The sequence below is a fragment of the Python bivittatus genome, unplaced genomic scaffold, assembly GCF_059951505.1.
Source record: "Python bivittatus isolate LINGU-HERP-01145 unplaced genomic scaffold, Pbiv_v1 ctg000850_np1212, whole genome shotgun sequence".
Lineage (NCBI taxonomy): Eukaryota > Metazoa > Chordata > Lepidosauria > Squamata > Pythonidae > Python > Python bivittatus.
This window is the reverse complement of record NW_028277112.1, coordinates 61,991,300-62,063,388: the sequence shown is the minus strand read 5'-3', so window position 1 is coordinate 62,063,388 and position 72,089 is coordinate 61,991,300. Positions and strand designations below refer to the sequence as shown.

Sequence of the window (72,089 nt, the reverse complement as noted above, 5' to 3'; positions counted from 1 at the left end):
TGAACTACAGTTGGGACTCTTGATATTGGGGAGAGAAAGAGATTGTCAGTTCTCTGTTTTTGTTTTTGTTTTTAACAAGCTACAATGTAAACAAATATGGCCAGTATTCTTCAAAGTTCAGGGAACAAGCAACAGCCACAAGTCCATTGGGCAGGAGATGTTGATCACGGGAATATTCAAACTTTTCCATATAATTCTTTCTATCTTACCCTAGTCATACCTGCTGTTATTGTTGGAAGTTCTTTCCTTATTTATTTCCTGACCATTATTTATATGCCATCCACTTGAACATCTCTATGTAATGTCAGAAGTGAAAGACAGCATTTGCTTGTGACTGCATTTCAGGTTTTCTTTTTACTGTGCTTTTTATACCAAACTATTTCAACCTACTGTATAAACTTGGAGTTCAAGGCTTTAGGTATTAATCTCTTCTCTCTGTGTTGTGAAGAAACTAAAATATTCCCCCTTCCCTTCTGACCCTGCTCCCTGAAACAAAACAAGAACCACTAAGTCACCATGGGAAATATACTTGGGGAGGAAAGTGGAAGTGTCAACCCCACTAGGTAGACCAGACCAGAAATTCAACTCCAGCGGAAGGCTAGATCTGCATTTTGTTGACATTGGCTATATTAACAGTTGGACTGTGCTGTACTTCCCCCTCTTCTTACACCAGTGAATTAGAAGAAGGGTCCCCCTGAGCCACTTCCAAATATCATCTTGTTTCCCAGGACTTAAGGAACGCTTCAGCCCTCTTTGCCTAGCGAACGGTTCTTGCATATTTCTGTCAAACGTACCTCCCTTACTCTCTACAGGGAGTCAGGTGAAGATTATCCTAGAACACTGCTTAGCAGGTTTCTCCCTTTCCTACTCCAGCAAGATCGTTGTCACCAATGATCTTGTGAGACAATCTCTAAAAGGGAGAGGCAGTTAAGGAAGTGACAAACCCCACCAAATACTTTTCCTCTTCAAATGCCCTCCTTCCCCTAGATTTTGCCAAAAGTACAAATACTCTGTAGCAAGTAGGTAGCCTGATTTAAATAATATGCACAGTACTTTTATTTATAGTTAAATAAGGTGGCATTTAATTAATAGCCATGAATGAATGAATGAATGAATGAATGAACAAACAAACAAACAAACAAATAAATAAATAAATAAATTCTACTAGGTACTGTTTTGTTCCCAGAAGTACAAGTGGTTTCCATATGATAGTGTACCTCTTAGAGATGGAGGTGGAAGTTTTGAAGGATCTTATTGATATTATCTGAATAAGCAAAAGAAACAACACAATTGTAAAACTGTTTCTAAGGGAAATGTAGTGGCAGAAATGTTGTTGGGACTGCCTATTATCCAAGGTGACACAGAGAATCTGGGGGTATGAGGGAACCAACACAGGGTCTACTGAGAACCAACTGACCTCTTATTCCCTTCCCACATCTGCTTTATTTAATCCATTCATATTGTGAGAAGTTTGAAATGTTTAGCTATACATTGTTCCTTTTTTATTTTCAAAACTACTGCACTGCCAAAGACTGTCTTCTAGTGTTTAAAATAGATTCTAAACAATAAAATTTGTGCTGTTGTGAACTGCTGTGAGACCAAAGTGTATTTCTTAAAGCTGACTTATGTTGCACAGTCCAAGGTGACAGAGCTAACACTAAAAATAACAGACACACAGATGCAGCATTCTGATTTTACAGTAATAAAAGTGAGTACATCTCAGTTCCATTGCAAAGAGCTGTTAGTCTAATGGCAATCCTTATAGTTGGAATGGGCACATGGTAGTTAACGTGCACTGGCTTTTTTCAGCCTGATCTTCTCCAGATGAATTTGACTTCACTTTTCAAAATCCTCAGCTAGCGTAGCCAAAGATCATGTCGCTTGGGGGTCATGCCAGGTGAACTCCAAACATCTGGAAAGTACCAGCATGTGAAAGGATAATGCTAATATTACATAAATAAATGTAATGTAAATTAATGTAATACATATCACATCTTTCTCTTTTGATGAGATAAAATGTGTGTGAAAACTGAGGAGAATCTAATAATGCTACTTATGTAAACAGCCTCCGTGCCTTATTTTTAAATGAGACAAGCCCATCCTGAAAAAAGAAAACTAAAAATGGAACACTTCTGAGAAATGAAAGAGCAGCACAACGTAGAGTTCAAGCAAGAGTGCAGTCTGTTGGACTCAAGTACATGGAGCCTATCTCTCTGAAAATAAACAGAAAGATACACATTAATTCTTTTGCAGGATGAGCAAAGAAGGCAAGAGGAAACTATAATTATGAACAACCGCAATAGATTACCTGTTTGAATTTGTGTAGTTTCTAGAGAAAAGTAAATCATGAGGAACCTGCCTTGATGAGGAGTTTTGCCTTATGGAGGCCTGTTGCCCACCTCAGCGTGGCCCAGTAACTTTGTGAGTTATGTTACAGCCCCTTGATGAAGAGATCAAACCACTCTGATTTGCAGATCTACCCCACAAAGAGTAGTTTGGGCCTATGTGCACATGCAGAAGCTGTTGCTAACAAGCAAAGTTGCATAACTGCTGAATTAATCCACGTTCTGGTTTTGAATAATGCACTGAGCCCTAAACTAACCAAGTGGGATGGGTTCATGCTATAGGCTAAGCCACAACAAAAACCAAAACCAAAAAGTTTAAATTAATCAAACTTGGCCAGTTATGCCAATACAGCTGTTTGGTTCCATCCACTCAGCAGCTCCCTGATTTTGCCTGATTAAATAGATGGGTAACTGCTATGTCAGGATTGAGAAATAGGTATATCAAAGCTGCCCCCCTTGGCCTCTATTCCTGCCTCCTGCCTCCCTACCTATTAGAGTAGTGTTTTTCAAACTTGGCAACTTTAAGATGTGTGGACTTCAACTCCCAGAATTCCCCAGCCAGCATGCTTTCTAGGCTCTGGGTTCAGGATCTTGGCTCTTCTGACTCTCAGCTTGCCTGTTTCCTCTCTTCCCCACTTCAGCAGAATATTCTTGTCAAGGGCTTTTTATAAGAGGTCGGCAAAATAGTGAATGTTCAGAGCAATGCTGCAAACATTTTGCCAGTGTTATGGGAAAAAATACATTTCCATGTTTTCCTCAACTTTTTGTTTATGTGGGTAAAGATTAAGAACTTAAGGAAAAGAAACTGAATGTACAAATGTTCCCAAAAATAGGAGCTATGGAGTAGCACAAGGCAGTCATCTCAGGTAGTAGATGCTGGGGCAATGCAGCAAAATATTTGAGGAAAAATCTATGAAACATCCCACGTGGCTTCTTCTGACAGAGAAAATATCACCTTCTTCATCTTAGCCAGCAAAATGTCTTAGATCAGCTCTGTTTGAATGAATTTGTGTTTCAATGATTTACACAGAAAAGAACAGCTATTCCATTGTGGCTTGATCATGATTTATAGTCCCTAGACAAAGAGGTAGTATTTACATATTCTTTAGAGGTAATTTAGGGTTAAGTTACCATTTTTGTTTTGTTTCTGAAGCAAACAATTTTGTAGTAACTTTTTGTAGGAAATAATATATTTTGTCCTTTATGAAGAACATGACCTAAAACAGAACCATTGATTTCAGTCTAAAATATTATATATCCCTTTGCAAACTCATAGTAGTCAATCCATAGATAGTCTTGTAACATTGTGTAGATAACAAAGCAGGAGAGCAATGCAGAACCAGCTCTTTCTTGACTGTCCTTTCTTAATATAAATGAATGAATAAATAAAACATAATAAAACATAAATAAAATAGATAAACTCATCAGAGCATATGAGATACACAAGTGGGTTGCTTTTGATAACCTGGGCAAAACTGATATAACTTCTGTGAAAATACAGAAACATGTAAGAAATTTATGCTTAGCCTCCGATATCCCTGCCTAATACTCTTAATTCACTATGCTGGTAGAATGAGTATCAAATCATGTAAGTTAATGTCATGGTTAAATGTCAGTAAACACATTTAAAATGATACATCGATGCAACAAAAAATGGCCATATGTCCCTCTGAACTTTGTTTCAGAAAGGAACCCATATGGCTTTGTCCACCCTCTGGAGGAGCATTCAGACTACTCCTCTTCTTATAAACAGTTTAAAGTCATAATGATAAACAGGCAGACCTAAAGCTAAACTTGCGTTTGTTACACTGTTGTTGATTATTTGTGACAATGCAGAAATGTTTACTGATCTTAGTCAAGTAAGTTTACATAGGAAGCCCCCACACACGTAACTCATGTGCCCTGACAAATGGCCAGTTTACTTTTAGAATGAACATGGATTTTTTAAAAAACCCACATAACAGTGTGACAAACCTTCTGGGTTAAGCTTAGCAGTTTACAAAAGAATATTTGATATCTTGCCCATTGTTCCATTTTGGTCACGTCACCTGTCCTTCCAGAAGGACAAAGTACATAGCAAAAAATTAATGGAGTTTGCTGTAGAGAAGTTTATTCACACCTTTGCTTTGTTATCCAAGGAATAGATAGGTAGGTAGGCAGGTAGGTAGGTACATAGAAATTGTAGATGACAAAGAAAGAATAGCCAGTTCGGTTAGGAAAAGTATACTCAGAAAAGTCTAAAAGTTAATATAGAGCTATGGATCATTTCTCCAATAAGTGCTCAGGGTGACATATAATACATTATAACATATTTCACATTCATACACACTCACTCATACACAGAAGCATAAAACAGAAAGTAACATATAGAAACATTAAGTTTAAAAACTTCAGAAAACCAGAAAGTGTTTGCCAGCTGTCTGAAAAAGCACAACAAAAGCAGGAGATGTAACTGAAGTGGCAATGGCTAAGTAAATTGACACCTCCGTTGGGACAGAAAAGCCATGATCCAAGTCCAGGCAAAATAGAATCAAACTTTCTGGTAAGATTTAATGTAGCAATTTGGTATGGGAGTTCTCCCCTTAAAAGAGTCATCTGCTGAACAATGGATATTTGGGGCAACAATAGAATAATCTCCTTCATCGAGACAGCTGTAGGTGATAAAGAAGTCTTTAGGCAGACTGTAAAGTTGCTCTCATATATATGAGTACAGTGTGACAAATGCTGGTCTAATGTAGCTCTGGGTTGTGGTCAATATCTTCAAATTATTGATTGAAATCAAATCATATTCTGAAGTTGCGATCTTTTGGGTGCAACAGAGCGTAGCTTCCCCCAATTCAGTACTCTCAAAATGTACTGAGGTTGCAACTGTGACCATGGCCTCTAATCCCAACACACCTAGGAGCTGCCAGTTTGGGAAAGACTGAGACAGAGTGACTGTCCTTGAATTATTGCTACATGTATCCACGGAGTACAGATGAAAGGGCAACGGAAGCATGGGGACCAGTGTCAATTGTTCTTCAGTCTTCACAGTAGGCTAGATTAACAAAGTATAAGCTAAAGAAAATAAGAGACTTTCCATTTCCTCCCTCTTCCAACACCACTTACATGATTTCAATTGTTAGAATTTTCCATACCCTTTGTTTTTGAAAGGTATCCTTTCCTTACTTCACAAACAAATAGAGTGTCTGTCCTGCCACAGTATCTTCATTGCCCTTTAGAGCCTTTATCACCTCTTTCCAAAATGCCTGCTATGGGAGGGCACTCCCAGAGACTACATATTTTCCTTCTGCATCATCCAGATTTCCCTCCTTTTTGTTAAAAAAAAAATTACAGGCTCAAAAATTACAGCTTTGACATATAACAGGGTGTTTCTTCTTTCTTCTATCTTCGAAAGATTTGAAAGTTGTTTGATAGGATTAGCAATTAGTTATTAAAATAGTAAGACTCTTCCATAGGAGAAGTTTCAGAACTGTGGTCCATTATTAGAACCAGCAAATAATGCCACAATATTGTGAGCAAGCTTTCACGTTCTCCAGAATTTTCATATGACTAGAGGCTAAGAAAACCAGATGGGAAGAGAAAGAAAAATCTAATTTAATGCTGAAACTATGAAGTCTACATATAATATTTAGCTGGGTTCACACTTCCCCCTAAATCATACCATGATTTATTTGGGTTTGGCTTAGTTTATAGCAAGTTTTGGGAACCTAGCCATTTTTGTTGTAAACCATGGTGTATAGTTTAGAGAATTTGTGAACCTAGACTATTGTTTAGGGCAAAGTGAAAACCAAGTATTAGGTCTGAATCGAACAATATACTATGTTACAAAATCCACAGAAGAACCTAAATTGTCACAAAAATCAAGCAAATCACACTATGGTTTACTGTGATGTGCAAATCACCGAATAATGAATAAGAAAGGGATCTAAAACAGCATTCTCTAACATGGTGGTTTCAAGATGTGTCACACTAAACTTCCATCATTTTCAGCCAGCAGGGATAATGGCTGGGGAAAATGGATAGCAATATATTTGGAAGGTCCTATACCGGGAAAAGCTCATTTGAACCATTAGCTACAGGAAAGGATATAGAAAAGGCTCAAGATTAAATAATCAGAAATATCTAATATGTATCAGTGGTAACAAAGCATTTAACAACTGAAAAGAGAAGTGGAATTGACCTGTCTGGTACATTCTTTCTAGCTGGTAAAAGTTCTTTGTAGCTCCCCATTTCTGGGACCCAGAAACAGTGTTGTAAATAATGGCCCATATTTAATGGAATAATCTCCTCTTGAGTCAAGGTTGGTGCCCATGCTGATGGCATTCCAGAAAAGTGAGCTTTTTGGAGAACTTTTAGAGAATGATGGGGTTTGGCACTATCTCCGGTTTGGGATTGTTGGCTCATTGCTTTACTATTATGTTTTTATGAGCTGTGTATTTATGTTGTTACATGTTTTTATACTTTTATGATGTTAACTGTTGGAAGTCTTCTGTTAATTATGATGGTATGCAAAAGTAGTAAATAAATAAATGAAATAGTTGCAATAATTTCTCCTTCCTAAAATAACAAATGATCACACTTCCAGACAGACATTCTCCCTAAATAGGACGTTCTTTTCCTCTCCTCCCCTCTTTGTTGCATTTGTCCCATGAGTTATGTTATGGTCCTTGGTAAGTAATTGGGTTTACCAAGGAGAAATTGTTTGGAGCATATTTCTTTTTCAGACTGCACATGTTCTGAATTTTGAGATGCTCAAACATTGTATACAAAAGTATCAGGGGAAAAACATTAAGCATATTTAAAAGTAAAATTGCTCGAGAAATGCCTACCTTAAGGAATAGTATGAACAAATAGGCAGATTTAAGAGACATTGCAGAAAAAAATAAGAAATTCCCATGCTTATTATTTGTACAACTTTTATTATTGTTGCAAACTTATTTATTGTATTTAAGTTAATTACAATCCTTCTGGACTTTGCAATAATTTACATGTGGAGCTAATGATGGAATATCAGCATCTTGGTTCTCAAGAAGCAAAGCCATGCTGTAAATTTCACTTACTGTCTGCAATTTACGTAAATTGATCTGGTGACATTTGCTATGCAATCAACAATCCACGTAAGCAGTCCTTGCTGTCTGTCGTTTATGTAAATAGTGGCTGTAGTGATATAAACCACGAGTTTTAACTTGATGAGATAAAGTTTCAATACATCAAATATGGCTGTTTCACTTCAAAGACTGACTACTAAAAACATCATTCACAACTGTGTGTATTAGAAGTGCTTAAGACAATGTCTTCTGGCATCATGTAGGTGTTCTACATGTACTAGTTCTTTGCATATCTGACCACACGAAGAGCAATCGTTAGCTTACAATAATACAGTGTCAACATTGTATGTTGGCTTCTGTCTTGCTACTTTGCATGAGTAGTTCTGAGTCCTGTGCCTCTGAAGCCAAAGCAAGAAGGCATGCAGCAAGCCTTTTTACTTCTATTACATGCAACACTATGGAAATACAATGACTTAATGACTCACTATTGAGTAGATATTCTACTCAGGATGTTCTACATTAAACAAACTACAGATCAAGGTAATCCTCTTCTATTAAATCAGTGGGAGTTTCCTATTTACTTCATCAGAAGAAAGATTTTTTTCTAATTCTCTGGACTAGTGAGATTGGAAAGCAGATTTCTACCTACTGACCCAGTGATGACATGCATTTAGACTGTCATCTTTATTGCAGTAATTACTTGACCTCAACGACTACTCATATATACAGAGGTAAATATGGATAGATTTCTGCTACTGAATCTTAATTCATGTAGTGTATCTCTATTTTCAGCATGTGGGCTTTTATCTTTTAACAGCACAAACTTCTCCTAAGTGCATACAAACTGGAAACTTATATAAATGAACAATGGCATATGACGGAGAGAAATTATGTGTTGGATCTCCATTCATATAAGGTTAACTCTCTCCTCCATCTACTTCTACCCAAATGCCTTTTTCTTCACAAGAGCAGATTCGGAAATAAGAGGTGCTACAAAGAAGAATGGGAAGCTCTTTTCAAGAATCTTTTTCTGTTCAAGAAAGGAATGTTAAAATTGCAGATAACAGCCCAGATACTATGTCCACGTAAGAATCTTACTTACTTACAAATCTCAGATCACAAGACGTTTATTAGGGTTTAAGATAACCTAGGACTCTCTCTTGACTAATTAAAACAGATTCATGGGAATAAGTTTACTAACAGCTATATGGGAACTCTTTATTTGGAGGCAAAATAATTCAGATGCAAGAGACAAACACCTGTGTTTGTGCATGTGTGCGCTCTTTGTAGTATTCTGTTATGTATTTCCAGAGGCATCTTCCAGTAGCCTTTATTGGAAATAGCACTGGTGTAAATAGACCTTCATTTTTTCCTAAAAGATTCCACAGAAATCTACTGAATCTTTTCTAAAAGATTCCATAGAAAGATTAATTGCCATGTATGTAATAGATCCCAAAGCCTATTTTGACTTTCTGTAGTAAATAAATACACTTTAAGTAAGATGTGTGCATAAACTCAAATAACTTTACACCTTTTTCTTTCTTATTTATTTGTGGTATATTTAGAAAATGTCCATAAGGGACTTGATTGTTTTCTTAGTGTTCAGAGAACATACACAAGTAGCAGAATATTAATGAGTGTCCAGTGATGACAGAATATTTTTTCTTGCTATAATAATACTTATGTCCAAAGAAATTTATACCAATGTGGTGGGTGGATGAGTGGGTGGGCTGCTTCTTAAATATACTTACGCTCTAAGATACTCCATGGAGAAGAGGTGACTGGGTACAGAGGTGATAAACATGGTGTAGTAATTTCCTTGCAGTAATTGATGACTGGGAGGAGGGACATCTGTGGTTCCAGATGTGAAAGAGCAACAGATGGGCCGTTCTTGGTTGAACTGATAATAAAAAGTGAGCTAACACTCTATTTAGGGAAGAAGAGATGCTGCTCCTAAGCTGTTTACAGATTTGGAAATATCATGATAAGCAAAGCAAAGGAAAAATAAAAAAGAAAAAAAAAGGATAAGTAGATAAATAATGACCCAACTTTGTTACAAAACATGGTGCAATCCTGTAGTTTAAATACATAAACACAGATGACCTTTCAGTTTGTTCAACTTTTTGTCCCCAGCACAGGAAGCCACAGATGATCTTTATCAGGGAGCTGAATCTGCTGGTTTGCTTCTTCGAAAGAAGTGAGGAGTAGATTAGGGTTGTATTTAGGACACTGACAGAATCACTATTTTCTCTCCAAGGCACATGCTGAAGACCCTGTGCAGCACTGAGACAAGCTGGGATAGCCCAATGGTGGTGGGGCTAGATGGGGAGGGAAACCCCCAATCTACTTTTCACTGCTACAACCTTGCATTCACGAGTGTCCTGAGCATAACCTCCCTTGTCCAGTTTTGTTCCCTAATTTCTGCAATATGGAAATAATCATTCTGCCCTGCTTTACAGGTTGATTGTAAAAATTACTAGCATGATTAATGTACAGTTAGAAAAAAATGGCTAGATATAGCAATACTCAACAAAGAAGGCTGCAGCACCTTTCAAACACCAGAGTCCATTTCACGAGTTTGATGTCCCTCTGTGGGTATTTACAATAAAAAAAAGGGGAAAGGAATAACATATGACCAATAATATTCCATTTGCCTTGAAATTTACCATTACATGCCAAAAATGATTGCATAGCTGGACTTGTTTTGGTATACCAACCTGGAAGTAATAAATGTTGTCCCTTACCAGTAAATGATGCAAAGGAAAATGAAATTTCGTCATTAGCTAAAGGCACTTAACTGATCCTGCTCCTGGAAAATGTCAGCATTCCCTAATTCTTTGACAGTTATGGCAATATATTACTAATTATCCTGCAGAAAATTTACGCCTACATTTATAAAACTAGCTTTAGACAAGAATACTCAGCTGAGTGTCCACTATACCATAACACATGACTAGATATACAGTTCTGTAACTGGATACATATATAATCCAATTTGTGAATTAAATTGTTCTGTACCAATCTCTGTGACAAGTAAAGTCTCAACTTGAAATGGAACACTGAATAATGAACTTCCCTTGGGGATGGCCAAGATGAAAGGAGGACTAATTCGCTGTGTCTCATGCCAGTGTTTATCTAAGAAGAAAACATTTCCTTAAGTTCATTGCTTATTCCCCATCATGTAACACAAGAAAAGCAAATGAACAACACACCTGGCAACAGATTCGGTTAAAAATTTACACAACTGCAGATGCAGAATTGGCTTAAATAATAACAGAAATGTTGCCAACATGTCCTTTGTAGTACTCACTGTTACTCAGATTTTTCAAAGCAACAAACATTTATATAGCAATGTGGTGATGAGGGTGCCTGTAAACCTCAGGTTAGAAAAGTTCCCACAAACTGATTTATCTGTAATCCAATACAAGATAAGATGCTTTACTTCTGTTAAAGCAGTACATAGAATCAGGCAATATAGACCCACTGAATTAAAAGGAGCATACCTTTGCATAGGTATTGACTGAATTCTGCTGTTAGAAGCCAGGAATCTATATATGTGGATAAAATACTATTTTGTTAAGCCATAGGCAGGGCTGTATGTCCTTCCTATAATTAACAAAAGGAATATAAATAATCTATAACAAGCCAAATACTGTATATGCAGGTTTGTTCAATGTTCACAATATATGCAAGTTAAGAACTCTTGACTTTTAGAAAACATCCAAATAAAAATACCCCCCAAAATGTATATAGCTTTTAAAGATTTCTCCTCAATAATATACACACATACATGTATATAAACCCATTACACTATTCCATTTCTTGTATAAGCAGTGTTACAAAAAGTGTGGGAAAGGAGTAAGAAGTAGTAAACAAAAGAAATTAAAGTAAGAAAGGAAAGGAGAGGAAATCTAACACCATTTAGTCTACTTCTCCCTACTTTCCTATCCTTGCAAGCTCTTCTTGCTTCCACCATATCCATATACTGAGTCACCTTGCACTTTTCTTTATCAGTTGGTCAACTCTACCCAGCCATAACTTTCTTGGTCTTCTGCTATTTCTCAACCCATTTACTCTTCCTTCACATATCTGTTTTGCAATTTACTCCTCAATCATTCTTTCTATATGGCCAAACCATTTCAAACTATATGGTTCCTTTTGCTATTCCTTTGGTCACTAGTTTTATATTCAATCCACATTTATTCTCACTCATTTATTTATGTCCCTAACCAACAAGCTCTTAACAGTACCATACGTGTTCCCTAATAATGTATTCACAAATTAAACAGTTAAGAGGACATCGTACAACCTTGCCTTACTCCCTGCTCAATATTGAATCATTTGCTAAGCCATTCCATTTATTCTTACACATGCTTTACTTGTATCACACATCTCTCTTATTATATTCAGCTACCCACCTTCAACCCCACATCCATACAAAGAAATCCATAATTCAATCTTATTCTCAGATGTGCAGTAAACTTCATACATTTCTCAATGCCTTGCTGAAAGAACAAACATCTGGCCTGCACACCCCCTGCCCAGCATAAACCTATAATGCATTTCTTAAATTTTGCTAATTGTCATATTTTCATACCCTTTCAATCAGAATTCTGCCAAACATCTTCCCAGGGACATTTAATAAACTAATCATCCCTGTAGTTTTTTTTTTTTTCATTTATTCTTGCTACCTAGCTCTTAGCTAAGGGAAAATAACAGTATTCTTCTAATCATCATGCTAAGATATGTCTTGTTACACACATCATAAAGTCACATAGTGAATTCAAAACCAAACCATATCCATATTCTAACATTTCTCCACTTAGATTGACTAGACCTGCAGCCTTACCATTTTTCAACATTCTCACAGCATTAATGACTTCCTCTTCATATTTTTATTTTGACATACCATTAGCAATCATTTCAGTTCTACTCTTTGACATACTATCATCCTCATCCAAATCTCAAAATACTGCATTCAGCATTCTCTCACTATAACTTTATCCTTTAATTCAATTCACTCTGCTGAAAGCATCTTATTTGAGCCCCATCCATCAACTTCCAAAATATATTTTTAAATTTTCCAGTCCCTATTGTGGTTGCTAAGTGAGGACTATCTGTATAAATCTTTGGGTGAAGAATTTATTTAAAAGAGAAATGGTGGGGAATTATGGCAGGCTGACGCTCTCTGAAGGTGCAGAGAGCCACCACAGCTGAGAATGCCAACTGGGAGGTGGATTCGGGCTGGTATAATCTCCCTGGATCAAAGGGAGATCGTGAGATAAACCACGTGTGCTCTCGACGGCGGTTCCTTCTGAGTTAACTGCTGAAACAGAAAAGTTTTTGCAGCTGGCTCTGGAGTTGAGCTGCTGGGAGTCCTGGAATTCCATTTACGCTTCTAGCTGCTGGTGAAGCCAATATGGATATTAAAGCCTTGTTTCCCCCATTTCTTAATCACTTTGGGAAGTAATTAATTACAGATGAAGAGAGATTTCCTCTGTGGCAAAGATAAGACTCCTTGCGGTGAGTTAAACCTTCTTTTGAAATTACCAAAAAAACAAAACAAAACCAAGAGAGACTTTGATTTAAAGATTTAAAGATTCTTGTCTCTGGGTTCAGTGCTTGTTCTGCAGTGTTGGTTTGGGTATGAGGGAAACCAAAGCTCCAGCTTCTACAGTGTCCTTTTTATCTTCTTTTTTAAGGGGTTAGAATGCAAAGTCTTGAAACTGACTAGACCATCTGTGGCTTAATGCATATAATTGAAAGTGTACTTGAAAGGACTAGGCTTTGGGGCTAATGTAGCCTGTACAGTAGAGAATTCCCTTTCTAGTGGCCCTTGGTCCAAAGAAACCCCTCACTTCTGCTCCTGGTGAAACATTCTGAGGCTGCTTTATAGTTGCCACATCTATCACCACATCAGAAACTTCTCCCTCATGCTTCAGTTCTTCACTACCACTTAACCAGGAGCTGCATCTCAGGTGCACAAATCCAGATGACCACTAGATGACAGCTAAACGATACAAAATCTTTTTCTCTAGGCTGCCACCTAGTGGTTGATAGATCAAACAGTTGACTAGTTGATCCACAGTTAAAATAATTAAGAATAATAATTATTAAAAATATTCTAAAAGCTCAGTGGGAAAGAAAAACACATGCAGAACATAGAGTAACCAGAGCATTGTGCATGCCAATTATGTTGGATCCATCGTCCCTGTTCACCAAACTGTTCATGAGGGTCAATACCTGGTGTCCTACTTTCCATCTTTATTCTGCTACTGCTAGGTACTTAAAAGGGTTAAAGCTGAAATAACCAAAGGCCATACCCTTGGAAACTGTCCATGTTAATTACCCAGTGTTGTTTATAGTGGCTCTGAAAGGGTCTGTGCCTTAGATAAATAATACAGTTGTTATTAGGTCCTCTGCCCATTTTTCTTGGCTGTTGTTCATGTATGTGTGTATCTCTCCCTGCTTTCACCTGATTTTGTCCCATTCTGCCAGCAAACTGTTTCTGATGCTTGCTGTGTTGTTGCTAATAACTATTAAGCTGTATTTTTGCTAGCTATACTAAGTGTGTGCTTGCTCTGATCTGGATATAGGGATTGACTGAGAGTGTGTTGGGCGCAGACTAAACTGCAAATTAACCACCATAATTTACCAACAGTTGGAAAAGGCTTTTGACATAGCAGTAGACATTGGCAGGACTGGAATTTCAGCTGAGGGAAATGTTGCAGGTGTTAACACTGTTGCCACCCCACCGCCCACCCCATAGAGCTGGCAAAATCAAGAAAGCAAGAACTACACATATTTCAGTAAGATACCTTTAATGCTAGACTGGGGTAAATACAGATTTTTAATTTTTTTTATCTATTTGAATTTATAAGTTACCCAACTCCAATGGACTGTGGGTAGCATACAAAACCAGAAAAAAGAACTTTGGAAACTATAACAGAGATTCCCAACCCTCATTTGGTTAGGTGCTATGAGTCAGGGTCAACTCTTAGCCACCACTTAGAGCTCTCCAGGATGATCTGTCTCCAACCTGGCCCTTCAGATCTTCCAACAGTGCACCCATCACCACTGTATTCAAGTCTATCCCCCTTACTGCTGGTCATCCTCGTCTTCTCTTTCCTTCTACCTTTTCTCATATTATAGTTAATGCAAAGCAATTCCACCTTAATTATCTGAAACATTTATTTCCATTTCTCACAGAATGTGCGTGTGTATATGTGTGGAGTCCTTGGGGTTCTCTGAGCTTGGTTGTTTTCTTGCAAACATTTTGTTACCTGGCTAAGTAACATCTTCAGTGCTAGAATGGAATGTTATTGTGTAAGAACATTATTCAAATGAGCACAAATGCACTGCAGCCACCCAGAACAGCAGAAAAAGGAAGCAGACTACCTATACAACATCTTTCAACAAAATGGATATCCACACAACTTTATCAGAAAGTGCCTGACCACTCAACCTACTACAACACAACCAACACAAGCTATGAAAAGGATCACATTGCCATACATCAGAAACGTCTCAGAAACTATCAACAGACTATTACAACCACGTGGCATCTCTGTAGCACACAAACCAACTAAAGCCCTCCAAAACATCTTAAGCAAACCAAAAGACTCAGTAGCCCAAGAAGAAAAAACAGGAGTCATCTACAACACACAGTGTAAGGACTGTAACAACCACTATGTAGGACAGACAGGCAGAAGGCTGGCAGAGCATATCCATGAACACCAACTAGTAGTCAGAAGACATGATAAAAACTCCTTAATCTCACAACACATGGACAGACTTAACCATAGTTTCAACTGGGAAACTGTCAGCATATTAGACCAAGCTAAATCCAAAAATGCGGAGGAATTCCTGGAAGCTTGGAATCCAGACAAGGCAGCCATCAACAGGCACATAGAGATAAACAGCATCTACTATATACACTATTCAAAAGAGACAATGAAAAGGAAAACAAAAGACCAGAACATCTCCTCACCAGCAGTCATCACCCAGATAAGCAGAGATTAACATCAAGATTATCACCAGACATACAAGCAAGCAGTGAACAATACCCTAATCAAGGAGCTACCAGAGGGGGAAAAACAAAACAACCCCCCCCACACACACACAATACTGGCAGGGCATGCCACTGTATATAACCAGAGAGCAAACTCCACTCCATTCTAGCACTGAAGATGTTATTTAGTCAGGTAATGAAAAGTTTGCAAGAAAACAACCAAGCTCAGAGAACCCCAAGGACTCCACAGTTCAACCCTGAGCTACACATATTCGCTTCTATTGATACATTTATTTCCACCTGGGCTAAGGGGCCAGTTATGAGATAATCTCTCAACTGACTCACCTGGTGACTCTTGATTGCTTATGGACAGCAGCACAACCTGGACCCATTCTGGACAGGCAGTAAGAACATATGTGTGGGGGCAACAAGATTTAGGGCAGCAGGATTTCCTGCCAATTCTGGGATGAGGGGGGAGTCCAGCAAAGCAGCTGTGTGGATCAACTCCATGTGTTGTCTATGTGAAAGTGATGTAGTAGGCTGAACTCCTTTATTTTTAGGATGAAAAAAGCAGATCAGATCAGATTAACTTTGTTATGAGCATGGGCAATTGGAAAAAACCTAAAACATATGTAGCATAACATATAAAGTATAAAATGGCAGAGATCAACATATATACTGAACAGCGTAAGTGTTTAGTTAGGTGTTAATTCACCAGGCCCTGCTGTAATCTGCAGACTGTAGAGCAAAGCTTTGTCCTATTTAGGAGAGATAGATGGCTTCCTATATGAGACTAGGTGTTTTAAGTTGAATATGTCTAAACATCTGGGATTAGTTGTTAGCAGTAGGTTATGAGGCAAAGGCGAATATCTATATAAAGTTGATAGCAAAGGAGCACATGAGATTTGACTCAATAGCACCAGACTGCAGAGGCATAATCTGTCCATATATTGAATTTTCTTGAATTCCTATTCTGTGACCCATGTAGGAAGGGCATTAAAATGAGCTAAAGTTAATGCTGTTTTGAATTAGGAATTGTAATATTATGTAGATATGTTCTGGTTTTAATTTGACAAAAAGGCTGCTTGCAAATATGTATCTGGGAAGGGGACACTGTTCATTTTGGCTTCCCATGTCCAGTACTTGGTCGCCTAAGCACAGGTTTGGGCTTCTTGTATCCCAGCATCAATATCACTTCATGGAGAAGCCACAATAGTTCAATTTCTTGGCAAGTGATTTTTTTTTTTCTGGCTGCAATTAGTATCATTGGCTAGAATTAAAGGGACCAATCCAGTCTGGTAAAAAGCAACCTTTGATAAAAGGGTAACCTTAGGAATGGGAATGGGAAGTTCTTTAGCCAGAGCTTGTTTCAGGCTTGGTGGCACCTGCTTCTGGATGGAGTGCTACTTTTGAAACAAAGCAAAACCCGAAATATATTTTGTACCTATTTTGACCATATACCCTCCAATTAAACCATGTTATTATACAGGTCCAAAATAGCACGTATCAAAATACCAGATTTTTTAAAAAGGACTATTTCTTATAATATATTTCATGAGCTTGGGAAGTAGCAAACCATGAGCAACCTTCTGTATTGTTCTCAAGAAAACTACATGGATGTGTTCCTGTATTCACCAGGAGTCAAGCTCAACTTGAAGATATCTTTATCTTATTTATGTATTTATTTATTAAATTTGTCCCTGCCCATCTCCCCCCAATGCGGGACTCTGGGCGGCTCACAACTTTATACAGCTAATATCTAACAGCTGTAATATTTATAAAAATGTCTATGCTAACCCTGTTTTTTTTTTTTAAATCTCAACCCAAAATAAACATCTAAATGATCAGTGAAAGTAAAGGCAGCACAATTAGTTTCAAATTTGTAGGATTGGGGTTGTCTCTGGCACAATTCATTCCACACTAGTCCTTTGCAAGGTGTCTGGTATCTGGCAAGGTTACAATTATTACAACCGCTTTTTTGAACTGTAAAACTTGAGTATATTTTCTAAAATGTGCATTAAAATTATATATTCCTGTGACATTTTAAAAACTAATAAGGGATTAACCTGACCATCCCTTTGGGAATTAAAATGAGGAAAAGAAAGCTTCCATTCATTTCAATGGAACGGAGGAGAACTGCTTAGAAGTCCCATTGTGTGGGACTTCTTCTGACTGCTGGAAGACTTCTCAGCTGTTCTCATATTAGCAGGACAAGTGTCAAAGTGCATATCTGGGGGCTCTAAATCAACAGCTGCTTCGTTCCACTGGGAAAACAAAGGTCAACTTTCACAACTGTCCCATGACAGAATTTGAGTAAGAAAAATGCTTTTGACCCAGTCAGCCCTTTTCTGAGTACAAACACACTTAATGCCACTTTCTTGCTCAAGTTAACTAGGGAACAAAAAGGGATTACGCTTGATATGATTGCACTTTTAAATTTAAATTTGGCAACCTGATGAGAATATACATGGCTGCAAATACCCTGGTACTTCAGGTATAGTTTGCGCATCCATTTTAACAAAATGACTTTTTTTTTTTCTTTTATAAATGGGAATGTGGTGACATAGTACCTTTTTCCATAGTACTTTCCTCCCCCCCCTTCTTTTCTTAAACTATGTAGGCTAGAAACTGGGAGATGGTGAGTTCTAGTCCTTCCTTAGGCACAAAGCCAGTTGGGTGACCTTGGGCCAGGCACTCTGTCTCTCAGCCCTAGGAAGCAGGCCAGGGCAAACCACTTCTGAAAACCTTGCCAAGAAAACTGCAGGGACTTGTCCAGGCAGTCACCAGGAGTCAGTGCTGACTTGGAGTCTCCTTCTCTCTCACACACAAAGTCCCTCTGGAACTATTTAGCATCACAAAAGTTAGATTCTAGTCCTGAGCTCACCTACTGGAAGGAAGTTCCATAGGAATCAATGGAAGTTACTTCAAAGAAAATTCCACAGCTCTAAAATATCAGATTTTTCCCTCCTTCTTCTGTTTTGTAACAAGTACATATTTTCTGGATGTTTTCTTTAATATGCATCTTCTAAGATGAAGAAAAGACAGGAAGGTATGTTAAAACAGTTCCATCAATACAGTATAAAACAACCGGCATGCTATTTATTTAATCAAAGAAACCATGCCAGACTAGTAAAACTGAACAAAATGCTCTAGAAGTTATAACCTTAAGTAGTAACCATACACCATTTTAAGGGAAAGAAAATATTTTACCATTTTACATGTAAAGTTTTCACTCAAAATTCTTCTCTATTAGAACAAGATTATTTGCACTTTGAAGCAGGGAGCATTAACAAGATCTTCTGTCCCATTTCAAACATTTGCTTTTCCAGATTACTTCCTTGCTCCTCTAATTTACTATATCCCTAAGGGAAAGAACTAACTAAGTTAATCATTTCACCAAGTTCCCTGTTTTGGAAAGCTGAAACAAGTACTGATCAGAGTCACCCCTATCTTCACTTGTTTTCCAAACCATATATCAACTTCTCCCAATCCAATTCTCTATTAACTCTTGCTCTGAACAGGTTTTAACCCTGTTACATATATTTTCTTGCCAAGTATTCAAGTGTTGCCAAAATGTCCGGTACTTTTGATATATATATCCCTTGTTAACTGACTATGATCCAAAAAGACCAATCAATATATAAGTGGGGATTATGTTGCCTCTTCCTTCCCAAACTTCACTGGGGTTCTGACTTTGGAAATTGTTGACAACTGCCAAAGATGTGAGAGCAGTAGTAATGGAGGTAGTCAGGTGAACAGTGTTATAAGAATGCACATAAGTTGTAGCACCAGACAACAATCAGCTTCAGTTGCCTGGCTTGGCAGCAAATTAATAATTAAATTGCTGTGGCTACCAAGTCATGTGGATTTTTTTAAAAAACGAGAATGCAATTAATCTAGAATCTTGATTTCATGTTTTTGTTTATTATGCTATTTGACAACAATCAAATAAAAAGCAGTCAACTGATAAACTTTTATTAGGCAATTGACTGGCATTCTAATAGTTGTTTTTATCAAGATAAATGAGCCTGTAATTGCCTCCTAAAACCATTTCCAATTGCAGACTTCACCCATTGCTTAACCCCATTGATTTCAATTCTTTTAACTCTGCAAAACTGTGGTATCTAAGTGATAAATAATTTTTAAAAATTAAGTTAATTCTGGAGTAGCATATACAGGTTTAAGAATAAATTAGCTTTTCCATTATACATTTCTTACACGCTGGAGCAGACAGGCAATTTTCCTCCTGACTTATTAAATACAATCCATTGAATTGCTTTTCTTACTTTTTATATTTAAAAAGAGTAGACAAGGCTTTTTTGACCACCTCAAGCAAAAATATTAACCTAATTTTTCAACCACTTAATTTGTTCTGTGGATGGCTGCACTCTTCAATTAAAATCTGAACAGCAAAATTATTCTGCCTGGACCAAATACCCAATAAAAGCCTTTTAAAACAATACAGCTGTGAAAAAGGCATCTTACTGAAAGGCACAAAAACTAACAATAAAAGAAATAGATCAAGGCACTGAAAGTATTTTTAGATATACTCATGGGGAATGGGCATTATGTTTACACAAATAATGATCAGAGAGGAAGGTCTAAAAGGATCAGGCAAGTGAGATAAGCTTCAAGGGAACCAGAAGGGAATTTTGAAATGAATGGATTTCTAACCAATTTAGAAGCCTGTATTAAACAATTGACCTTTTAACTCAAATCAGCATGTAAGATTCAGACAACACACATTACATTCTGATGGATTATGCACCATCAAGCTGGTGTCAACTCTTGGCGACTACATAGATAGATTTTCTCCATGACGATCTGTCCCTAAATTGGCACATTACATTCTGCTCCCAGATTCTCAGTCCTTGTTGGTAGAATGGCTAACTAGTTGAATTTTCTTCTTTTCTAACACAACCAGCAAAATTTTCTGTAATGGCGCATTCTCACCTCCCACTTACTATGGCACAATTATGCCTTGATAATTGTTTAGAAGCAATATGTCATCATTACATTGCCTTCATCTCAGCCCACTGCATCCTTGAGATATCTTTAACTGTTCTGGTGTGAATGTGTTATTTTTCTTCTTCCCCTGCCACAAAGCTTAATGTATAGACAATATGGTGATGATACTGGTGCTGACATGGCCAAAGGTTGGGATTTGCCCAGCTTTGATTGGTTACTAGAGGCTGCCGTGGTCATTTCCACGTGATCATTTTGGTTTTGACTGCAAGAAAGACAGGATACTTGGGTTTTTTTAGTTTTCTTTTTACATCAGATTACTGATTTCCTAGGTGACTGATAGGCCTGCCAGCCAGGGTTTTAATTTTGGTTTTCATATGAGAATATGATAATCCAGAGTTTCTGGATTGTTTGATGATTGCTGCTGCTGCACAGCTGCTATTTGGTGTGTACACAGGCTACATGTGTGTGTTTGTGCATATGTGCATGCTGGTGAGATTGTAAAATAAGTGAAGTGCATGACACACCCATACGCAGATATGAAATGATAGGTGGGAAAGAAAGAGGCAATCTGCTGGAAGAAATCATATCCAGGAGAGAGAAAGGAAAGAAAAACCCTATTGTAAGTTTCAGTGTTTTACATAGACATACACACATATACACCAATAGTAGAGAACTGAAGATGTTATCTAGCCGGGTAATGAAACGTTTGCAAGAAAACAACCAAGCTCAGAGAACCCCAAGGACTCCACACATATACACACGCACATTCTGTGAGAAAGCTTTTTTAAGACATAATTTATATAGGCTGAGGGCAAACCCTTATTTCTCCTACCCACACCTATTTTGCCATGTCTGTTTTGATTTAGATGACAAATAGTAGCTTTGTTTTTGTTCCCCCTCTCTTCCCATGTGCAAAAAAGGAAGTAAGAGGCTAGAAGGATTGTTCCTTCTTGGAGGGGTGGGAAGGCCTAAAGTGAGGCACTCAAGCATTGGAATCAAGGAAAGAACAGCTCAGGAGGAATTTTGAAGGCCCACGGACTTCTGTCAGATCCCTAGCCTCAGACTGATGAATTGGTTGGGGAAAAGAGCTGACTTTCCATGGAAGGTAACATGTGATTCCAAGTTTGGCAGTGGAGGTGAAATGCCTTTCCTGTTCTAATCCAGGCACAGAAATACTACATGAGCAAGATATATACACATTTATCTTGGGCCTTAGAGGAGGAAGCCTAGAGGTGACCTCAATCCTTGGGAACAAATGGGTAATGCCCCCCTCCTTTCAGCAGGGGATTCCCTAAGGTTCCCTCCCTACTTTCTTCTTGTCTCAAGTCCATAGCCAAAGCTTCTGGCTCTAGAGATCACCCATGGAGTTTGTTTTTTTTGGGGGGGGGCAAATCCTCTCTTCCCTTCCCCATTTTTTATTTTTGGAAAAATACTTGCTGCCAACTTCCCAGCACCAACCTGTCAGCTTTTTGTTTTACACAGGGACATTGATCCCTGAATCTTTCATGTCTTCTAGGAGATAGAGTAATCTTTATGCCCAAGGCGGGAAATATTTTAAAGGGTTGGGACCTCTAAAAAGAACATTACACTTAAAAGATTTCATCTTCATATATACTACTGAACTTTGAAAAGGAATTAGTAGACTGTCAGCTAAGAATTCTGCCTCATGTTGGGGATGGTGACATCAGAATGTTTATATCTGACGAGATCAGCAGATCTATATGTGTGTATGTGTATAAATACATAGACATACTGTACCTACCTAGATATATTCTAGCTGAATGTTCAGTGGGGTGTAGGAAACATGTAGGATAATACTTGAGAGAGCTCTAACCCTAATCTCGTTTAGATTGGGATCTATTTTCAACCCCTCATACACTCATCAGCTGGGAGCAAAAAGACTTTTCAGTCTCAGTAAACCCTTGGAGTCACTTAGCCAACAGATTATATGATGAACAGAGCAGCTAATCTCTTTAACATTCATTTTAATTAGTAATCTCCTTGGTGAACTTTTTAATATTGTGTTTGTTTTTTTTAATAATCCTGGCAATTTTTTTCTGTTGGCATCCATGTTCCAATTATCTAACAAAATCAAACAGACATTAAGTTCAGCAAAAGCAACTGTACTGTTTTTATTGATATTTTTGTTTGCACATAGGCATGGCTGCAGGCTAAAAAAAATAGAGTAACTTTAATATTACAAGACAGAAGAGCACACACAGAATGCACATATGTCAAAGCTGTACAAACCTTCATAAATCTGCCTTTTTAAAAGCACCTGAAGTTCATCAACAACAGGACATCTGACTAAATCAATATTGTACTAATAATTTTATATATATAGAAGCCAACTTAACTATTGCTTTCCTTTCAACACTGCAGTCCCACATCACGTTATTATGTTAAATAAATAAGAACAAGGGTGTTGGTTCCTGCTGCTTTATTGACATACTGTAACCAGGGGAAAAAAAAAGGGAAAAACAGTCACAAACTACAAAAAACAGCCAATTATAGTAGTTGCAAGAGTCAGAAGACTTGAGGTATTCTCAAAACAACCAAGTCTGGCTTCACACTCTATACAGTAGCAGGTAGCTAAGCCTATGGGGTGTAAGGCTGGAGGTCCCACATCTTTTGGAAGCCTTCTGAGTCTTCATATACTGGCCCTTCCTCCTGCACTGGGGTAGTGCTTTAGCAGCTCCCACGTCCACTCCCTGTCTTCCCGGGGGCTTGTCACCTGGCCTCTGCTCTGAAACCCTGGTATGTGTGAGTAAAGCAGCTCTCATAACCTGTACTGTCTTTCTAGAAAAAAGTGCAAAGGTGAAATAATGTCAGAGGTGCAACCTGCTGGCAGTGTAGTGTGTGACTACATTCAACACTTCCTTTCCTTCTTGGGAGATAGATCAATCTCACCAGAAATAGCAAAATCAAACTTTATTTAAAAGGGAAAAAGCTAAAATGTAAAATCTCTTTTTAACTGTAATTATTAAAAAGTTAAAAAGTTTAATTACAGACCTGTCCAAATCATGCTGTTGCTGTTGGAAACTTAAATAAAAAAGCGATGCTCCGAAAGAAAATACAGTGTTCCAGGTACTGGTCTGCTCCGTACAAGATGAGATCAAGAGTTCCAAATCTTCTAATCTTCTATAGAAGATTCTATAGAAGAAAAGATATTTTCTGGAACACAATTTGAACTATAAATAAAAGTAGTTTCCTAACTTGTACTGTATAGAGATATAGAAAATTAGATTTAGTACTACAAAGAAAACAAATCAAGCCTAGTGCAATATTCTTGGCTAGACCATTTACTTTATCTACAGAAGTTGACTTCCTGAAGCAAAACAATCATCTGTTTCAAGGTACCTGGAGTGCTCCAGCTTCTTAGGGTTCCCTCAGAGGTTGTTGGGGAGATAGAAGCTCCTGTTCCTTAAGCAACCTCTTTGAAGTTCTGCCACAAGTTTCCAAAAGACCATATTCTTTTCTCTATTTCCAGCAAAGAGAAGGGTGGAATATCACATGGTATGTGACAAAGAACATCTCTTCCTCATGTATATGGACTGTATATCTGGATCTGCAGCCTGCATTCTCTCATGCAGTCTATATTCACAACACTGCAACCCAAAACCAAAGGTCTTGAAACACATTTTCTTTTGCACTTGGAAAACTTGAAACAGCTGATCTGAGGCCAGAACATTTTGAGATCTAAATGTTTTGCACATCCATAAACTCTAGTAATCCTAGCATTCTGTATCTCCCGGTTCACCATTTCCTGCCTCCGAACTATTCTTCTTCATTTTCTTTTCATTAACACTGCAGTGAATTATATGATACAACATTTTCAGGCAGTGATTTGTTACAACATCCAGTTCTGATCCAGCTGCTGACTCATTTATACTTTTAGGTCAGTGCATCTAAAATGGAAGTACTTATATTTCTATTTAAGCCTTTTTCAACTTCCTTCTCACTTGTTATCTTGATAAAAATCTGGTCATCCCTGCTACAGATTTATTGTTCAAAAATATTAGGATTTTGTACTTTTCCCTTTGCAACATAATTAAACTATTATTTCTTCTCCTCAATTCTATAACTCTGATTTCTTCTATTCGCATGGCTTTTATAAGGTCAGTACTTTTGATCAGATACATATAAACAGCTCTTATCTGAATGTGTTCAGATGCTACTATTAAATACATGTATCTGTTCCAAAACCTGGAATTTGAAAATCGATTAGTTTTAGTAGCAGAATTAATTTTGCCATTAATCTCATATTTATTTATTTGTCTTTTTATTCGTGAAATAAAGTGTAGGCATTGTATGATATTACTTAAAATCCAATATTAAAAAATGCAACAGAAAAATTTATTGCAATGGAACACGATATAACTAATCGTCACATCAATGCTGAAAAAATAACCAAAATTAAAATCACCACCATCTACAAGAGATAAGAATTAAACCATCAAGACAAAAATGCATGGCTGCAAGCTTAAAATCTAGGAAAATAAATAAAAAGTCTTAGCTGGTGCTGCAAAGAGAGCTATGTGAAAAATAGATTGAGTAGAGAGAACATTGGGAGGCACTGCAGAGCTAAGGGTCCCCTACTGAAAAATCTTTATCTTGTCATCCACCAGGTCTCAAAACAAAAGTTGCTGAAGAAAATACTTTCAGTAGTATATAGGCTACTTTTAAAAAAATTTTTTTTTATTATTATTAAGAAATTATTATTGTTGGTCACACAGTCAGCTAGATGTTTAGACTAGATTTGGCATTTTTATCTACCTATCATGTCCTTCCCAAGGACCTGGGATAGGCAGATGATGTTGTTTGATGGTGTTAAAGGTATCGACGATGTAAGCTGTTCCCAGTAAAGCTGCCTTTTGCAACTGACTGATGGTGATTTTGTCAATGCCGATGGTCTTCAAGTGGTGCTCCAGATGTTTTGGGATTGCACCCACAGCACCTATTGTATTATTGGTACTATCTTTATTTCTTTTGCCATAGTTGTTCTATTTCTATTTGCAGGTCTTTGTATTTTGTGATTTCCTCCAGTTCTTTCTCTTCTATTCTGCTGTCTCCAGGTATTGCAATGTCCACTATCCAGACTTTTTTGACTTTCTTATCGACAATTGTTTGAATCTGAAAGTCCCAGAGCACTTTAGCTTCTTCATTTTCTATTACTTTGTCTGTTTTGTGCTCTCACCAGTTCTTGCTTGCAGGCAAATGGTATTTCTTGCAGATGCACCATTGTTGCTACTTTGTCATGCTGTTGTTTGTAGTCAGTTTGTAGTCAGATCTTCTTGCAGCAGCTGACTAGGTGCTCCACTGTTTCTTCAGCTTCCTTGCAGAGGTGGCATTTGCTGTCTGTTGCTCTCTTCTCAATTCTGGTTTTGTATGCGTTTGTTCTTAAGAATTAGTTGTTGTTATTATTATTCCAAAGCAAGAGAGGTGTTGGCCTACCATGCATCATAAAACTGACTAGCCTATTGGTCAAAATGACAGCTAACAAAGATAGTGTTACTGACTGGCTAAAGTTTGCTGTGTTAACTGGTGCCAGATTGATGATATGAGACAGCACAGCTTATCTATGGTTGGCACAAGGTTTGGCTTAGTACTTCATGCAACAATATACTTTCTGAGGATAAAATGAAAGACCCGTTTTAGCAGAGCAAGTTACAAATATAATATTGATGACAAATAATAATAATAATAATAATAATAATAATAAAAAATGGAGTAGAACCAGATTTAAGTTACATTCAGAAAACACCAACTGAAATCAATTACAGGTGATTCAGTCATAGCACCAATGATTTCAGTGGGTATGTTCTACATCGGAATAAATACAAACTCAAAGCCCTGTATCTGATCTGAACATACATTTTTATAATACTGTAATCAGGGATGTCCATGGAAGGGACTTTAAAAAGTCAAGATGGTGGTCACAATTGTGTGATCAAAGCCACCGCTTTTTAAAGTCAAGGCTGCCCCTAACTAAAATTGGATTCCCCTGTGCCAGCAGAACCGGAGCCCAAGTTAAGCTACCATGTACTCTGTATATATCTAAATCTATGCTTCTGACTGTCCTTTGGTAGTCTCCTCCATTTCCTTGAGTTCTTGTTCTCTGGAGATTGTCAGTATAGGAGCACTATCACTATTACATCCTACAACAGTGTTTCTCAACCTTGGCAACGTTAAGATGTGTGGACTTGAACTCCCAGAATTGCCCAGCCAACTGGCTGGGGAATTCTGGGAGTTGAAGTCCACACATCTTAACGTTGCCAAGGTTGAGAAACAGTGTTCTATAACTTTCATTTGCAAGTGAGTAATTGTGTTACTTGGCATATGTCAATAACATTTACTAGAGGCAGATCCACTTTTTAAAGTAGGTGTTCTTGCCCTGCCTTGTTCCTTATGTCCAGAAGGATATGATCTTTGATCAAAGAGTCAGTGTGCCAAAATCACAAGACATGTTCTTCAGTTCGAAGTCTGTTACAAATTCTTCAGCTGTATCTGTCTCCTTTCATATGCACAATCTGAAGACGTATCCTCCACGCATCATCATTTTTCACGGCACACAATAGGCTTTCTTTTCTTAAAAGTATTTCTTTTAAGCATTTTCTGTCTTCCTCCATGAATATAAATGCATTCTGCACCTTAACAGCATCTGCTCTAGCCCCAGTCAGGAAGAGGAATATGCTCTGTTTGTTGTCGTCTTCATGGCAGCCAAGTGCTATCATATACAAGAGAAATATTGTCGTGGGCTTCCAGATGAAGTTTCTGTTCTGGTGGCTGCCTCAAATCATCCATTTTGTTTTGGGGAGGGGGAGAGAGGAGAGTCATCACTGCAGTGAGGAGATGTTCTCTTCCTGTTACTGTGCAGTAGTAACTACAACCCTCCCTTTAGCCATGGGCTGTTTCTCTAAGATTTGACCCTCTTTAAAGCTCAGACTTTTTACTTTTATCAAACCAACTGTGTTGGACACTGGGAATGCAGAGGGGGCAGCAAGACAGTTAAGGGAGGGAACAGGGTGGTTACAGAAGAGATTCTTCTGTTTATCAGGAATTATGGTTGTATCGAACATGGCTAAAAGAATCATATTGAGAAATTGGAGATGTGCTATTATTCCAGATTTTAAGGAATGATTGTCAGAAATGTGTGATCTATCTGTTTTGGAAAAGGCAATTTTTCCCACTAATCAAAGGACGAAGCAATATAGCAGAGATTTTGTGATCTTTTACAATAATATTTTGTACAGATTACCTTACAGTAGTGTATTTATTAGTAAACCAGTGACTATTGATAAGTATAAAATATAAGGTACCTTTTTTATTTTTATTTTCGTAGTTTGTATTCTTAACTTGTTTGAGGTTGTCTCTTTTCTAAATTTTTTCTTCTTCTTTTTGTTTTGCTCTCTGTTATTATTATTTCTTTCTTTAGGTTTAAAGATTGTTTGGTTAATTATGTACATTAAGAATGAAAAATAAAAATTTAAACATAAAACAACCACCACCACCAGAGGAAATTCTTGAGTCCAGAGAAGGGGGTCTCAGAGTAACTCTGCCTTAATTACACTAGGGTAACTTGTGCAGGAGAATTGCTTTGACAGGCTTTCATGATTCTGTTACATTAGCCTACTAGTGTAGACCAAATCAAGAATGAATTCCATAGGAAATAATAACAGAAACTTGGAAATATGATTGTACTGTGCCTCCTCCCCTTCTTATACCCATGTGAATTAGGGACATGTCTGTCTGAGCCACTTAGGCATGCTTTCTGCTTGTTTTGGACTTTAGTCTTTCTCCTCATTACTTTGGTTAATGATCTGGCCTATCTCTAACAAAGTCTTCTTCCTTATTCTCTAGAGCTAGCAATAACAATCTTTCCAGAAATCCAAGTTCTTATTTCCTACACTGGCCAGCCTCACAGGGTTTGACACCAAATATATCTTTTACCTTCTGCCAGATCTGAGTCTCTAACATGCTACAACTGCAGCACAGGCATTTGCACTTCAGACACGATGCGATGTGTAGATTGCAGCCTAGACATCAGCGGTGAACTGACTCACTACATTACAACAAACTTAACTCTGACCTGGAACAAGAAAACACTTCCAAGGAACAATCCATTGCTCCTCACAATGTGAGTAGGTGCAACTTCTAGGAAATACCAGCTTTCCAATAGGGGTCATAAGCAACTTGGCAAGGAGGGTCACAATTTCTTTTAAAACTAGGTTTGTGCAGACAAAATGGGAGTGTTGTCAAAACGGACTCTGGGCTGCCTTTGCTCCTCATTTTGCTGCGCAAACCTTCAATGGGCAGTTGCTGTACTACACAGCTTGAGAATCCCTGTGACATTGGCTTAAAATTTAATAATTACTACACACTGTGTGTATGTATGTATGTGTGTGTATGTATGTGTGTGTATGTGTGTGTGTATGTATGTGTGCATGTGTATGTGTATGAGTATTATGTATGTATATACTGTATGTATGTATGTGTGTAAAAAATTCCCCTCTCACCCCTATGGGTGGTTTGTGTCTTCCTCAATCTCGGGTCCTCTACCAGAGGCCTGGGAGTTTGAGGGTTCTGCGCAGTATCTTAGCTGTTCCTAGCACTGCAGTCTTCTGGACAGAGAGCTCTGATGTTGTTCCTGGGATCTGTTGGAGCCACTCTCCCAGCTGATAATGAACTAAGGACATTTTCAGTCATGATGCGCCAGTAATGGGAAACATAGGTAGATATCAGGCACGTGCACACTGTGGCTTCCCAGGTCCCATTCTGTTGCATTTTTGCCTTCGTTCTTCTGATACAGCTCAACTGGAAGATGTATGGAGAGTTGTTGGTGTTAACGAATATCTTAAGAATGTAAATGGCTATAAAAAGCCTAATCACTGTTTCCTTAGCTCACACTGTTTATGCTAGTAGCTTGAACAGATAATTTCCTTAATTAGAATGATATTTTTCAAATGTTTCTAGAAAAGACAGTTCAAAAATAGAATAAATCTATTTTTGTTACAAATTCATTTTCTGACACTATAATCCATCTGAAAAAAGAAAAGATTGCTCATATGAGCTCACGGCCTGAAGTAAGGTGAAGCACATTTATCTTTTTGAAACACATTGCAAACATTTTGGGATCCCATCCAGTACCACTACAATAAGCTTGGCCTTCTAAGCTGTACATAACATAAGACAAACTGTGAATACTGGGCCAACTCTTGAACTGGGTTAAATCAACAGAGCATCAGTTTTGTCATTTCATCTCTGAAGTCAGTGGAACAGAGTTAATTCACTCCAGCTTAAGATCGGATTCCAATGTACAGAAAAGGTCTCCATCTGCTCTGGAAAACGAAATCCGACATCCAGCACCTGCAGTCTCATTACATATGGTAATCATTAAGTTCCCCATATAGGTTCTGTCCTTCAATATTAAAAACATAATTAAACAAAGTTTTCTTTCAGGCCAGACTGTTCACTGTACCTTCTTAATATATGGGGGCCACTTCTATATTTGCAACTGTCACACATGGTTCATGGTCCATATCCAGTATTTCACATTCAGTTTTGTCCATGTCCAGCTAGGCATTTTGTTCCCCACACAAATGTTCTCCCCCTGGCTTTATTTATTTAAAATAGTTTTATATTGTCAATTATATTCCCATAATATCTTACAGAAAAAATAAACTATAAATACAAAAGATGTAGACTAAATAACACCCCCTTGCATCCTAAATATCTCTCATAGATAGCAAGAGATATGAGACTGAAGAAATTTTATGCTGATTATAACAAATGATCAGATCAGTGTTCATAACATTCATTTGGAATAATCATAACAAGTTTTTAGCCTCACACAGATTTATACAGAAAAAAATGCAGGGGAAAAAAATGAGAATAGGCCATGATAACTTCCTTGTCAGTCAGGTGAAATTATCTGTATTAATAAGCCAATAATCAACTCATCACCGTAGTTTCTAAATCTCCTCTGGATAATCTTGCTGTAAAAATGGTTCTTTCTTATCCAACAGCTGTACTTTGTTTTTGTTTTTCATTTTAATTATAATGGATCCAACGGGAGAAAGCTGCCATAACTGAATACTGATATGTGATACGATTCAGCTGCACAATACATAGCTCCAAAACCTAGAATAGATTATATTTTAAACCTGTGAATTGCATTTATTGTATTTACTGTGCGTAGTTTTTTGATATGTCTTTTCTCTGAAATATAATTTCTGGAAGAGAGAGAGAAATCATGGATCCTGGAAACAGGCGAGTTTAAATCTTTCTTTCCAGTAAAGCCCCTCTCTCTGACACACGCACAGCTGTGAATCCTACGTGGGATGCTCACAGGTAAAGAAGATGACAGTGGCTGCAAGTTTTGCTTTGTAGAACACCAGCTCTCTCTCTCTCTCTCTCTCTGTGCATTCACACCAACATGTGTGCACGTGAGATGCGGTTGGGAGACCTGTGAGCAGCGGAAAGATATCCCTAGGCAAACTGATGTCCATAGGTACTATTTCCTTTACACCAAATCAACAAAATGTATACAATGAGGAGTCCATTGCTGGAAAAGTGCAAAACAAAAACAAAACAAAACCCTCCTACTGATAGTCAGATCCTTAGAAATGCTTTAGCACCATAAACATAACTTCTGCTATGAACAAGATCTGGCTTATTCATGGTTACGTTTCAGGTGTCCATTCAGTAGATTGATTATATCCTCATGCATGCCAGCTATGCACCCTAATTTAGGACTTGTTGACAAGCTACAGGGTTTGTTTCAAGAAGTGTTTATGGTGTAAGATAGCAGGGAGAGACTGCTCTGCCAAACTGTTTATTAGGGGAGTTATATTAAAAAACAGTAAAGAAAATTGGAGGTGGAGTATTTATAGCCCAGATCACTATCTGAAGAGTAGCTACCATTGTCAGATTATAATATAGGTTCCATGGCAAGTGACGAGCCTGCATATATCTGCCTGGTTCTATGAATACTGATTCTGCAATAAAGCTTTCTGCATTGGCTGAGACGTATTGCAATATATGAGAGTATAAGACTGCAGCCTAAGTGTAGTCGTACAGGTGATTTAGGGCTTCAGGAATGCATGTACGAGGACCTGGAATTCAGCCAGAACCCCAGTTCTTAAGCCATTCTGTTACAAGTGGGTCTTGCATTTATTCCCACAAGGCCTGCACCAGAGAATTCCCTGCAGCACTGTGGGAAAGGTATCTACCACTCAAGATGTCATGCAACTGGACCCCGTGGGGATGCTCCAATGGAAAAAGTGAAAAAGCCAAGCAAAGGTTCAGAAGATATACCTTTTTTGTTTCTAATGACTGAATTTCAACACATTCCAGGGCTTTTGTAGGATTTGGAATACCAGGAATATATGTGCCCTTAAGAGTTTCTATAACTGTGATGTATCTCTGAGAATGCTAGTTTTATTCTTCATAATTACTCTTCCAGGCAGAGGGACTGTTGAAAATACTTCAATTGATGAACAATCACTTCTTAGTCCATATGTAACTTACAGGCAAAATAAGCACCCAGGAGCAACATAAAAATAGTTTTGGCAAATATGTAATAAACTCATGAGAAAAATTACACTTATGCTTATCTGTGAAAAACAGTATTGGAAATATGGACTTCTTTAAAAGGAACAACAAGAAAAAAAAGGGAATGGGGTTCAGAGACATTGAGACAAGGACATAATATGATGTCATGTTAGCATGTTGTAATTTTAACTGAGAAGTTTCATTTAACATTTAAAGTAATATTTTCCAACTCTTGCTTGGTATAATCAGCTCTGTCTGCATCATGCTGATTGAGAAAGGTGGCTATCATTAATACATTGCTGTTTCCGTGACTTCATTTTGGTCTCTGCTTCCTTTTCTTCCTTTGGCACTTTTCTTACAAAAATGACTTGACTGCTTCACAATCTTCCCTTCCCTTCCTTCCTTCCTCATTCGAAATGCCATGCTTTACAAGGACCCTGCAAGGGCTTGCAACAGAATCTGAAGTCAGGTTCACTGTTTAATGGTCTCAGAAATTCACTAGAAATTCATCTAGGGTCCTTAGCTGATCATCCATTGGAGATGATATAGAGGAGTACAGCTATGTCCTGGAATTCAATGAACATTATAGGAATCCAACTAGGCCAATATAGACAGGAGGGGATGAGGCCATCCACACATCCTCCCCCACCTGGCAGCAGCCACTTATCTGCCTGCTGGCCTGCCTGTGAACTGCCTGGGACTCACTTAACAACCTGTGATCCTTGCTTTATGACGGCAACGGGAGTGTTGGGATTGCCATCACTAAGTGATGCAGTCACATAATGTAGCTCTTTATGACCACATTGCTTAGTGACAGAAATTCCGGTCCCAATTACCATTGTTAACCAAGGACTACCTGTAAGCCGCCCACATTCTGCTTTGACTTTTGGTGAGGAGGAGCTTACTATCTCCCTCTACTGGCCAGGTCCTACTACTTAAAATACTTATCTGTATATTTGACAGAGAGCCAGTTTGGTGTAGGCAAGAAACTGGGAGACTGTGAGTTCTAGTCCTGCTTTAGACACAAAGCCAGCTGGGAGACGTTGAGCTAGTCTTTCTCTCTCAGTCCTAGGAAGCAGGCAAGTGCAAACTTCTGAAAACTGCAGGGACTTGCCCAAGAAGTTGTCAGGAGTGAACACTAAGGAAGGGAGGGAGGGAGGGAGGGAGGGAGGGAGGGAGGGAGGGAGGGAAGGAGGGAATAATCCTTGAGTTCTTATGTCTCAAGCAGCAGATTATTAGTCTTTGTCTTCTACCCCATAGCTGATAAAAAATGAGAGTGGGTTGTAAAACCATTTGTGTCATCTTTTGCTTAGAAAAAGAAACAACAAATGGACTACATAAATAGATTTATTTTATTTGGGTAAATATATATCTATAGAAAGATACTGAGATAATGATATATAGAGATATACTTCTTCACCTTATTTAGAATAAAGAAAACTATAACATGCAATTTGTTAGATCACATTTAGGCTATATTTGCCTCCAGGATGATGGAGAACCATTTTTGAGCATCCTTTGAGTAGAATTGTTCCACCAGTTAGAAATCACCAAATTATGCCATATGGTCTTGGTTACATTTATACAGTATATCCTGTCCAAAAAGATATGGTGAGAAACCATGACAAATGTTTTATTGACTTCAAGGTACATTACATCGACAAGATTCCTTTGGTATACCAAACTATCATAAAAGATACAACTTGTACTTGACAAACCCATGCTGACTTCTGCTAATTATAGTATTCTTTTGTTTAGTGCTTGCAGACATGTTGCTTGACTATCTGTTCTAGTACCGTACCTAGTACAGATGTTAAACCAATATTTAAAAAGGGGAGGAGAAGGATCTAGAAGTCCTTGTTCTTCCTCTTTTTAAATATTGGGATTACTGACACCTCTAGGAGTTTTCAAAGATTATTGTCACTGGTTCCGAGATCATTTTTTGCTAGTTCCTTCAACACTATGCGGTATAATTCTGCCCCTGTAATTCTTCAAGGTAAGAAATTATGATGTATTTATCAATCCTGAGCAGTGTTCTTCCCCTTTCTTCAAATATTAGGAAGACCACTCTCTTTTCTGATACAGGATAGATGCAAACCAATTTCTCCTCTTTCCTATTCCCTGTTGTTATTATTTCCTGACCTTTCCTGTGCAACATACAATCTATCTGACTTTTATTTTGGACACCCCCTCCCCCATATACTTTACTATTAAACTACTACTATTTGCATTTCTCACCAGCCTCATCTCGTTTAGCTTTCCTGATTCCATCCCTGCAAGTTTGAATTGCAATTTACACTACTCCATATTTATCAGCATCTTCTTTTATTGCCCATATATCTCCATTTTGTTGCTTTGCTTGTCAGTGAGCATACTAATCCTTAAAAGGTTTTTTTTTTTTTTCTTTCTAGTGCTGTGCCTCTGCCCTTGCTGCCTCTATCCTTTAGGGTTTCAAGCCATCATATGCAGTCCATCTTTTGTAGGGAGCCATGAGGATGACCTTGGAGAAACCATCTAGATGTTTAGACTACAACAGATGCAGAAGCATGTGTTAAACCCAGGGAGGTGGGAAAGTATTAGAAAGAGTCTGGCTATCCCCTGGCTCCCTGTGGTCTAAATGGGAGGGAAGGGAAAATAGTCAGATTTTCAAGAGTCTGTTACAATTGCCTTTTTCAATAAAGTATAGTTCTAGTCTTCCTGTGGAGTCAGTTTCCTGATTCGGTCTACCTTGTAGGACTGACATCTTTCACTTGAGTTCTTTAAATTTTCATTTATGAAGTGCAAGGTACACGACTGTCTTTTCTCAACTTTTCCTTCCCTAGTATCTTAAACAATCATGATGTGATCACTTTCCCCCAAAGTGCCTGACATCTTCAATCTAGGGGCCAAATCCTATTTTTCAGGATTAGGTTTGGGATAGCTGTCCCTCTTGTTCCTCCTCCTGCTTTTTGAAAATTGAAATTCTTAATAAGAAATATCAGGAATCAGCTGGACTTAAAATGCTTAACTAGCTGAGTTAACTTTTCAGCATAAATTGGGGTATTTGAAGTCTTCCAACATCAATATACCGTTGCATGCAAGTAGATGGTTCATTATAAGCAACCCAAGTCTCATAAGAGATAGGAGGAGATATACCTAAGTGAATGAAAGGAAGTTTTAAAAAAACAAATCAAGGAGAATACTACCTAGCACTAATGCTTCATGGAATCACTGTTCCCCAGGAGAACAACCCCTGAATATATATGATGTTTATATAAGAAAAAAGCCAAACCTTTTTTTAAAAAAAATACTTACATATGCAAAAATGGTGCCGCCTAACTGTCTGATGGTTGACCAGAAGAAACCATTTACCCTAATAAAACTGAAGTCTTGCACATCTCTTTAACAATCTGCAAATAAATCTTTCATAGGTGAGGTTAGAGGTTTCTTATAAAGAGTCTTTTATTCATAATTACTACTATAACACTTTCTAAAAATCAACTCCTTCTTGCTGACAGGACCTCAACAGTTTTCTACCCCAGAGCTTTCTCCAGCCCCTTAAGTTCTTTGCCCTAGAGCTTTTCCCAGCCCTCAGTAGAGTAGGGGCTCGTTACTTATCCAACAGTAATGTTTGCTAATCAGAGTTGATTAATTAATGAAATGTGGCTTTTCACTGCCATTTCCTTTTGTTTATGAAGCACTAAATTCCCAGGCCAGTATGTGTGTTGTGGGGCAGATGTCAGGGAATGCCCTAGACAGTCTCTCACTATTTCTGTGGAAAATACAGAATGGTAGGCAACAAAGGAAGATGTAAATGTCATCTAAAATATTCAGGAATTCTAGAAGAATTACAAATAGGCAGTTGCAATGTTTTATTTGGGGATGAATGTGTTGGGTAACTGCCAGCAAAGTATATTTTGTATTCCTTTTCCCCGAACAGAGAAATTCCCTTACTCTAAATGTGAAATAATCTAGTCTATTTTTCTCTTTTCCTAAGCCACTGTTACTCATGGCAGTGGATGGCGGTGTCCAGTGTTTAAGCTGGCCTGCTTCTCTCTAGTTCTTCCTTTCTCTGATTCAAGGACCTTCTCTAAATTCTAAGTCGGCAAAGAGAAGAGTTCAAGAGTGTAACTCTGTTATGTGTACAGTTTAGCCTTGCTGGGTCCTCAAAACAAAAAGGCTACACTAAGAAGCAGCCATTAGTAGAAGATGTGTTGTTGGCTTCATTTTGTAGAGAAGCTGGATGGGGCAGGAAAGAGTCAGGTCCCCTTGCTTTATTTCCAGTTAATATATTTTAAAAACTGCAGGCTTAGAGCCAAAGAAGAAATCTCGACAGAAGGCAGTTCCCCTTACCTAACAATTCCTTACTATTTCCCCCTAGTTTTGATGTTTATTTTTCATTGTTGGTTTTTTTAAAAAGATGTCTCATATACTAGCCTGATTCTCAGTGTCCTTTCCTTATTACAGTATCTTTTTGTTCTTTAAAAAGTGAAATCCTTTTAACTCTGCAGGATCTATTTGTCTTGCTGCCACCATGAAACACTTTTTTAGTCTAGATTTCTTTCCTTTTTCTCCTTTACTTATGACTCTAAGACTACATGATTAGGTGGGATGTGGAGAAGACATAAGGCAGCACAGTCAATTGGTTAATGTTTAAATGAATACATGAATACATTTCTATTAAATACCTTCATGTGACTGATAAACAGGTTCGCTTGAGTCTGTGATGTATTTGTAGCTATTCCATAGCTGTCTATCAAGGCACTAAATGCAATCTTAATCTGAGAGTTGGATATTTTCCTACACTAGGACTCTGAGTCTCCCTCAGGCCTATCCTTCCATCCTATTCTCAAGTACCTTCCCCTTTCTGGGATAGAAACTGGGAAGAAGCGCCCTGTATTGTTGTGTTTTGATTGGTAGTCCCATCTCCCAATCGTCACATGGCCATGAACCTGCTTTAAATTGGCATTTTCTTGCTCACAATATGTCCTGCAAAGACATCCTGGCCAAACTGTATTGAAACTGATTGGTACCATTCTCAGGTTAGCAGAGAATGCTGCATGTGGCACGGGTGTGACTAAGACCGCTAACCTCTATTTTAATGAAAAGCATTTTATAAAAGCATCGTGACCAAAACCATGATAAGTGACAGACGTCAAAATCTATGGATTCATCTGATGATCAGCACTGCCCATTGGAAGTCTGCGAGTTGATATGCAAGAAGAGCAAATAATAAAGAGCGCAAATTAATAAATGAAATGTAATAAGGAAGAATAGGTATGTTTCATATCTGTGAATCTAAGGGCTCACCAAACAGCCTGGCTCCTGCAGCATGAAGATGCCCTGCTTACTATTTGCTGGTTATGTAGGAAGCCTACATAGTCCAAGATTGATTTATTAATTATGTGCTGTCAATTTGGCCTTGACTCTTAGCGACCACATAGATAGATTTTCTCCATGATGATCTGCCCCTAATCTGGTCCTTCAGGTCTTCCAATAGCATACCCATTGCCGCTGTAACTAGGTCCATCCACTTTGCCGTTGGTCTTCCTCTTCTCTTTCCTTCCACCTTTCCCAGGATCAGAGCCTTCTCTAGAGAGCTGGATCTTTGCATAATGTGTCTGAAGTAGGATAATTTGAGCCTGGTCATTTGTGCCTCAAGTGAAAACTCTGGGTTGATTTGTTTAATTATCCATTTTTTGGGATTTCTTGGCTGTCCATGGTATTCTCAGGAGTCTTCTCCAACACCAAAGTTCCAAAGTGTCAATACTCTTTCTGTCCTGTTTCTTCAAAGTCTAGCTTTCAGTTCTTTGTAGGTAAAGACACATCATGGCATCTGGATATTTTTTACAAGGTGTTCATGGCCATTCTACCAGGTGCTAGACTGTGGCATATTTCTTGACTGCTTGCTCCTTTAGTGTTGGTGATTGATCCTAAAGAAGCTTAATTGATTGATCTTAGGTAGAAGCTATCTATCACTCTGATAACTTAATTGTCAATTCTAAGACTGGTTGTTGCACCTATTGTCATTAGTTTGGTCTTCTTAAACTAATATTTAGTTTAGTTTAGCTTAAACTAACATTAGCTTTATGTTTAAGTTTTGTCCCATTTTTTCACTGTGCTCCTTGAAGTTTATTACTAGAGCTTACATATCTTTTGCATTTTTGGCTATCAGAATAGTGTCATCAGCGTGGGAACTAAGAAAACGCTTATCTCCCTGAGATAATTCCATTCCATCACAATAGCGCAGGTTATTGATATTTCATCTCTGGTTTTAAAACCACATTCATCTTCTTCCAATCCAGGTTCACTTAATATATATTCAGCATATATGTTGAATAAATAAGGGGAGAGTATACAGCATTGTCTCACTTCTTTGCCAACCTGGAGTCAGCCTGTTTTGCTATGTTCTGTCCATACTGAGGCTTCCTGATCTGTATATAGGTTTCACACAAGGACAATGAGATGTTCTGGGATTCCCATTTTTTAAGCAAATTCCACTGCTTGACAATCAAAGGCCTTTTTATTATCAATGAAGCACTTTTTAAAATCTTCTTTCGCGCTTTCACTTATCCAGCACACATCAGAAATAATGTTTCATGTTCCTCAGCCTTTTCTAAAGCCAGCCTGAACATCTGGCATCTCTTTTTCCATGTAGGGCTCTAATCTGCATTGGATGATCCTAAGCATTATTTTGCTGGCATGTGAAATTAAGGATATTCCAAGGATATTCCAAGATGTTTTTTTCTGGGGATCCAGAAGGTGACTCCCATCGACACAATCCACGGCAGATAGAACAAGAGTCTTGAGGAGATGCAGTCAGGGGCAGCAATCTGCTCAGCTACTATTGGCATGTGTTAATGAAGATTCTCAGTCATCCAGGTGGAATTACAGTATCTGGAGGTTGAGTCATGGCAACTGGACTTCTTTTCTTTTGGTTAGATATGTTTTGCTGCTTGTCCAAGCAGCTTCTTCAGTCTAGAAAGTTGGTTAGGGGGATCCCATAAATATCTTCCAGGGTGGCTACGTTTCTCGCTAACACAATAGGCTCGTTAAAGGGACAATAGGAGATGTGATTAGTAGAGTCTTTGGGATGTGGATGTCTTACTCCTAATCCCTCACTCAACCCCAAGTGGGTGTCATGGTCTGCTCTGAGTCTGATTCGGAGTATGAGGAAGTACCAGACGAACAGGCAGAATTTGCTGCCATGTGCCCTGTCTCAGACTGGTTACGCTCCTGCTTCCTGCACTGCCCGGACTGGACTCGACAACGCTGCTGTCAGGCAAGCTGCTGTTATATCAGACCATGGACTCCTTTGTGTGTGTGTGTGTGCGCGTGCAGTGGGATCATGACAGTGGGTCATTAAGTGCTGCCTCCCTGGTGAACTTGTGAAGTGGTCTTAATCCTCCTGGGGACTGATGAAAGAGCAGCATGAAAAATGGGAGACAAGTTGTGTCTGAGGCCTCCACCATTAGAGAAGGATTTTCCACTTTCGCATAAATGGATTCCTTCACTCCTCTCTCAAACCACCTATCTTCTCTGTCCAAAATGTGAACATTATTGCCCTCAAATGAGTGTCCTTTTTCTTTTAGATGAAGGTAAACTGCTGAGTCTGGTCCTGTGTTGTTGGTCCTCCTGTGCTGGGCCATCCTTTTGTGTAAAGGCTGTTTGGTTTCTCCAGTGTAGAGCTCTGAACACTCCTCACTGCACTGGATTGCATATACTACATTGCTCTTCTTATGTTTTGGTGTTCGATCTTTAGGGTGTACAAGCCTCTGTCTCTATGTGGTGTTTTCCAAATACCCGTTTTATCTTCTCCGACACACCAGCCATGTAAAGAATGACAAGATTCTTCCGCTGACTCTGGGTCTCAGCAATGCCTGCTGTTTTTTTGTTGGATCTAGAAGATTTAATAAAGGCCCAATTTGGATACCGATAGGCCTTAAGGGCTGTCCTTAGGTGTCTGTTTTCTATTTTCTTTTTTGGCATCTATGGAGGTGGGGATGGTTTCTGCCCTGTGGCGTAATGTCCTGGTGACTCCTAGTTTGTGCTGCAGTGGATGGTGGGAATCAAACTGCAGGTATTGGTCTGTGTGTGTGGGTTTCCTGTAAATCCCTATTTCTAGCTTGCCACAGGTTCCAATTAAAATCTCACAGTCTGGAAATGCCAGCCTGTTGTCCTTGGTGTCCTCCCTGGTGAACTTAATGTTTGGGTCTATAGTGTTTACATGGTCTGTGAAGGCCTGTACCTCCTGTACTCTGATTTTAACCCAGGTGTCATCCACATACCTGAACCAGTGGGTTGGTGCTATTCCCTGGAAAGAGCTGAGATCTTTCTTCTCCACTTCTTCCATGTATAGGTTGGCAACAATGGGTGACATGGGGGAACCCATGGCACAGCCGTGTTTCTGTCTGTAGAAGTCACCTCTGTAAGTAAAGTAAGTGGTGTTGAGGCACAGGTCCAGGAGGCGGCAGATCTGGTCTGGGTTGAGGTTGCTTCTCCTGTCGAGGGTGCTATCATCCTCTAGTCTCTTCCTAACCACTGTTAGGGCATCAGTGATGGGGATGCTGGTGAAGAGTGAGGTGACATCAAAGGATACCATGGTTTCATCTGTATTCAGTTTCAGGACTCTTACTTTAGAAGCAAATTCTTCAGAGTTATGAATGCGGTGGTCAGTGTGTCCAACCAGAGGTACTAGTATGGTGGCAAGGTGTTTAGCAATATTATATGTTGCTGAATTAATGCTGCTGATAATGGGTCTGAGGGGTGCTCCTTCTTTGTGGATCTTAGGGAGTCCGTAGAGGCAGGAGGTGGCTTCTCCAGGAGATAGACGGTGGTAGGTTGCCCTACTGCTGGCGCTGTCTTCTTCCAATTGTTTCAGGCTATCACCTTTTTCTTATAATTGCTGGTGAGGTCTCTTTTCAGCTTTTCATATGTGTGGTGGTCATCCAAGAGTGAATTAATGTTATTGTGGTAGTCTGCAGAGTTCAGGGCAGCTGTGAATCTTCCTTTGCCTGCCGGCAGGATGGTAATGGTTTCATCTTTGCTGAGGGCTGTCAGGGCTCTCCTCTCTTGGGTGGTAAGGCTGGGTGGAGGAGGTTGGGCACCAGTTAGTACTGCGGAGATTTTCAGCCGGAGTTGTTCTGCTCCTCCAATGGGTAGGTTGTTGTTGCGGTTGGCAGAGTCTGCGGCCGTGATGAACTCCACCCCAGGAACATACTTGGGAGTGATGGCAAAGCTGAGGCCTTTGGCTGGGACATCTCTCTCTGGCTGGGCGAGTTTTCTGTCTGGGAGGTTCCTCGCCCACTTGTTCTTTTTGTCCTCTGTTGTCTCTTCCTTGTTATTCTTCCCAGTGAGTTCTTCAGCTCTTTGTTCCTGCTTGCTGTTGGCATGGCAGGTCTGCTGTGGGATCACCCCTTTTGTCCAGCGCCTAGTGCTGTTTTGACTATGAGGGAGACTGGAGTAGCAGCTTCTGCAACTACTTCCTTTTTCTTCTTAAACAGGCGAGCTGACTGGCCAGCTATCAGACAGTTTGAAGGCCTAACACTGACTAGCTCATCCTGGCTTAATGCATCTAACTGAAAGCACAATTGCTTCTGCTCTTCTGCTTCTATAGCCTGCACAGTAGGGATTTCCTTTCCTGTTGCTGTGGTTCTTAGGGAAACATCATTGCCTTATTTTGTCTCCCCATTTTTACCTTTCTTATAAAAAGTTTTCTCTGTCTTAGAATGTAACCTGGAACAAATATGGCTACAACATACAACCCCATTTTTTCCTCTCCTACCCTCGTTTTGGATTTTTAAAAAAAATTATTATTATATGCCAGTAAAACAAGGGATTGGGTTATTTGAGGGACTGCCTCTCTCCTATTTCACCTGCCCATCCCACTAGATCTAGCAGAGTGGATATGTTATGGGTACTGTCATCTAGGGAGCTACATTTGGCAGGCCCTAGGCAGTGGGCCTTTTCAGCTGTGGCGCCTGCACTGTGGAACCTCATCACTCCTTAATCTGTGGAGATTGATGGCCTCATCACTCCTGAGTTTTCAAAGGTCCCTCAAGACTTGGTTATGTCAGCAGGCCTGGGGACCCCAGGGGACAGGTGAACTAGTGAGGTGGCTCCATTATTAACATCCCTTCACCTATTATTTTCCTTGTCTGTTTGGGTTCTGTTTTTAATGTTTTTAATAATTACTATATAATGGCTTTACATAATGGTTGTTTATATATTTATTGTTTTACTGGATTGTTGTACACCGCCCAGAGTCACTTTTTGTGAGATGGACGGCCATATAAATTTGATTAATAAATAAAATAAATAAATAAATAAAGGTGGTTATGACAGAAGAAACATAAAAGGAAACTGAATGCAGTGGGAATGGGCTACTTAAGAATTGTGTGAAGTAAAACAAGAAGAGATAGGGTCAAGAATGAATGGAAACTAAATAAGTGTGGATGGAATGTCAAGGTGAGTGACTGGTATGAAAAAAGTACACTGAGGTGGTTTGGTCATATAGAGAACATGGACAGGGTTTAAACTGTATAATTAGCATATGAAGGAAAAGTGAATGGAAGGAGAATAAAGGGAAGACTGAGAAAGTCTTAATTAGATGGAGCTGATGAGCTCCTCAGAAAGAGAGTGGTGAGAAATTTAAAGAACAAAACACAATGTATGAAGCAGTATATGGATGTGATGGAAGTAAGGGTGGTTTGCCAGAGTAGAGAGATACAGAGAGGCTTAGTGAATGGTGGCAGTGTAAACTAGCTTTATCTTCATTTCTTTTTCTTCTTACTTCATGACTTAATTTATTTGGCTTAGTATTTCTTCTTTTCTGCATTTTGTATAGCATTGGCATTATGTGATAGGTGAATTATCCTGGGCATTCTTCTTTAGAGACAGGTAACATGTGCTGCTGTCTGATATATATATATATATATATATATATATATATATATATATATATATATTAAATCAGCTTCTTGATTTGCAGCATAATTGCTGTTATTCATTCTTGGCAACTATTTTGTAGAAAACTGTGAGATACTTAAAATATATTTGTGCACTTTACAGTCATCCAACTGTTGGATGGGGGAAAATAAAGCACTGTCACTTGGCTCATGAAACAAAATCCACTTCTCAGTGCATCACTGGCACAATGATAGGCTAAGTAGGTGAAATAAATAGAGGGCTCTATTATTGTTTGTGGGATAACTGCTGTCACCATGAGAGCATGAGGGATAAGCAGTAACCACCAGTGTTTTCATAAAAAATGGACTGAATCATTCAGGAGCTAAAGGGTATGGGAGCAGGTTTGTACTCAGTGTTCTCAGAAGATCTTAGAAATGACTACACAGCAAGAGATCCACCAGTGAAAAGATTTACAAGACGCAGAGATGAGTATGTATATGCGAATGTATCCATCTTTGGAAAGGGTAATACACAGACTTCCTGGCAGTCACCAGATTTACACTGTCTGGAGTCAGTAAATAAGAATTAGAGGAGACAGCAAGTATGCTATATTTAAAATATAAGATAAAAGAGGGGATTTCAGTAGGCATGGCTTGGAATGAAAGCTGAAATTCCCTGTTTTGCATAGTTGGAAGTACAAGAATCCTACTGCCAGACATGCCCTGAAGGATTCCCCATGCATGAAGTGAATTGTAGCTCACAAAAGCCCGTGCCTTTTTAAGTTAGCTAGCTGGAAAGGTGCTACCAGATTTCTGATTTTGGGCTACCATAAATGAACACGGCTCTCCTCCTACAGTGTCTATCTTAAGAACAGGAGAAATTGTAGGATCAAGTCCAGGAAGAACCTGCAGGCTCGCCACTTTTGGAAAATGAACAGAACTATTAAAAACTGCAAGTTAAGAATAACCTTGTAGAGCTTCTAGAGAGAGACCTTCAAGAGAAAATGTTTGTTGGACGTGCGACCATGAGGTGTAATGCACATTTGAAACAGCAGTTTTGCAGGACAAGAGATTTTTCCATAATCTCATAATCACTACCAGCTGCGTCGGCGCAGGGTCACACTTCAAGATTCACACTACAAACATTTACCTTAGAGCAGTGTTGTCCAAACTTGGCCACTTTAAGATGAGTGGACTTCAACTCCCAGAATTCCCCAGCCAGCATGGCTAACCCTAACCCTAACCCAGCATGGCTGGCTGGGGAATTCTGGGAGTTGAAGTCCACTCAACTTAAAGTGGCCAAGTTTGGACAACACTGCCTTAGAGTAATTCTGTGCTGCAAACAGCTGATGCCTTTGGCTCCAGTGCACAATTCTGGCCATTCAGAAACACATGCTCTTGGACTTCTTTGCTTTCAGTCTTTTTGGACCATCTATGGATATCCTTTCACTTTATTAATGTTTGACTTGGTGAACTAGAATATGTTGCTATCCTGGTTTCAGTGACTCTGGACTTCCTACTCCCAGACCACTTGCTTACTTCCACAAATGTTTTATTTCTGTTTTGGATACAAGCATATAACCTGAATCAGATAATTTATAACCTTGTAAGAAGAACTGAGTTTTGCCCTTGATTTTGAGGGATACATATATAGTATGGCTTTATTAATGTTTAGTAATGGTTTATTAAACATGATTTACTTAGGTGTCTTTTTCAGCAGCTAAAGTCCAGGCTGCACCAGGGCAAGGACTGCTAGTCCGTCCTATACACACCAATTTTCTTCCCCAAATCCACTTCCACACCAAGGTTTATTGCCCTCCCTAAGCAATCTCACCATTTCTCAAACTGACTAATTTTCTCCTGCATTCTTTGTTATCTAAACAGGTTTGGGAAATTGCACACTTTTGCTAACATGCTGTTCTAAGCTCTTAACAACATTTAAGTAGGTTGACTACAGGACAAAATACTTCAATAATGCTATGGGCTGTAATTGGCATACTTTCACAGCCAATACAGACCCATACATTCCCGAGTTTTCAGATTTGGACCTGTCAAATCTATCTGGCACTGATGTTGATTCCCCCCCCCACACATCTGGTTCTTTGTTACACAATGCTTAAGTGCAGCATTGTCCTTTCTGGTGCAGATATCCTTCCCACTACATCACTTGCTATTGTTTAGTCTGTGCATTACTTAGTAATGAACTGTGATTTCCCACTATGTACTCAATTGGCAAGCCTCCACCAATTTGTTCTGCACAGTCATATGTTGAAAATGCCCCCCACTCAAAGACATGTGTTAACCTATCCCTTATTCCCCAATTCTTTTAAAGTGGACCAAATGCCTTCTTGCAGCCAGATCCTGCTCTGTTTACTCCTAATGCATGGGCTAGGCAGTTTGTTTCAAGGACCTGCAGAGGCCCAGAAAATAACTCTTGAAATAAAACTATATTCCAGTGCCTCCCATTTTTTTCTAAGAACAGCTGCTCCTGCTTGTCATTAGAAGTGAAATCCTTTGCCCCATCCTTTTCAGATGATGGTAATGAGGAGGAACATATTATTTACTGAGCTCCTAAATTATTAGACATGCCAGATGTGTAAGATTTAATTTTTAAAAGGAGAAAATGCAAAGAATAAATGTTAACAAGAAATTAAAGCAGAAAAAGATATTTGAAAAGAGAAGAAAGCTATCAACATTAAATGGAGAAATACCATCCCAATTAAGCAGACAATGGATATGGATTGAGGAAAAAACAATTTAAAAGATAAGTACAAAAGCTATTTTTAGTGGGAGAGAAACATGCAGCAATGCAGGAGAAACAGAATTTAAAATTGGTAATGAATTCCACTGTTATCATGCAATTTAAAAAATCCAAGTAAGGTGAAATGTATTAGAAAAAGTATCAAACAGAATATGTTTGGAAAATATACAGTACCTTGTGTACTTTTGCAACCAGAGTGCTAATAGGCTGGAGAAGTCCTCAGTTTAATTCTTTACCAATAAGTGTAACTCCTCACTGACTGTCTAACTAGAAAGCTATGCTGTTCTTTATTTCCTTATCTGCGCCTCAAGCACTGGCACCCAGCACCAAGTGCATTGGGCCAGGTTAACAGGAGAAATAGAACCTCTGATGCTGAAGGACTTGAAATAATAGATTTTATTTTGTTCTTATGCCAAGGGTTTGAAAAGATTGGTGGGATCCCCAAAAAGAAGATACTGTGAAAACTGAGTTTGGAGGATTAAGTATGTCAGGTTCTTGAGCACCTGACTCAGACTGAAAGTAATCTTTTTTCCAAGCATAAATTACCAGGAGTCTTCTTAACAAGGTTTACTGAAGTAAAAAGATAGTGTACAGCAATTTCAGCAACTGGACTATTCCCCACTAAAACCAATGTATTGCCTAAGACATTACGGTGGAACCTTTTGTAATTCCTTCCTAATGGCAAAGAGGCCAGTGTTTTCACTGATAATGGACGAATTTGTAACTCTCTGCGTACAAAACCATCTCCTGAATCCTCATCAGCTGGAGAACCAATCCTTACCATCTGCCTTTATGTCTTAAAGAGTGTGTGCTCCCACTTCTCCTTCTTCAGAGAGTGTAGTGCAATCTGTTTCAGCATAGGGTGCTATATGAACTCAGCAACTGTACGTTGTTCATCCAAATTTATGGTTTAGCACAAGGAGGGGAGGGACACCATCTATAACCTGCAGGCCACATGGATCATATCTGTGGCCCCCAGTGCCTAACAAAATGACTGCTTTTTGTGGAAGTTCCTTTTCAATGGAGTTTCCACATAATGTATCATCAGGAAACTTTGAGTTCATTATTTGAGATTTAAGGTCAAATTGATTCAATTTGAGCCATTTCAAGTTTTGACCTTTTTTTAAATGAGTCATATGCTTTAATGCTTGCACTGCTTCATGTTCAATGGGATGAAAATACTGAGTAATGGGACACTCTTTAGTAGTCATTAACCCTGCCAAATTTCAGTCAAGCATCTTCAAGTAAGAAATTTGCAAAGTATTTCCTTTGTACCTCTTTTAAAGCAGATATAGTACAGGTAGTTCTCTGTTGATGAGACTGTTCAAAGTTATGACGCTGTGAACGAATGGTGCTTACAACTGGTCCTTGGAGTTATGGCTGTCCCAGGACCCTGGGGTCATGTGACTGCGATCTGGGTGCTTGGCAACCTGTTCTCACTTATGACCAGTTGCCAAGCACCCCACGATCACATGATCACCATTTGCAACCTTCCCTGCTGGTTTCCTCATAAAGTCAGTGGGGAAGCCGACATGGAAGGTTGCAAGTCACTGGGGTAAGTCTCCCCCACTCACGCACTCTCCTTAGCCCCTGTGCACTTGTGCCATGCTGGCCACTTCTGCACCCCCACACACCCTCCCTCCACACGGTGCCACACCGCACAGCCTCCTGACCTGCACTGCACCCTTGTGCACTCTTCCTCAACCTGCACAGTGCCTCTTGCACACCGCCACGTACCCTCCCCAACCTGTGTGGTGCCTCTCACGCACCGCCACACATCCTCCCTGACCCATGCACTGCCTCTTGTGCACTTCCTCGCACCCTCACACACTCTGCCCGACCCTCACCCACACCTCCCCTCACTCTCTCCCCCACCCAGCAGCAGCCACTTACCTGCCTGCTGGCCTGGGACTTGCAATTTCCTGCTGGCTTCCCCACTGACTTTCGTTGTGAGAAGCTGGCAGGAAGTTGCCTCGCCTAACGACTGTGGGATTCAGTTAATGACAGCAATCAGGGCTGCAGGGATTGCCTTCGCTAAGTGATGTGGTTGGGCTTTACAATCACCTTGCTTAGCGATGGAAATTCCAGTCCCAATTGTCATTGTAAGTCGAGGACTACCTGTATGGATGAAGAGAGGACCAACAACCTCCAATTTGTCCTGCAAAGGAGCCTGGGTTATGCTGAATCAATGCAGTAAGTATCTTTCTCCAAATTAAAAATAAAAACTTCCAAAAATGTACTGATACTTTCCCACTTGTTTTCTGCTAAGCACGGCGCTGAGGAATGTACTTATTACTTTGGTTAGTGGAGTACTTTGCTGTTTCTAACCACTGCAAGGCCAGGAGGATTGCCATGGCAGACTAACACTCTTGGCTACCCCTGGGAAGGACCCCCACTCCCCATCACTGGCAGGGCTTGATTGTCTCAGGATGGGGCTTGCTTAAATATGCCATTGGCACAGAAAGATAGAGTGCCACAAAGAAAAACACTGGGACAGAGAATGTGGCTTTCATAATCTTGCTAGTCCATATTCTTATTTGGGCCAGCACCTGTAAGTGTTAGCCTAACAGCCATTTACTGATTTGACAAACTTAAATATGCTTTAATATAAAGTTTGACTCCAGAAAGTATAGTGATTTCACCTGGGCTTGAGCCCATACCCAAAGTATCAGAGACGGGCTGAATTCCTAGTGGTGTTGGCAGGATCAGAACAGAAATGAAACATTCAATCAGTGCAAGAGAGAGCAAAGTTAAGTTGCACGCCTGGCTGCAGCAAAAAAGAAAGTGAAAGAAGACTTCACTACTATAAACCTTGCCACCCCAAAAGAGCTCTGACAGGCAGAGAGTTTAAGGAAGTGATAAAACTCATAGGCTGGTTACCCATGATGGTCTCAAGGAGTTCATCACACCATACAATCCCTCTCAATGTTCTCCACAGATCATAGTTTGATATTGCATGTGATCTGTAGAATCTCAGAAGCAGCAGAAAAGTCGTCATATCTTGGAAGCATTTGGAAAGGAAGCACTTGGAAAGTTATAAAACTCAATCATCTGATCTGATTGGCTGGTTATGAAGCTTTGATTCATAAATCTGCTTCAGTGGGATAATCTAATCAAAGTCCTGCAGAGCCCTAGCAGAGGCATGGGGAGGGGGGAATAAAAACAACAACAAGATGGTGGTTGCAACTGTGTGATCAAAACCTCACTCCTTATGTATAGTGCTGACTTTAATTGTCCTCTCCGTGGACTCCACTGAACACTAGTATGAATGATACTTCCTTAAAACTGTCATTTGATTTTAGTGAATGAATTGAGAGGGCAGCATTTTTTCTGATGGTCACAATGGTGTAAACAACATTCAGTACCTATCTTTGATACTTTTTGAGTTGGTGTTCTTCTTTCCCTTGCCTTTACCTTTAACAGGGTACACCTGTTAAAAATCTCAGTTTTGGGGGGAGGGACAGTGTCTGGCACTGCTGAGTACAGCACTTGCCATTGTTTTTAGCAAAAAGGAAAGAAAAGATAGACATCATACAATTTGTCAAAAAGCAGTTCCCCCGCCTCCACCAAAAATTTGCAACTTTGGAAGGAAGCTTGGGGAGGTCACATAAATGTACCATCCACTTTTACTGGACCAGAATTAAACAAAATTAGGAACAGACCTAGATTTTATGTAGAAAACAAGTAAAGCTGGTGGTCACTGCTGCAAAATAATCCTAATGTTTTATTGGTTTAGCTGTCCCTTAACAGGTTATTACCGAGTCAGAGTAAATGTTTTCTGTGAAACTACTGTTATGTTATACAGATATATATATCCTGTGTATGTGCGATATTAGAGAGAGAGAGAATCTCTTTAGGGAAACATGGTAATGGAAGTCTGATGCATCAGTTCATAAGAGAGGTAATCCAGAGAGCCCATTCTGTGCATCTGGTAGAGATGTTTACAGGTTTATTCATCAGCAGAATTTCCTTTTCCCTTCGTGCTACATAAATATATTTGTAATGAGTCTTCATATAAAGAGATAAAACAGCCACAGGGGAAGGGACACCTACAGTATATCAATATTAATATGCTTCCATGCAGGGTCTAAGTATAATTTTTGGAATTCCACACACACACACAGACACATTTGTAACATGGCCTCTATTCATACATATGCAGTGTTGCCATTCCAAACACACACGATGCAGTGAAAAAAAATTGAATTATATATTCTGTATTTGTAAAATTACAAATTTTACAAATGTAAAAATTTACATTGTACAAAATACTACAATGCCCTCACTATCTCCTTACCTCTTACATTTGTTTCTTCTATGAGCATTCTGAAGTCAGGACTATCTGATCTGGGCTACAAATATCCAGGCGACCACTAGATGGCAGCAAGCATTTTGCATCTTCTCTACCTCTTTGCTGCCATTGTTTAGTCCATGTTTGGTAACCTTATTGGAGATCAGGAATGAAACCTTTTGTAAGGTGAACTGAGTTTTGTTTTTTGTGTATGGGGGCAGGGCAGAAGGACACAGAATTAAATGCAAACACACATTATGTGGCTTAATCCTTCCTTCCTGCTGAATACTAGGAGTTTTGGGACTGGTAGTTATTGAGAAGGTATGACTCACGAAGTAGTACACAAATCTCTCCTGTCTTTCAGACTACTTTAATCCTAGTCTGATCATGGAAACGCACCGGATTTGTTTGTACAACATGCTAATTCATGGTAAACTGAATCATGATTTACTGAATTAACTAGATTACATCAGATCACCAAACACACTGAGTCAACATCCAGCTAGCCATTTTTTAGCCTAGTGCAGTGTTGTCCAAACTTGGCCACTTTAAGATGAGTGGACTTCAACTCCCAGAATTCCCCAGCCAGCCATGATGAGTTGAAGTCCACTCATCTTAAAGTGGCCAAGTTTGGACAACACTGGCCTAGTGTGTTGTGTGAAGCCAGCTCAAGCGTATGGCAAAAGCCAGCATATTTCCTAAAATAATTTATGAGCTTTTGGGCATGTAGTAGGTGGTGGTAGGTTTTGTTGCGTCACAGCCATCTACTCTTATATGAATGAGGCTGTTTAGTTTGACACTGGTCTAACTATCCGTACATATTTTGAACTAATGGCCCATCCATCTCCCATTGTGAGCCATCAAGATTGGCAATAGTTGTGTGGACATATCAGTAAATGTGAACGAATTGTTTTCTTTCCTGAGCCTCAGGATGAGCTGGAATGTTACTGGAATCCCTAGTAATTCTTTTTTGGATGAACTCCTCCCTATTAAAGTCTCCCCTCCGCCCAATAGTTGGAATTAACACATCTTCAGTTACATGCAACTGAAATGTAAGGGCAGATTTAATCATAGCTATAGTAATTAGTCTTTAACATGATTTGATTCTCTGGTATTATGTCCTAAAGCATTTTTTTTTTTTAAAAAGTATTAACATGGTTTTTCCTATTAAAATTAACTGTTAACTTTTGTTTATTAAACGTTAAGTTTATTTTATTATTATTGAAGTTTTGATTTACATTTTACTGATGTATTATTTCAAAGGCAGAGGGTAAGTTTTGTTTTTAATTAACTGCTTTAATTTTCAGTGCTTAGTTGGGTTCAGTAGCAGTTTGTTTTGGCACTCTGCACTTCTACTGCTCAGAAATGTATTCATGCTGGAAACTGATGAAGATTAGGAAAGGGAATAAAATATTTGATAATAAAAAGTCCCTTTTCTTTGAAAAAAAAAAAGACAATAGGACATTATTTCCAGAAATCATTCATGAAATATCTCCACAATCAAAGGCACCACCAACTATTCTGTGCCCTTTCCTCTCCTCTTCAGCTTTCATTCATGAGTAGAGTGACTCATGACATTGTTATGCTGAATGGGCAGCAGCTTCAATAGGCCCACCTATCTTGGCAGTGACAATATTGTCTGCAGAAGTCAAACAAGTTCATTGAATAAGGAGACGGTGGGCAAACCCATCAGGAAGTTCAACACGCCTCTCCTTTCAACTTGTTTGGACAAAGCTGGAACAGCACTGGCATTTTCTGCCTGCTAGTTGGAGGGGGAAAATAGTTGCTTAGGAAATAAGCATTTTTTAAAAAGGGTAGGGTGTAAATTAGGGACTTCTCCCATATCCTCCACTATGGAACTGTTCTTTCTCAAAAACAAGCCACAGTATTTTCCTTCCTCCTCCCACTCCCACCCCTTTTCTTTCTCTCCCTCTCTTTCTCTATGACACACACCAAACTTGCAAGTCCAATGAATCTTACAAAGCTTTGGCAAAATTGCTTCAGTTCTTAGGAATAATTATAAGTAGGCTTAGCCTTAAAATACACACGAACACACACATACATTTGTTCCCAGGAAGTACAGTGTGTCACAATGTTTTGAATTATTCAGGATAGGCTTTCACAACTGGTTACTCGCTATGCCAAATGCAACCAGCATCTTATGCTAGTGATAATTCATTGCTGATAGCCTATATACTTTCGCGGTCTCAGGTTATCAAGGCTAGTGAGTGGTTGCAAGTGGTTCACAGAATTGGTTTAAGAGCATGATTAAAACGGAGTTGGAAAAATACAGATGACCACTAGATAGCAGCAAAGCAATATGGAAAAGTATAACTCCAGCGGTCATCCGGATCTTTGCAATGCAGGACTGATGGAGTAGTGTTAATGATAACGATGAATTCTTAAGTTTGAAACCTCAGGATAAAGTGGTTTAACAAGCAAAATGGCATCACATATGGAAATTTTAACCCATTTTATAATCCAGAGAGAAATATCACTTAATTCTATTGTTACACAAACAATATAAACAAATACATACAAATTATATGCCTGTTCTTTCTTTTGTATCCCCACATTCTGCTATGCTACCTCATGGTGTTGAGGAAGGGAGTTCCAGGGAGGGATGTGTGAAGAATGCCCTGAAAGTATATTCTCCCAGCAGGGTCACCCAAGATGTGGAGCTAAAGCAAACAGACCTCTACAGTATATCAGACTGCGGTGATATAAGAAGATACTGCAGACAGATGATTGTTCTAGTGACAATGGCAAAGGCATTATTTCATACTGTGAGGGAGAAATAATTGATAAACCACTCTTGATTTTTCCAAGAAAACCACATGGATAGACAATATAAAGTGACTGATAACATGGTGCTGGATAATGGGCCCCTCAGGTCAGATGGCATTCAATATGCTACTAAGGAAGAGTTAAGGATCTTTTCTGTTTGTGGACATAGTTAAGTTAAAGCCTTCTAGTTGTTGATATTGCCATGCAGGAAAAGAAAATCCAGTTATAGTGGGAACATGGAATGTAAGAAACATGAACATGGGAACTCAACAGAGTGAAAGTCGAAATGAATCAGCTACACATTGCCATCTTAGGCATCAGCAAAGTGAAATGGGCTGCAACTGGACAATTTCAGTCAGAAGATCATACTGTTTACTGCTGAGGATATGAAAAATTAAAAAGGAATGGAGTTGCTTTCATAGAACGGATAGAGCAAAGATAGTACTGGGATACAATGCAGTCAATTACCAAATAACCTTTTAATATGATGGTTATGCAACTTTATGCTCCAACCAGTGATACAGAAGATGACTATGTTGACCAGTTTTATGGTCAAGTTCAATCTGAAGTCAACAGAACATTCACGTAAGATGTACTGCTTGTGGTAGGAGACTGGAATACCAAAGCTGAAAATGGTAAGGAGGAAAATGTGGTTGGACTGCATGGCCTAGGAAACCAAAATGAAACAGGAGACTGACTTTTCACTTACTGCAATCCAGAATTTCTTCATCACTAATACATTCCATAACTAGAATGGATATCACTAGAGGAGTACACAAAAATCAAGTTGAATATATTATTGGTACAAGGAGATGGAAGAGTTCAGTTCTAACAGCAAAGATGAGGCCAGAAGGCTGACTGGAACATATCACAACTGCACATGGAGAAGTTCCAAGTCAAGCTAAAGCTGAAGAACAAAGCTAACCAATTTCCAGGGTATGAACTTGAGCATATACCCGCCATTTTCAAGAAGAACATCAGGAATCGCTTTGAAGTCCCTCACTGACAGAGAACCAGAGGAGTTGTAGAAAGAAATCAAGAAGTTCTTAAGAATAAATTTGAGAAAAGGCTGGCACAAACAGAAGAAAGGCTTTTAGTCAGAAAAGACTGACTAAAAAACAGAAGAAAGCAACTGGATGTCAGGACAGATGGTAAAAATTGCCAAGAAGAGAAAAAAAAGCAAAGCCAAGAAACAAAAGGTTTTAGGAAATAATTTAACAAGTATTTCAGATAGCTGTTAGGAGACAGAAGGTGTGCTGTAATATCTGTCAAGACACTGAAGATGAAAACAGACATGGAGAAACAAGGAAAGTCTTCTAAAAGATCTCTGAACTCAGAAGGAGGTTTCAACTTGAAATAGGTATGCTAATTGGAAAGATATATTGACCACAAGAAGGAACCACCTTATTGGTTTCATTCTGACTGGAAATCAATACGTGCATAATTGATTATAGAAAGACCTTCAACTCCATTGACCATGTCAAGTTGTGGAATATCTTTAGAAAAATAGGAATCCCAATACATCTCACTGTCCTCATGTGAAACCTATACACAGGTCAGGAAGCCACAGTCTGAACTGAATATGGTGAAACAAACTGGCTCCAGGTTGGCAAAGAAGCAAGGCAAGGCTATATACTTTCCCATTATTTATTCAATTTATATGCTGAATATATATTGGGGAGGCTGGACTGGAAGAAGATGAACATGGTTTTAAAATTGGAGGAAAGAACATCAATTATCTGCACTATGCTGATGACACTAGTCTTATAGCTAAAAATATAAATGAACTGGAAGCTCTGGTAATGAAAGTCAAGGAGCACAGTGAAAAAAAGGGGACTAAACTTAAACATAAAGAAGACCAAACTAATGACAACAAGTGCAGCACACATCTTAGAATTGACAATGAAGATACTGAAGTACAGTGGAACCTTGGTTTACGAACTTAATTCGTTCCGTGACTCTGGTCGCAGCCCGAATTGGTCGCAACCCGAAGGAAATTTCCCCATAAGGTTCAATGTAATTATTGTTAATCCGTTCTGGCGTGGAGGAGGTGGCTATTGCTTGGAGGGGGAGTCCCCCTCCCTACGACCACGTGTCACAGGCGGAAAATGGCCACGGACCACGTGTCAGGGGCAGAAAAATGGCCGCGGACCACGTGTCAGGGGCGGAAAAATGGCTGCGGACCACGTGTCAGGGGCAGAAAATGGCCACGGACCACATGTCAGGGGCGGAAAAATGGCCGCGGACCATGTCACGGGAGGGAAAATGGCCGTGTATCCTGTTCGTACCCCGAGGCGGAGTTCGCAAACCGAGGTAAATTTTTGCGGCTGGAGCTGGTCGTAACCCGAAAAATTCGTTAACAGAGGCGTTCGTAACCCAAGGTACCACTGTAATTACTAGATTCTGCCTTTAGGATCAACTAGCAACAGTAAAGAGCCAGTTTTGGTGTAGTGGATAAGGCATCAGGATAGAAACTGGGAGGCGGTGAGTTCTAGTCCCGCCTTAGGCATGAAAGCCGGCTGGGTGACTTTGGGCCAGTCCCTCTCTCTCAGCTCTAGGAAGGAGGCAATGGCAAGCCACTTCCGAAAAACCTTGCCAAGAAAACTGCAGGGACTTGTCCAGGCAGTTGCCAGGAGCCAACACTGACTCAAAGGCACACAAAGGCAACAGTAAAGGAACAAACAGTAAAGAAACGAACAGCAGACTACTACTTGGTAGGATACCAAGGAAATCCTTGGAAAAGATATTCAAGATGCCGCAACATGTCTATACCTACAAAAAACAGAACTGTGCAGGCAACGTTTTTTCCTGTGATATTTATGGGAGCAAAAGTTGAACTTCAAAGAAATAGGAAAGAAGGAATGTTGATGCTTTGTGAACTTTGGCGTTGGAGAAGATCCTGAGAAAACCATGGATAGCCAAGTAAGAAACAAACGTATAATAGAACAGATCAATCCAGAGTTCTCACTCAAGTTATCTATGGCCTGGCTCAGATTATCACATTTTGAAGACATTATGCAAAGGTTGAGCTCTCTGGACAAGTCTGTAATGGGAAAAGTGGAAGGGAAGAGAAGAAGACAACCAGTAGCAAAGTGAATGGACTTGATTATACCAGTTATGGGTGCACTGTTAGAAGATCTGAAGGGCCAGTTTGGGGACAGAAGGTCTGTCTATGTAATCACTAAGAGACGACACTAACTTGCTGGCACATAACCTTTTTTAAAGTTCCATATGAGAAATTGCACACTACACACATACAACAGGCAGGAAAAGAAAACAGGACTGAAATACCATTTGTGGTGTGTCATAAGAAATACTAACAGTGTAGCCTTTTAAAGAATTCACATGCGCTCTCACTAATGCTTACAGTTCTTGTGCAACGCAATTCTGTCTCATCTGCATTATCCTTATATTTCAGAGACTGTTGAAGCTGAAAGGTGGTCTGTGCAGTCAAACATGAACAAGACATTCCCTGAGGACACGTATTGAAGTAAGCCATGATTTGAATAAACCACATTGGCTTGGTTTGCAATAAGCAATAATCTGTATATTTGTGATTTATTGAACAAACTATATGCTGGGTTTGTATAACATGCTAAGCCCTAAGAGTATATGATTCTTTCTGTTCTTAGGAGTTGTGATGTGTACCTTTTTAAACACGAGAGCTATATCTTCATAGCGCTCTCCCCTTCAGGACAACTAGCGTTAGCCATGTGGATTTTTCCCACTAAACTAGTGTTGTCCAAACTTGGCCACTTTAAGTTGAGTGGACTTCAACTCCCAGAATTCCCCAGCCAGCCATGCTGGGTTAGGGTTAGGGTTAGCCATGCTGGCTGGGGAATTCTGGGAGTTGAAGTCCACTCATCTTAAAGTGGCCAAGTCTGGACAACACTGCACTAAACCATCCTCTGTTCTAGCACTATAATAATCGATTATTGCTGTTGTTGTGTTTTTAAATCATGTTATGTGGCTATGATATTCAGAGTGTTGTGGAGGAACATGACACAGTTAACTATGGATGTATGTGAAGACAGCCTATCACAATACTCTGTTTTGATTTCATTTCTTGGGACTGAGTAAGCACACATAAGACCAGATTCTTTATGGTCCCTTCTCCTTTCAGTTAATCCCTCCTTACACATTCAGAAACTCACCACTTTCCAAACTTTTCATCTAGACTAACTCTCATGTGCTATAAAGTGTGAAATCATTTGAAAAGATTTAGCTGCATCTGGATCTCTCCCCAGCTTGCATAATTGCTGGTGTGCCCAAAGCTTTCAGTGGGGTTTTGAAAAATGAAGGGGGGACATTGGCTCAGCATGACCCTCTCCTGAGACTGCACCACACACTCGTATGGGCTGCCACCTCTGATTAGATCATCCAACCATTGGGCATCCAAGAGGGAGGATCTCAAAACCTTTTGTACTAAGTGATAAAAGATAAAGTAATATTAATACACATTCCACTGTAATGACGAGATGTTGCAAACTTTCCAACATCTGGCAATTCAAGATAGACACACAGAAGAATGACAAGCTCTATGTTTTAGCCAGAAGAAGTTGTGGGAAGCGCAGGTACCATCTTGAGGGATGTATGACATTAAAAACAAACAAACAAAAAGCTAGGAAAGTCACTCTTAATTGAAAAGTAAATTTCAGCTGAAACTCACTAAAGGGAGGAAACAGGAAATCGCTGAAGCTGTAAAATAGCATAGTTAATTTAATTTCCTGAAAAGATTTGACTGATTGAATAATTCAGTTCACTATTGCACTGTTCTTTAACATTATATAAATTCATGTGTGTTCCTGTGTATGTAGGTGTATGGGTGTGTGTTTGTGTATGTATGTGTGTACATATATGTGTGCATCTACATATATGTATAAGGTGTATGTATGAATGGGGAGAGAGAGAGAGAGAAACTTATTCTGTCATTTTGTCATCATTAAATTTCACCCCTGCCAGCTGCCAAATGAAAAAACTGAATTGAAAAGAGTGGCAGCAAAAATCAAATAGGCGCACTATTCGCCCCAAAAAATAAACTTAAATTCCATATATTGTCGAAGGCTTTCACGGCCAGCATACGATGGCTGATGTGGGTCTTCCGGGCTGTATGGCCGTGTTCTGGAAGTTTTGTTTCCTAACGTTTCGCCAGCACCTGTGACCGGCATCTTCAGAGAGCAGGAGCACAGACAGGAGCAGTTCTCTCTGTGCCCAGGGTGATGTGACCCTTTTGTGGGTATTTATAGAGATCTTAAATTATTTATTTATATCAATATATAATTTTATATATTTATATATTTATATCAATATAATTTTATCAAATTATTATTTATAGAGACCTCAAATTAGGACACAAAGTCTACAGAAAACCCACCCACACAGACCGGTACCTGCACAAAAACTCCAACCACCACCCACGTCAGAAAAGAGGCATTATCAAAACCCTCATGATCGTGCCAATCGGATCTGCGAAACCCAATTCCTAAACTCTGAACTTAACCACCTTAATTGGGTCCTACAAGCAAACGGCTACTCCAAGAATGAAATAAAAAGAGCCATCAAACCAAGAAAACAACATGCGACTGAAGAAGAAAAACAGCCACCCACCAACAAGTATTTCTGCCCTACATCAAAGGGGTCACAGACCGCATGGGAAAACTGATGGAAAAACACAATTTCCAAACAATCTTCAGACCCACCAGAAAAGTACAAGAAGTGCTAAAATCAGCAAAAGACAAAAGGGATCCCCTCACCGCCACAGGAGTATACTGCATACCATGCAGTTGCGGGCAAGTATACATCGGGACCACAAAACGCAGCATCCATACCAGGATAAAAGAACACGAAAGGCACTGCAGACTACAGCAACCAGAAAAATCTGCAGTAGCTGAACATGCTCTCAAGCACACTGGACACAAAATCCTATTTGAAAACACAGAGATACTGGACAACACCAACAGCCACTATACCAGGCTATACCGGGAAGCCATTGAGATTCACAAACACCAGCACAGTTTCAATAAAAAAGAGGAGAGTCTAAAAATCAACAAAACCTGGCTACCAATCCTGAAAAATACAGCCTGCAAAAGGTCAACGAACTCAGCTCAACCACCAGGACGTATGAACAGTTCACACAATGAACTTGCTAATCACCCCCAGCAGCCCCTCGTTAACAATTCAATAGAAGAAAAAACCCTGCCTAATCCCCAGGAAGATACACACAGATGCTGACACCAAAACAAGCAGCCACTCGTTAACCCAAACCCCACACCCCCCCCACGCCCCCCACAACCCCCTAACCACCCCACCCACCCCCAATCCTCCTCCCCTTCAGATCTCTATAAATACCCACAAAAGGGTCACATCACCCTGGGCACAGAGAGAACTGCTCCTGTCTGTGCTCCTGCACTCTGAAGATGCCGGTCACAGGTGCTGGCGAAACGTTAGGAAACAAAACTTCCAGAACACGGCCACACAGCCCGGAAGACCCACACCAGCCATCATTAAATTCCATAGCTTTAGAGGTTCTAAAGTAACATACAGTACTCTTTAAAATTGTTATTTTTCAAAAAAATAAATTATACATGAATTCAACTAAAATATCTACCTTTATCAATCAGTCAAATCAGATTTCTTTATTTAGGTGGCCACATATCAAAAATCCTAATTAGTGAGGCTCTTACATCAGAATGGTGATCCAGAAAAGCACACACAGAGCATGAAATAATGACACTCTTCTTACAATAACACAAGGTGGCTATTTTTTTATTAATGCACCATTGCCTTCAACTGAGTGCACATAGAACCACCTTCCTATTGTCAACTGCAATTGATCATGCCTAACTTTCCACAACTGAGCAATATTAGAGCAATAACATTGTTGAGAGTTAAAAGCTGTCAGAAATGAATTCATTATCTGTCATCTCCCTCCCTCCCACTAGGAAACCAACAAAAAAGAAAAACAACCCCCCTAACAGATTTGAAATCATTTATGAAATGAGTTATCCTTTTTTTATTATACCCGTAGTCTCCAAATGAGATATAAAATATAATTAAAAACCATAAAATGGTAACAGAGTAACACCATAACATTATAATGTATTAAAACATTAAAACCAACATAAAAATAGCAATACCTGTATAGGATATACTGCTACCCAAATTTACTTAAAAGTTTGGATGAACTAATATGTCTGCATGTGCGCGCGCATGTGCTCACACACACACATGTATTACACAGGCATACATAGTAGGGGCGTGAACAAAACAGAAAACATGATTTTGAAACTGGGACAAACCATCACATTCCAGAAGTTCATTTGGGTCAGCCTCAGTTTGGCAGAATATCCCCTTCCCCAATGTTTGGGATGTTCCGAGTTTCAGATGATGACACACAATACCTGCTAAAAAGTTTCTGCCCACCAGTGTGTTCTGTAATCACAACAACGATCTCATTGAATACATTAGTAGATATAGATACAGATATAGGTGATATAAATATAGATAGATATAGATATGAATATCTGTGCAATATTCATGAAACTCAGTTGTTGATTAATAAAAGTTTGCAGAACCTGCCTGGGTGAATTTATCTGCCATCAGGCAAAAACTTTTTGGGCACAAGATTTTATGACCAGTGATGGGCAAAAAAGGAACAACAGCCTCTAGAGGTCTCCTGAAGGGATCCCAGAACAATTTTACTTGTCACTACAAGTACAGCAAGACTGATGTGCATTACCCCTTCCTCCCCTCAGGGATCACCCACGTGGCATACCCCACTGGCCTGCCCACACCATTTTCCCAGCACATCCCCTTCTCTTCTTGCCTCCCCACATCCACCAACATCCTTGGCTCTTGGTCTGCATTGCACTCAGTACCTATAGGGAGCCATGGAGATGATCTTGGAGAAGCCATCCAGAATCCATTAAGACACAAGAGGTAAGGAAGGATGCATTAAGTTCAGGGAGGCAGGAAAACATTAGAAAAAGACTCAGATTGGCCCTTCCCTGATCACGGGGGTATAAGAAGGAGAGAAGAAAAAGCACAGACAGACTTGTAAGATTCTGCCACAATGGCCTATCTCATAAAGTATAGCTCTAGTTTTCCTGTGGAGTCAGTTTCCTGATCTGGTCTACCTCACAGAGCTGACAGCATCCAGACCAAAACCACCCTGTTTATCCCATGTATGGATCGCCTGGTATCCTACTTTCCATCTCTATTCTGCTACTAATGTTTATGAAGATTCTCAGTCACTACTTGTTCAAGCAGCTTCTTCAGCAGAAGATCAGAAGAAGCTGCTTGGACAAGTAGCGAAATGTCTCTGACCAAAAAGAAAAAGAAAAGAAGTCCAGTTGCCATGACTCAACCTCCAGACAATTCTGTTACTAATACGTACATAAAAGGATTAAAGCTGAAATAACCAAAGCCTTTGGGACTCTCCATGTTAACTACGCACAGTATTGTTTCCTGTGGCTCTGGAAAGTTCTCTGTCCTTTGATGTAGATATCTAGATAATGTAAATTCTTCCCTGTTGTTCATGTCTCTCTTTCCTTGCTTTTGCCTCCCTTGAAATGTTTTTGCCAGTTAAGTGTTTTGGTGTTTGCTGATGTTTGATCAATAAACATCAAGCTATATTTTTGCTAGCCATACTGAGGGGGGTGTATGCTTGTTCTGATCTTGATATAAGTATTGACTGGGAGTGTTCTGGCTGCAAACGTAACAGGAAAACAGTAGGTTTCCAACTGTTGGGGCCTGGGTCATCTAAAACTAGTTGTTCTATACATGGAACATTTCATATGTGAACATTTTGCACATCCCTGATACATACAATAAAAGGTGAGGCACTGGTCAAGTGCTAAACACTCTACCTGAAATCCAGCTTGTTCACCACTGCAAAGAGCCCTTGATATTGATATCCAGAACAGCTAGAATAAAACTCCACTCATTATGTAGCCAGCCTAATCGGAAGGCCATTCTCCCACCCTAAGTGTTCAGCAACTATTTTTTCCCTATCTCATAGAAGAACATTTGTCCCTGCACACTATCACATTTTGCCATTCTCTACAGGTACGTCTAACAACATCCCTGCATAAGAGAGACTCTGCTCCTTAGAAGAAAGTCTCTTACATGTTTTTGTGCTGCTCCTTCTGCACAGCGTGGTGAACAACCTTTCTAATCATTCTCATACCAGCTCCCACCCTTAGCCAACAGGTCTCTGGAGATCTCCCAAAGAATGACCACATTTAATTGCAACTATATTACTATCATTATTAGTCTAACAATTCTGAGAACTTCAGTACTTTCATAGAAACGTTTGTGTACATTGGTACTTACACTTAGTTTTATTCTTCCCTGGTACGTTTGTTTTGGTCTTGGGTTACAAATTAAATAAATAAATGTTCTTCAGTGTTAAATATTTTTCTCCCCTCTTCTTATTAGAAGCATTTTTGTAATGGAAGGCTTGAGCGAGGAAGATTCTGGAATGGAAGTTCAAGGTTGTCAGGAGGGGAGAGAGGCATTCCAGAGCAAGCGCCTCCTCAGCCCGCAGCAAGAGTCTGGGAAGACGAAGAGGATGAGGCTGGCCCCTCCCTAGAGTCTCACGGGTATAGTCACTAGTTGCTTTAGCATAGGTTTAGTCTGGCGAGATTCTGTCTATTAGGAGCAAGCTAATAAAGGAACTGTACTGGACTGGATTGCCTCGTCGTTGTTCTTGGGCTGAACCTGACAATTTTGGCTTCTATGTACACTTCTAATTTCAAGAATGTCTGTGATCTATTGCAAAGCCTATGTGTGCCCATAGAGGAATCAAAGCATTTGTTGACACGGCCACAATGGAGTTGAGGGAAGAGCAACAAATAGACAGCCTGAGTGCATACAGGTAGTGCTCAAGTTACGAGGGCAACGGGAACTGGAATTTCCATTGCTAAGCCATGCGGTCGTAAAGCATAACATCTTGTGACTGCATAGCTTAGCAAGGATATCCGGGCTGTCGTAATCTCAGGACTGCACAGGTTGTTAAGTGGGAAGAGGTGGGAGTCCCAGGAAAGCAGGCCAGCAGGTGAGAGCTGCGGGTGACAGTTATTGGCAGGCAGGCACTACAGAGAGTGGGTGGTGCAAGTGGTTGGCTGGTGCCATGGGCAGGCACTATGGAGTGCGGGCAGGCAAAAAAGTAGCAGGGGCGGGAGCAATTTGCAACCTCCTGCTGGCTTCCCCATTGACTTTGCTTGTGGGAAGCTGGCAGGGAATGTCAGAAATCGATGTAATCGTGAGCCAGGCATTGAGTGCCCAGATCATGATCACATGACCACGGGGACACTCTGACAGCCAAACCCCAAGGACCGGTCATAAGTTCCCCTCATTCAGCACCATCATAACTTTGAACAGTTGCTGAACAAGTGGCCGTAACATTAGGGTAACCACTAGATGGCAGGAAAAGATTCAGACAATCCTCTTTGCTTTCATCTAGCACTTATCTGGATTTTTGCAGCCCAGATCTGTTAGCTGTACTATAGATGCAACCTGTCAGTGATCTCCACCTCAAGTGAGTACCCCAAACCATTGCTGCTGCTGCCACCATTCCTCTCTGATAACAGCTTTTGCGTGCAGGTCCCAGACATCCGCACAGGTCTGTCCCCTAAATTTAGTAGTCATTCTTTAACTGATGACTGATTCTGGGATGGAGGAACATTTGCAAAGTTTGCCTTGAGGCTGAGAGGCCTCCCCTTACACCCCTGCTTCATCTCGCTTGGTGATAAGAGCATATGCTTTAGAACAATCACAATTTTTGTATAAAAAGAATAAAGTGAGGCAATGTAAGCACCCACATGGTTGCTACCTAGCTATATAACGTTATAAGAAAAAAGGACATTCCAATAACAGGAGGAGTCCCATTATGGCTAAGCCAACTCTTGCAAAGGGCAGGAAGAAGGGGAGATGTCTATCACCAGAATCCAGCCCAGCCTGCTAGATCTCTTCCTGGAAGCTGCACCCTCACACTCCTTCTCCTGGACTTCTGGGGTATATGTAATATGGTTATTCGTCAGGGTAAAAGAATTACAAAACCTGGCAGGGAATTACATTACAACCACGTGTTCCTGAATGGAGAGATGCCCACTTCACCTGGAATCTGGATAATGTAGAACAGGAAATTGGGTTTTAAATGAATGGTTCTACTTTTCTCCTTCCAGTCATGATTACCAGGCCCATGCAGTTTTGAAATGTGTGGTACTACATTACCAAAAAGAAGGATTCAGGGATTTGAGAGAACTGTTTAACTGCAAATAGTCAGTGAGATTGAGAGCTACGTCCTAGAACTATCTCTTGTAAGTAGTCTGAACAAACAGCTGGAAAGACAGAGGATTAAGCAGATATAAAATCACCCAACCTCAAGTGTGCAGCATACCACAGATTTAAAAACAAAACAAAACTCACTCAACTGTTTCCTGCAAACTTTACCTTATTAGTTTCTGTACTCCTAGACTTTTCTTTCTCACTCTATTCCCCCCTCTCACCTGACGTGAGAATACTAAAAGACCCTCTCAGCTAGCCAGCAGGTCACTCAAAATTAAGAGTCTCGTTAATCCACTCTATTGGCTAAGCATATATTTTATCTGATTCTGCTAACAAATATTGCTACCAGACTCCTTCTGATGAGTTGCTGCCATAGACTAACACAACTCTCCTCTTAATTCTGATGCAATGGCCAGATTCTCTGCTACTTCATACTTTCCTCTCCCATTTCCCCAACAAGATTTCAAGTGACAAGACAATAAGGTAGGTAACAATGAAGCATGAAGAAGGAAACTAAGCTGGCAACATTTATTGATTTATTTAATTTATGTGGCGACCCATCTGGGTGGCTGTCAGTTAAAGCGCTATGTCTACAACATTGAATAGAGTGTCTATTTTATCAATATTATTTGGCAGATATTGAAGATACTTGCAAAAATGTAAACAATGTCATTTTTCTCATTATTATTATTTATTTAAAAAATACAGGGTTTTTTCATGAAAAATATTTTACAGTATTTATGTTAATATCTAATGAGCTTAATGTTGTCATTTTTATATGATTCAGTAAATAAATATTCTACAAATGCATCAATTTTAATTTTTAATACAGTAAATATTGATAAATATAACCCATACAAACAAAAGCTCTTCCGGAGTCCTCTCTAATTTTTAAAAGTGGGAAGGGGTTCTGAGAACAAAAAGTTTAAGAAACACTGTACTATAGCATTATAGTAAAGTCCTGGGCAGAGTCAGGCAATGTCAGTGGCAGGCAGGTCAGTGTTTATTTGGGCTTTCCATTTCAGACCGCTGGTATTCTCCAAAGGGAGAGGCTGTGATTGATCTTCCTAGCCAAGTACAGATAGTCCGCATTTACCAATCACAATTGGGATTGGCAACTTGGTCGTTAAGCGAAGTGGTTGCTAAGTGAAACTGAGACTGAGCTTATGATCTTACTTCCGCTTTCCTTTGCTTTACAGACCTGCAAAGGTCGTAAATGCGAGGATTGGTTGCAAAATTGATTTTTCATCACTGTCATAACTGGGTACGGTTGCTAAACAAGGCAGTCACTAAACAAGGGCTACCTGTACAGAAATGGTCACAGATAGCCTGCCGGAAGGAACACATTTTCAGGGAAGCTGGTATTTCACTTCTGATCTTACATAACTGTACTGTGCTGATTGACATAAAAGGAATGGCACTTTCACTAGCACCTGGCTGGGCTGGGCTGGGCTGGGCTGGGCAGTCTATTAACCACAGGAGTCTGAGGATCATGTACAAAATAACACTAATGAATTCCTTTACATAAACCTAGCGCTTAGTCATTGTTTGCAGCTTGAATTCTTGCCTGGAAAGGATACTGTGAGCTGAAAAAGAGATACAGTGATAAACACAGAACTGGAAACATCTCCAAAGTGCCACTGTGGGTGATGTGTAATAATTCATGTTACTTAATATAAACAATGAATAAATGATATAATTTTTATATTGTGCACAACAGAAGGGAGATCAACGTTCAGTTGCTTTTGCTGTTGTTTCCTCTGCAACCTCTCTTCCAGGTATTCTTCCTCAAGCTAGTTTCTATTTTCAGGCGACGGTTGCTTGCTGAACCCCTCTCCCTGCCATGCTTCTTTTATGCATATATGCATAAAACTATTCCATCTTGGCATGGAATATTCAGAAAAATCTTTACACCTTGGGTTTGTTAATGCTATCAGCTATCACTTTCGGACTCTTACAGAATCCCAACTCTCTTCCTGCTTCTAATTCTTACTAGAAGCAAATGTTTTGTATCAGGGACCCCATATGAAGTCATTAAAAATGTTTTTTTCTACTTGGGTTAGAGATGGATCCAGCCCTGATCCAGCCATGTAGCCACTAGTGCACTAAGGGAAGTGGTATGCCTCATTTAGAGTTTTTTGAGGCAGGGAGAGTTGAATAAATTGCCTTTCCAATTCAAAGTGTATTAGCTTGTTTGGGAAGAGTATTACAGAACAAGAATCGTAGGGCTGAAGATGTGCTCAATGGTGCTGTTGCTTCTTCCAGAAAGTATAACAGGGCTCCCACAGCCCATGCACTCGGGAGGAGATGGGCGGGGGAGAAATCCAATAAATAAATAAATAAAATAAATTTCCCCTGACATGAAGTAGATTTTTCAGGATCACAAATGATATACGATTGCTTCAGTTAAGCATGCAGAACTTGCACAGTGTACTTAGCTAGCTGTCTGCCCAGACTGTACTTGCTTTCCCTTGAAGGTGCCCGTGGCAGCGTGAGGCCTTCTCATGAGGTTCAGAATCATCTACCCAGCAACCAGTAAAAAATAAGAAACAAATTATTTTCCACTTGGAGAATTAACCCTCTACATGGCCATAAAAATCAAAACTTCATTAGAATTAAGACTTATGAAGACCCTGATTCAGAGGTAGCATACTAACAAGCAAAGACTAAGGGATGCACTCAACATTCGATATGCAAACCATTCTGTGCACAGAGCAGCTGGTTTAAGGTGGTCCACACCCAAACAGCCACACATGTTGGGAATGTTGTAGTTTTGTGTGTATGTGCTGGCACTGAGAGTACTGCAGCTCATTAGATACATGCACCCATGCATGAAATAGAGCCCATTTTTTTTCTGTATTAAAGAGAGGCTTGCCATTAAGGCTTCTCCCTTCTAAATGCCAGATTAAGGCTAGCTAAATACATTCTCCAAACTAAGGTGAAGATTAGACCACAGCCAGGGGAAGTGAGCTGGGGTGCTCCTTTCTCAGCAACAGCCAGTGACTGGCACGGGATTCTCCTCTGCAGGCTCAGCTTAGACCAGTGAGCTTACCACGGTGCCAGGGAGAAGAGATGTCTTTGGGCTCCGCCTGCATTATCTGAACAAACAAGAGAAAGGTAAGATGACAAAACCACTCGAGTTTTTGGGAGTGGCTACCCGTGATATATCCCAGGTAAGAGAGCTTCTTCAGCACAGGTGAAGTCTTAATGTTGTCTTGGGGGATGAATATCCAAGATGATTATCCCCTTGCTTGACTTCTCTGATTTGCCACTGGAGGCTGATTGAGAATTAGCCCCTCTTTTCACTTTCTAGACCACTGGCAGTAGCCTGCCCACTGCCCAAAGCTCAGATATGGCCAATGGAGTGCCATCCTAAAGGCACCGATCTCATTTGGATTACACTTTGAGGCATTATTCACTCACTGAACTCTCAGGTCACCTGAGAGTTGTACACTGCATGAGATAAAGTGGTTACCCATTGGTTGTTCCTTCCAGCCCCTGAGCAAGCACTAAGTGACACTTAAACCAGGAGAAACTCTGCTTGACTTTTATCTAGTCTCCAGATCATCTGGGTTGCATTGAATTCATCCACTATCCCTCCTAGCTTCCCTCAACATTACTGCAATGGCTTATTTACCTTCATATATGGTTATTGATGTTGTTGGCTCCGAGTCCTTGACTGAACTGGACTAAACTGGGTGGGCTGATACACATATACAAGCAGCATAGAGATGCTTTGAGCTGTAGACCACACAGAAGAAAGAGAATTTTTCTTTCTTTCTTTCTTTCTTTCTTTCTTTCTTTCTTTCTTTCTTTCTTTCTTTCTTTCTTTCTTTCTTTCTCTCTTTCTCTCTTTCTTTCTTTCTTTCTTTCTTTCTTTCTTTCTTTCTTTCTTTCTTTCTTTCTTTCTTTCTTTCTTTCTTTCTTTCTTTCTTCCTCCTCCTCCTCCTCCTCCTCCTCCTCCTCCTCCTCCTCCTCATCATCATCATCATATTATTGCCTGACTAGCTGGAAGATATGCAGCTGCTTTTTTTAAATAAATATTCCTGTGGGGAAGCTGGACTTTACATGTGTGGATTAATGTGTGTGGCTGATCTTCAAAAGAAAAGTTGGTAGAAAGCTGGAATAACACCAAAGGGGTGTGTTTGTCCATGAATATGTAGTGCTGTTCTCAAGTTCACATACAAGTGAGGTAAATACACAAATTACTAAAATATGTTTATTTAGTCTGCTGCTTAGGTATGTATATGTAGAGTGTGTACTCTGCATGTTCCTGGCTCCTGTTGATGTTGAAATTTAGGATGCTTTTATATATGCAGCAAGTGTCTTCATCTTCAAAGGGACTTTAGAAGATCCATACTCAACAAGACGAAAGAACATACACAGAGTGTACATGCACAGCTAAAATCAGCAAGCTGCCATCAATGTAGTTATTATCTTATGCCCCATACATTATATGCTGATGACTTGCTTCAGTTTGGCTGGCTGTTTCAGAGTTGTTTCTCTGAGTAATTCTAATTGGTTGGCTATTGGAGCTTTAGATGTGGTGGTGTCATCATTCATCCTCTTATACTCTGTGCCTTGCATTCTCTTGTACTGTTTCTGGAGACTAAGCTGTTGACTTGGTTTGGTCTGGTTTGCTGTCTTGGAATTTTTAACTTTGATATCATTTATTCATCTTTCCACTCTGCATTGCACTCTCTTGTGCCCTTCTGTCTGCAGAGACACATACGACTGACTTCATGGTGGTTGGCCTGCTAACCTTATATGTGTGGGCACTCAGTTCACACAGTTTGTGCAGTCCATGGTGCATTTTTCTGCAAAAGCATATTTAAACATGTTGGTTCAACCTGTTTGCTGCAGTTCTTTAGCACGTCAAGTGTAAAAAGAAGAGTTGTTTTGCTGAGCAAGGGGATATGCATGATTGATGATTATTCTTTTGTGCTATGTGCTCCTGAGTACTGACATTCATTCATTCATTCATTCATTCATTCATTCATTCATTCATTCTTTCATTCATCAATTCATTCATCAATTCATTACAATTTTTACGGCAGCCAATAGCTGAAGCTGTCTGGGCAGTTTACAATAAAACTCATTAAAAATACAATTTGATTAATAAATACAATAAAATCAAATAAAATGTAAAATAACAATACCATACAAACTAGGCAGCAGCAAGACAGTCATTCAAACTCTAAAGCAATACAAATTAAAATACAATTAAAGCCAGTTAAAACCTAATTAAAGAGTTTGGGAAAATAGAAGCGTTTTTACCTGCCACTGCAATAAAGCTAATGTGCGTGCCGGTTAACCCAAAGTAGGAGAAGAATTCCACAAATGGGGTGCCACCACAGAAAAAGGTCTCCCCCTTGTAGAAACCCACCTTACTTCCTTTGATGGGGGGACCTGGAGATATGTAAATGTATTTTACATGTAGTATATAAATAGTGGCATACTACGTGGGTGTGTTTTCCAGGATGGGGCTTTTCTTCTGGGCAGCAGTCTACGTTCCTGACTTAAAAGTTTAGATTTAGCCATAGACAACATAGACTTAGAAGAGGAGATAAACTTTAAAACTTTTATTTATAGTAACTACTGCTTATTACTAATTGGAATAAATTTAATGCTTTCTGCCAGCTCTGGATAATTTGGAGCTTGTTGATGAATGAAGACATAAAAATGGAGATTCAAAAGAATATACTTATTTTTCTGAAAGACATAGATCTTTTTCAAGAATAGATATTTATTTGGCTTTCTAAGACTTTGGCTAACAATGTCTATAAAGTGGAGATATTACCAAAGACATTTTCAGATCATAATCCAGTGACTTTAACTTTTAAAAGGAAAAATTGATTTTTTAGATGGAGTTTGAATGAGATGTTATTACAAAAAGAAATGGTGGTGGAGGATTGTAAAAAGAAGTTAAAGGAATTTTTTGAGAATAATCATGATAAAGGTACAGAAGGAAGGATGATTTGGGATGCAAATAAAGCTTTTGTAAGAGGACATTTTATACAACCCAATTTTGTTGTTGTTGTTCAGTCGTTAAGTCGTGTCCGACTCTTTGTGACCCCATGAACCATATCGTGCCAGGCCTTCCTGTCTTTCACTGCCTCCCTGAGTTTGCTCAGTTTCATGCTCATTGCTTCAGTGATGCTATCTAACCATCTCATCCTCTGCCGTCCTCTTCTCCTTTTGCCTTCAATCTTTCCCAGCATCAGGGTCTTTTCCAAAGACTCCTCTCTTCGCATTAGGTGACCAAAGTATCTGAGCTTGAGCTTCATTATCAGTCCTTCCAATGAACAATCAGGGTTGATTTCCTTTAAGATTGACTGGTGTGACCTCCTAGCAGTCCAGGGGACTCGTAAGAGTCTTCTCCAGCACCACAGTTCAAAGGCATCAATTCTTCGGCGCTCAGCCTTCTTTATGGTCCAGCTCTCACAGCCATACATTACTACTGGAAAAACCATAGCTTTGACTATGCGGATCTTTGTCGGCAAGGTGACGTCTCTGCTTTTTAATATGCTATCTAGGTTTGCCATAGCTTTCCTCCCAAGGAGCGTCTTTTAATTTCAAGTCTGCGGTGATCTTGGAGCTCAAATAAATGAAGTCTGTTACTGCTTCCATTTCTACCCCTTCTATTTGCCAGGAATTGATGGGTCCAGATGCCATGATCTTAGTTTTTTTAATGTTGAGTTTCAAGCCAGCTTTCGCACTCTTCTCTTTCACCCTCATCAAGAGGCTCTTTAGTTCTTCTTCACTTTCTGCCATTAGGGTGGTATCGTCTGCATATCTGAGGTTATTGATGATTCTCCCTGCAATCTTAATTCCGGCTTGTGATTCTTCCAGCCTGGCATTTCTCATGATGTACTCTGCATATAGGTTAAATAAGCAGGGTGACAGTATACAGCCTTGTTGTACTCCTTTCCCTATTTTGAACCAATCGGTTGTTCTGTGACTGGTTCTAACTGTTGCTTCTTGGCCTGCATACAGATTTCTCAGGAGACAGGTAAGGTGGTCTGGTACTCCGATCTCTTTAAGAATTTGCCACAGTTTGTTGTGATCCACACAATCAAAGGCTTTTGCATAGTCAATGAAGCAGAAGTAGATGTTTTTCTGGAACTCTTGTGCTTTCTCCATGATCCAGCGAATGTTTGCAATTTGATCTCTAGTTCCTCTGCCTCTTCGAAACCCAGCTTGTACATCCAGTAGTTCTCAGTTCACATACTGCTGAAGCCTAGCTTGTAGGATTTTGAGCATAACCTTGCTAGCATGTGAAATGAGTGCAATTGTGCGATAGTTTGAGCATTCTTTGGCATTGCCCTTCTTTGGAATTGGAACATAAACTGACCTTTTCCAATCCCGTGGCCACTGTTGTGTTTTCCAAACTTGCTGGCATATTGAGTGCAGCACTTTAACAGCATCATCTTTTAGTATTTTAAATAACTCAGCTGGAATACTATCATCTCCACTAGCTTTGTTGTTAGCAATGCTTCCTAAGGCCCACTTGACTTCACTCTCTAGGATGTCTGGCTCAAGGTCAGTGACCACACCAGCGTGGACATCAGGGACATTAAGATCTTTCTTGTATAGTTCTTCTGTGTATTCTTGCCACCTCTTCTTAATCTCTTCTGCTTCTGTTAGGTCCCTGCCTTTTTTGTCCTTTATCATGCCCATCTTTGCACTAAACGTTCCTTTCATATCTCCAATTTTCTTGAAGAGCTCTCTAGTCTTCCCCATTCTATTGTTTTCCTCAATTTCTTTGCATTGTTCATTTAAGAAGGCCTTCTTATCTCTCCTTGCTGTTCTCTGGAAATCTGCATTCAGTTGCTTATATCTTTCCCTTTCACCCTTGCTTTTCATATTCCTTCTTTCCACAGCTATTTGTAATGCCTCATCAGACAGCCATTTTGCTTTCTTGCATTTCTTTTTCCTTGGGATGGTTTTAGTTGCTGCCTCCTGTACAATGTTACGGACCTCCATCCATAGTTCTTTAGGCACTCTGTCTACCAAATCTAATCCTCTAAATCTATTCATCACCTTCACTGTGTACTCACAAGGAATATGATCTAAGTCATACCTGAGTGGTCTAGTGGTTTTCCCTACATTCTTCAATTTAAGCCTAAATTTTGCAGTAAGAAGCT

General features: G+C 39.5%; 1 long non-coding RNA gene across 1 annotated transcript; it reads left to right on the top strand.

The window, feature by feature from the left end:
* Positions 1–12,771: 12,771 nt before the first annotated feature.
* On the top strand, positions 12,772–58,859 carry LOC148213860 (uncharacterized). Its single transcript, XR_015793721.1, has 3 exons — positions 12,772–12,919; positions 56,072–56,143; positions 57,989–58,859. It is a non-coding gene; the product is annotated as an uncharacterized LOC148213860 (long non-coding RNA).
* Positions 58,860–72,089: the final 13,230 nt, after the last annotated feature.